Below are 72,089 nucleotides of genomic sequence, written 5' to 3'. Positions count from 1 at the left end.
GGCTAGGCCCCACCTGTAGTTGACCCAAGGGGGTCAACCCATGGTCAAAAGGGGCCGGCCTCAACGGCATTGAGCCGCCGACGCTACCAGGCACGACGGAGCTCGTCGGAATTCTTCCTCCGGCGACCAAACGTCGCGTGGAGAGATTCTATGGATCAAGCGCAGTGCGGCGCGTCCGATGGTGGTGGCTGCAGGTGCTGGGAAGGGCTGTGGCGACGTCGCGCTACAGTGAGCAAGGGGGCGACGACTACAACGAGGGACAAGCCATGGGGTTAGCGGGATTCGAATCCGGAGATCACCGTGGAGCTTTTGTAGCTGACGACAAGGTTGGGGAGGCCCTGTGCACCGCGAATCGTCGACAGCATCCGACGACCGGAGGTGAGGGAGACAATGGTGATGGCGCTGCTCGAGGCCTCCGGGATCGATTCCCTCGACGAAGAGATGGAGAGGAGCATGGCGGATCTTCTGGACACGACGGCGGGGCTCCTCGAAGAAGGTGGCCGCGGCAACAGCGAGCGGCGGCTACGGCAGCACGCGGTCATGCCGTGGAGAGGGCGAGAGAGCGAGGGAGAGAGTGAATGAGAGGGTGAGAAGAATCCGGACGGCCCTAGGGAGCTCATCCCCGACGTCGCGGTGGCAAAGAGCAAGAAGGAGGTGGCGATGGAGCTTGGTGAGCTTGCCACGCCTCTCCTATGCCTACTGGCGGGAGGAGGAAGACGATAGGAGCCTCGGTGGTGGGCTGGGCTGGTTTTGTTTCTTTTATTTTGTTTCTTTTCTTTCAGTTTTTTATTTTTGTTATTATTTGTTTGGCAAAAACCCTCAAATAAATTTGTGGGGTTTATAAATATTATATCTAGGCCCCACAACAATTTCCAGAATTTTTCAAATAACTAGAATATTTATAATATGTTATTGCTCATTTTCCAGCAACTTTGTTGGTTTAGATAGAATGCCAAATCTGTTGATAAAAAGTGGATCACCCTTGGTATGTTGTTGCCAACATTTATTAGAGAGGGTGAAGATTTTTGAAGGCCATTTTGGGTTCATTAAAATTCACACCATTTGAATTTGTTTAGTTAGGGTGTGATGCTAGGGTTTACTCAGTCCCCATTTCATTTAAAAAAATGCATGCATGAAATGCAATGACAAGAAAGTATAATCTAGTGGTGTGACAAAGGGTGTGCATAGGAAACGATTCGTGAACAGGAATTGTGTGTTATTAAAGTTGTTATGATATATATAAATCGATCGAAGTGTACCAGAATCCAGAATTACTTCATCGATAATTTAGTGCATCTACGAACTAAAATGCCAACCATAGTATTGTTGGGGAACGTTGCATGGGAAACAAAAAATTTCCTACGCACACAAAGACCTATCATGGTGATGTCCATCTACGAGAGGAGATTAGATCCACATACCCTTGTAAATCGCCAAGCGGGAAGCGTTAAGATACACGGTTGATGTAGTGGTACAGCTTCGTGATTCAAATCACCGTCGTCCCACGATCCGTCCCACGATCCGTTCTGATCTAGCGCCGAACGGACGACACCTCCGCGTTCAGCACACGTACAGCTCGATGACGATCTCGGCCTTCTTGATCCAGCAAGAGAGACAGAGAAGTAGATGAGTTCTCCGGCAGCGTGATGGCGCGCCGGTGATGGTGATGATCTACTCGTGCAGGGCTCCGCCAGAGGTCCGCAGAAATCCGATCTAGAGGAAGAACTACGTGGTATAGGTTTGAGTTGCACGTGACAAAGTTGTGTCTCAAAAGCCCTAAAACCACCAATATATATAGGAGGAGGGAAGGGGCTAGCCTTGGGGCTCAAGGGAGCCCGAAGGGCGCCGGCCTAAGGGAGAGGTGGACTCCCACCCCAATTCGGTTTGGGGGAAGGAGTCCACTCCTTCCTTCTGACCTCCCTCTTTCCTTTTTTCCCTTTCCTTTGGTATTTTTTCCCTTGTGGCGCCATAGCCCTCTTGGGCTGGCCTCACCAACCCACTAAGGGCTGGTGCGCCACCCTAGGGTCAATGGGGTCACTCCCGGGAAACGGGTGAGATTGTCGGCCTGGGGTGGATGATGGTTGTTGTTATTGTTCTGGTTCTGGATGATCAGATGCATCAGGGTATTCTGTTGCTGAATCAACTGAGTGAGTTCCGGCGGGAAGTTGGAAGCACGGGCACGTCTCGGAGGCATCTGGTGTTTGTAGAGGGGTGAGTTTAGCATAGAACAATGGTCTAAAGAGTAATTACACTACCCATATGAAATGCAACAAACAAGTATCACACCACACATTTTATTCAATACCATCACAAAAGGTTCACACACGGGGATGCAAAATTCGATAACCTAAACATCGGCCTAAGCGTTTAACGATAAGATAGATTTGGTGGAGTAGTCTAAGTGTCCTCCTCAGAAAAGCATGGTGGCGGGTCCTTCGGTGGAGCTTTCTTCATAGTCCTCCCCATTGCTGATCAAGGGGGCTACGTCTCCTTCGGGATGAAGGTTCTCGCCCATGTCCAGTTCCTCCTCCAGGTATATGACACGAGTCTTCAGCTTCTCGATCCTTTCCAGGAAGTCCTTCACCTCCAGTTCGTGCTCATAGTGGGCTTCCCGGGCTGCTTCTTCGAGTTCGAGTTCGCAGAGCAACAGTTGCTTGATCTTCCTGGCGTCCTTGATCACACGATGCTCCAGAGTCCGCTGTGCTTCTCCAAGGTCTGGGCATAGGACAGGAGAGCGTCCTTGGTCTTGCTTGAGATGATTTCTCCATCTTCTCCTCTCTGGGATACCGTGAATAGGTCCGGTGAAATAGGGCAGCCTCTGTACACTTCCTTGATACGTCCGAGTGCACAATGGACCGCCATGCCCCTTCCGAGAATCCAGTTGGGTGCGATGAACTTGAAGTCCACAGGCTCAGTGCGCGGCTCGAATGTCCTTCCAGGAACGTGCACCTCAATCCTGTAGCATGAATCCTCCGGGTAAGACGAAGTAGGCTTCCCTGTGATAGTCGGCAGAGCAATCCTCAAGTCCTTGGTGATCTGTATCAGCTCCTTTACAAAAGGCATAGTGGCGTCGGGCTGGCAAAACTCCGTGGACTTAATGGGGATGAAGGTGGCCATCTAAAACATTGGAAAATTGGAGAGAAGTCATAAATGATCAGAAGAGGAAATAGAGGATTTATAGACATAAGAAAATAGTTTTCTTCCTAAGGCTTTTCCATTCTTAGAGGTTACGTCCTACGGTCAGCGTGTGCTCTGATACCATTTCTGTAGCGACCCGACTCAATACGAGTCAAGCCTCTGGTGTTCCGTACCATCCCAAGATCATGCTGGTACACACTCAGTACATCAATGTATATATCAAGAGTTCGATCACACAACTTTATTAATCGAAAATCTCATATCGAGTACTTCATTACAATAATGAATTACAATAAAGTGGCTGAAGTCCATCTCAAGAGATATCTAACGAAGACTAGCGGAAGCATCAGGTAGACGAGTCCATCCGACTCCAGAGCATGTCATCGAGCGTAGATCGTAGCCTCACTCCTGGTCGGAAAAGTACTCTGCAAAATGATACGTTGCATCCGTGTAGGTCAGCATATGGAATATGCCGGCAAGTCATCAAAGAGAGGGGAAGAAAATAATAACCAACTATCTCTACATGCATATTTGGCAGGTGGGGGTATAAGTTTTAGCATAAAGCCAATTTTCTCCTACAACAAGAGAGGGCTGAAAGCAAAAATATTACTACATTGTTTGTTTTTAACGAGATGGTTCCGCCAACCAATTCTCGTACCCGAGTTGTTGATAATTCCCACATCATTATTAAGTTGTATCGAGAGTTCAGGGAAATTTCAATGCCTTCGGCTCAAGTTGTCCATGACCGTGGACACGGCTAATCGATTAGGTTTCGGCACTCTGCAGAGCTTTGCACACGTTCCCCACAAGATTTGATCGCCTCCGAGTATGTCCTCGCACTTCAGGGTGTTTGAAGACCGGATGATCAAAACATGGTCTTTCAACGGGTCCCTCTGAATCCCTGTTGGTGCCCATCCAATCCTACCGTTCTTCTACATCTGCTAGCACCGCCTGTCCAGAGTCGCCGCGTTGTCCAACCAAGCCAGAGCCCATAATGACTTGTGGCTGTGCAGGTAAGCCTTGGATCTTGAAGCCTCCGTCCGTCTCTTCGAGCCTAGGTGAAGCTTTCCGCAAGATGACATGGCACGTCTCCAAGCATCCCGGGGTCGTCCACTGGTTTCTCCAGGGAGCCCGTCAAACTATCCTTCACCCAGAGTTGCATTTGCTTCACGAGGTCTTGAAAATCTTGACTTAACCGGTCTTGGTTATTTAATTAGCCTCGCATCACTTGTGTTATGCACTCAACCAGAATCTCGTCTACTCAAGCATAGCAATATGAAAATTGTCGTCCCGGGCCAAGTATCGGGGTTGTTGTGTGCCTACCACATGATACTACAACCTATAACTTTAATTTCCATGTACCTACTCAGCATGCAATTGGGCAAAGAAAGTTGAAACTACCATGCATAGAAAACATAGGCAAATAGTATGATCAAAATGACTTGCCTTGATGATAGTTGTCTTGATCGAGCGCTTCTAAGTAACAAGCTTCGCACTCCGGGTGATCTACCGATACAAACAAATACAGACCATAAGCACTACAATCATCAATAAGTAAAATAACATCACAAGCATAAAGTAGCTATGGCATAAAGTGAAAGAATTCACTTCGCCTAACTAAGGCAGAAATTGTTTCTGTTAAAACCCCAAGTAAAAATATTAAAACAAAATTGAAACTTATACTACAGAAATATATAATCACTAGGAAGCATTAGCAAAAAGAATCAAATAAAAATCTATTTTTAAACTCCTGGAATAAGCAAAACAAGGTTTAAACGAAATCTAATCTAATTCAAATTTGAAAATTTCAAACATATACAAATTATATGTTTTTGAAAACTACAGAAAAATTGTGATCTACTGTAACAAGTTTCAACTCCATTGGAATTCTGGATCAAAAGCTATGATCAAAACAAGATTGGAACTTTCTCTGTTTTCTAATCTAAAACAGAAAAAGAAGAAAAACTGCTAGTGAACAAGGGGTTAGGTGGCAGCTTCTGGTTGGCCTAGATGGTGTGTGCTGCGGGGCTAACTAACAAATGGCCGATAACTAAACAAACCGTGTCGGCTAGTGTTAAGTGGGGAAGAAAACTAGTTGGTTTTTAACTAAAAACCGAAGGGGTACGCGGGTTATAATCTCGGGCGTTGATCTTTGATCTAACGGCTACAGGAGGTGGGGGGGGGGGGGGGCTCACCGTGAGTTGCAGGGGATTGGGCTCGGCTCCGGCGAGGCAGGAAGTGGTGCTCGTCGTCGGCGTCGCTACGGTGGTCGGTGACGGCGTCCGAGGTGTTGGGGAGGTGGCGGCGGGTCTCCTCCGTCGAACGGCGTCGTCGGCGAAGCGAAGGGGAGTCGGGGCGGTCGGGGAAGCGCTCGGGGAGTTCCTATCCGGCCTAACTCCGGCGAGGCGAGGGGAGTGGCGAGGAGCGGCGAAAGCTCGGGCTAGGGGCAAAAATGGGTTGCGGGGGACGAGGGGGTGCTTGTGGCGGCGTCGGTTGGGGCGGGGAGGCGAGTGGTGGTGCGGGGTGGCGAGGGCGATTTTCTTCTGGAGCCTGGCTCCAGCGAGGTGGCGTGGGGTGGGGCGATCTGGGTGGGGGGGAGGGGGCCGAGGGGGGCTGGAGGCGGCGGCTTAAATAGGGGGCAGGGGGTCGAGGGAAGGAAAGGGGGGAGGGAGATCGGGTGGATCCCGGCGATGCAGGAGGTTACACCATGGAGAGGGGCTCGTGCACTGGGAAGGAACGGGGGGCACGACAGAAGAAAGGAAGGAGGAAGAAGAAAGGAAGGAAAGAAAGAAAAGAAAAAAAAAGGGTGCGAGGGGGGTGCTCGTGGCGGTTGGCCAGGGATTTGGATCCCGGTGATGGGGGGATCTGGCCCAAGTAACTCGCGCCCATGGTGCCTTCCTAAAAAAAATATCTACCGATTTTTTTGTATTTCTTTTAAAACGGCAAGAGAAAAAGAATAAAAGGAAACAAAATAAAAAATATTAATATATGGTATTATATACCAAAATGATCAGAAAAATATTTCCTAATTGTTTATCATTTTTTCAAAATCAAAATAAAAACTTCTTTAAAAAATGTTTTTTTTCCAGAAAAACTCCTTATGCTATATTTTCTTTTTCAAATTATTTTCTCCATAAATTTCTGGTTTTTCTTGGCTCAATTATTTTCAAAAGTGCCTCACATTTTGGAGGGTCATTTTCCTCCGCTCTTTCTTGCTTGCAAGAATTTTGTCGGGGCATTTCTCGTGGGGAGAAAATAGAAAAGCAAAAGCTAGTATTTGACGGAAATCAAATGCAAATCTTTATTGCAAACAAAATGCATAGATGCTTAGCTACATTTGTAGAGCATTCCCAATTAGGAAAATTGGGATGTTACAAAAAGGAATTACATCATATGGATCAAAGCGAAGATGCAATGATCATTGTATTGAAGGTCAAAGAGAGAGAGAGATTGCCATCGAGGAACTCACTATGGACCCATAGATCCGCGGTGAACTACTCACACATCATCATGATGGTAGCAAGGCTGAAGAGGAGGCCCTCCGTGATTGATCCCCCCTGTGGTAGGGTGCCAGAATGGAGCTCGGGATGGCCTCCCATCAGAATAGAGACTTGTGGCGGCATAAAAAGTGTTTTCGGACTTCCTCTGGTGTTTTTAGGGTAGATGAGAATTAATATGCCAAAGAATGGATTCGAGAATGCCACGAGTGAGGCAAAATCCATCAGGCCTGCGAAGGCCACCCGTGTTGGCTTGTGGAGATCTCGTGAGGCCTCCAGCCTTCTTCTGATACTCGTTGGTCTTCTTTTGGTCCAGAAAAAATCACCAAAAATTTTCACGACAATTGGACTTCGTTTGGTATGGAAAACCTGAAAAGTTAAAAACATGCAGAAAACAACAACTAGCACTGGACACAGGGTCAATAGGTTAGTGCTCAAAAATAATATAAATTGGTCAATAAATAACCGAGAAGTACTCTAGAATGATAATATATCAGTATGGAACAATCAAAAATTATAGATACGTTGGAGATGTATCAAGCATCCCCAAGCTTAATTCATGCTCGTCACCGAGTACGTAAACGATAAAAACATAATTTTTGATGTGAATGATATCCATGATGTAACCTTATGCATGTATGCTCATTGAAAAAGATGAATTAACACATATTAACACAACAATACTTAGAGGTACAAGCAGCAAATCATTAATTTTTCAAAGTATATGATCCTTAAAGATTGTCTTATCCCCCATCCATCTTTATTATATTAGCAAGCCATGGCTCCATCTTCACCACACTAATACAAATGTCAAGCACCACGGTATCCAATTGAGGCAATCGGATCATACTTTTTCCAATATGCATCAACTTTTTATTCTTCACGCAATACATGAGTGTGAACCATTGGGCATAGCATAAAGGTGGAATAGAATATGATGGTAGGTTTCAAAGGGGTAAAAGTGGAGAGGATAGTCTCACATCCACTAGGCATACCAACGAGCTATGGAGATGCCCCTCGATAGATATCGTTGGGAGGAGTGGGGATTGACATGCAAATGACGCACAAGAGCTATAAGTGTATGAAAGATCCACTAAAGCTAAGTGGGGTCTGCATCCAACTTGCTTGCTCATGAAGACCTCGGGCATTTGAGGAAGCCCGTCATCGGAATATACAAGCCAAGTTCACGAAAAAGTGATTCCCACTAGCATATGAATGATATAACATGAGACTCTCTATATGAAGAACAAGGTGCCACTTTGAGGCACAAGTGTGGTAAAGGATAGTAGAAACGTCCCTTTTCTCTTTTTCTCTCATTCATTTTTATTATGGTGTGCTCATTTGGCCTCCCCCATTTTTATTTCCTCACTTGGACAATGCTCTAGTAATGATGATCATCACACTTTTATTTACTTACAACTCAATATGAGAATTGATAGGACGATATGACTCTGAATGAATGCATTTGGAAGTGTACGAGGATGTGCAAAGATCTAGCATGACATGTATCAAAAATATGATGAAAGGTGGCTTTGCCACAAATACTATGTCAACTCTATAGGATCAAATAAAGCATTATGATGATGAACGGACTAGTCATGTGAAGTGAGGATGACATTTGAATGGCAATATATCTTGGAAAGGCTATGAAAATTCCATGATAGGGAGGTATGGTGGATGTTTTGAGGAGGATATAAAAAGGTTTATGTGCAATTTAGCATGTCATGTCACGAGGTTTCGATGCACCGGCAAAAGTTGCACCAATCCTGAAGGTGAGAACGGTTGATGCACGGTACCGAACATGCTAGCAAATATGAGGAGGTGAGATTGCGTATGTCCATGGTGTAACATTAGTCATGAAGAACTCCTATACATATTGCAAAGTTTTATTAGTTTTATCACAAATCAAAGTACTATTCGCATGCCTGGAGGGGGATGGTTGGTAGGAATTAAGCATCACGCGACTTCGACTCGAAACAACACTAGGATTTCAACGAGGAATAGAAATGCTCACACATCATCACCATTATTCTTTACCTAGTCTTATGACCCATGCCAAATACCGTAACTGTTTCTCTAGATCTCAAAAAAATATAATTGAAGAACGATAGCATAATATTTCTATCAACTCTACATGCAGCTGTGCTCAAAAAGATATAATTGAAGTACTTGAGCAACTGCTAATCTCAAAAGATATAAGTGAAGCACATAGAGTATTCTAACAAATTGTGATGATGTCGTATCTCTCCCAAAAAAGTGTGTACAACAAACAATGATTGTGTTAAACTAAAATTAAAATCAAACAAAATCAAATGATGCTCCAAGCAAAACTCATATCGTGTGAAGAATAAAAATATAGCTCCAAGTAACATACCGATGGATTGAGACGAAAAGAGGGGATACCTTCCGGGGCATCCCCAAGCTTAGACGCTTCAGTCTTCCTAGAATATTACCCTGGTGTGCCTTGGGAATCCCCAATCTTAGGCTTTTGTTGCTCCTAAATCCTTTGTCCATCGAGACAATAGCCAAAACTTGAAAACTTAATTCACATAGAACTCAACAAAACTTCATGAGATCCGTTAGTATAAGCAACATATAAATACTTTTAGGTGATGTTACAGGTTGACTCTTATTTTATTTCAGCATAGGGTATTGTATATTAACTCCTCCATGGCTTATCCCCCTCCCCTGATACAATACATAGCATCATTAAAACAAGCAAACTACGCATGCAAAAACAGAATCTCACTCAAAGAGAACTATTTGTAGTAATATGTAAGGAACCTATACTTATCTAACTCCAAAAAATCTAAAAACTTATGAAGTATTGAAGAATTTCTATAGCAATATTGTGGAAAAAATATAGCTTCAAAAGTTGTTCCAATAAAATCAGAGAAATTCTGCAACGAACGTCAAAGTTTCTCTTTTTGCACCGTATCAATTCTACTCATCAAGTCATCCCAAATGCTTTACTTGGCACAAGCACTAATTGAGACATAAAAACACAATAATTAGAGTGGCAATAATCATGTGATCATAAAATAATATAAAGTAAAAATAAAAAATAAAGATAGCTATTGGGTTGCCTCCCAACATGCATTATTGTTTTACGCCCCTAGCTAGGCATATTGCATAGTTTCAAGTGTTGTCTTCTTTGACACTAAACACATAAGTGGCTCTCATGATTAATTCTTAATATGGCCTAATTCTCTTTCTAGGGAAGTGTCCCATTCCTTTGTTTAATGGAAGTTGGAACCTTATAGTTCCCTCTTTCATGGCCATGATTGCACTTATAGTTCGAAGGAAGGGTCTTCCGAGTATAATTGGACAAGTAGGGTTGGAATCAATGTCAACCATAATGAAATATATAGGCACACAATTTTTATTTTAAATTATCATCACATCATTTATTCTACTCAAGGGTTCCTTGATGGTAGAATCCGCAATATGCAAATTTAGGGAACATTCTTCAATATTAGTGAGACCAAGCACATCACATAAAGTTTTAGGTATAGTTCAAACACTAGCACCAAGGTCACACAAATAATTGCATTCATATTTATTTATATTAATTTTGATAATAGGTTCCCACTCATCATGCAACTTTCTAGGAATAGAAACTTCAAGCTCCAGTTTCTCATCATAAGCTTTCACCATAGCTTCCAATATATGTTGAGTAAAAGCTTTGTTTTGTTCGTAAGAATTGGGTGAGATAATAATGGATTTTAGCAAGAAAATACATTCTACTAAAGAGAAATTATCATAATTAAAGTCCTTGTAATCCAAAATGGTGGGCATATCACTAGTTAAAGTTTTGACCTCTCCAAACCACTTTTTCTGTTTTAGCATTAAAATCATCACCCTCCAAGCAAACGGGACTCTCCTTTACTAGAGTTGACTGATCTCTAGTCCCTTTATCATTAACATTCAGATAAGTAAACAAAGGTTAAATAGGATAAGTACTAATCATTTTAAGATCTTCATCATGATTCCGGTAAAAACCAGGTCGAAGGGCTTTTTCTAAGAATTCCCGCTTATCTTTCAACTTAGCGGTCCTCTCCTTACTTTCATTAATAGAAAATTTTATAGATATAATAGTCTCATTAAAATCATGCTTAGGAGGCAAGGCTTTTTAAGAGTTTATACATCAAGAGCAATCCTATCCATGTTTTTAGCCAAAGTATCAATGACATGAAAATTTTCTTCTACCATAGTATTGAAAACATTTTGAGAATTAATGAATTCCTTTATTTTGTTCTAAAGATTAGAGGGCATCCTATTAAAATTTGTAGAGGAATTTCCATAAGAATTACCATAAGAATTTCCATAACCATTAGGATTACTATAGGATATGGCCTAGCATTGAAATTACCTCTATAAGCATTGTTGTTCGAATTATTTCGCGAGACAAAGTTCACATCAATAAAATCATTATTTTTTTCAATAAAGGTGGACAAGGGCATGTCATTAGTATCAACATGTGTATTTTTGTTAGCAACCAAATTCATAAGAGCATCCACCTTTTCACTCAAAGTAGCGACTTCCTCAACATAATTTTCCTTCTTACCAGTTGGAGCTATTTCGGTATGCCATTAAGAATAGTTGGCCCTGATGTTTTCCAGAAGTCTGGTGTCCTCTCCTAAGGTCACCTCAATGAAGGTACCACCTGCGGAAGAATCTAGAATATCTCTAGATACAAAGTTTAGTCCCGCATAGTAATTTTGGATAATCATCCACAAGTTTAAGCCATGTGTTGGACAATTTCTTATAATCGATTCCATCCTCTCCCAAGATCGTGCAACATATTCATGATCTTGTTGTTTAAATATCATTATTTTATTTCTAAGGGAGATGAATTTAGCAGGAGGAAAATACTTGGCAGTAAAGGCATATTTACACTTATCACATGTTCCAATACTATTACCTGGTAAAGATGAAAACCAATCTTTATCTTTTTCTGTTAGTGAAAAAGTAAACAACTTTAATTTCACAATATCATTATCCATGTCTTTTTTCCTTTACATACCATAAAGTTCAACAAAGGTATTGAGATGTGAAGTGGGATCCTCATTGGGACTTCCTGAAAAATTCTCTTTCATGACAAGATTCAGTAATGCAATACTAATTGAAAAAGCATCCACACTAGTGGCTGGTGGTATAGGAGTACTAATAAAATTATTGTTATTAGTATTTGATAAGTCAGACAACTTAGTAGTATCTTGAGACATGGTGGCTGAGCAAGCAAAGTAACAAGCAAGACAAGCAAACTAGAGAGCGAAGATGCAATCTAGTGACAAGCAAAACAAGCAAAGATAAATATTTTTGTATTTTTATTTTTTATGAAACAAACTAAATATACCAGCAAATAAAAATAGGAACAAGTGAATGAAATTTTGTGTGGAGTTATTTGGTAGTTGGTGATGATATTCCCCGGCAACGACGCCAGAAATCCTTCGTGATACTTGTGATCCGCGTTGGGTTTTCCATGAATAGGACCGGGTTATCGCAACACAATATGGGTAAGTACTTCCCTCAATTAGGAAACCAAGGTGTATAAAACCAATGGTAATATCAACCACAACCGTCTTCAGCGGCTGCACACAAAAGAACAAACAAATTGCACCCAATACGGGCAAGAGGGTTTTCAATCCTCTTGTCTTGTTATTTGCAAGCAAGTGAGGTGTGTAGATAATTGTAGTTAGCAAGATCAAATAAAAACAAGTAAATGACAGCAAGGTAATGAAGGTGTTATCAATATGTTTTGAATAGACCCCGGGGGGCATAGCTTTCCCTAGTGGCATCTCTCATGAAAGATAGCATACGGTGGGTAAACAAATTAGTGTTGGGCAATTGACAAAAAAGCGGATAGTTATGCGATATTCACGGCAGTGATCATGTGTATATATGCACCACGTCCATAAACAAATAGGCCAACTCCTGCATGCACCTATTACTATTACTCCACTCATCGACCGCTATCCAGCATGCATCTAGAGTATTAAGTAAAACAGAGTAATGCATGAAGAATAATGACATGATGTAGACAAAGTAAACTCAAGCAATATGAATAAACCCCATCGTTTTATCTTTAGTAGAAGCAACACAAAGACACATCTTGTCCCGTTCTGTCACTGGGATATAAAAATTCGCCGGGTTGAACCTACCACAGTGCACCCCTCTCACCGAAGAAATGTAGATCTAGTTGGCCAAACTATTTCAATAGATTAGAGAGAAATGTGAAGCTATCATAATCATGCACATAAGAATCATATAACTATTGGGAGGAGACTAAAATAATTATCATTAATTATCTGAATATAAACCCACAATTCATGGGATCCCAACTAATGCACAACACAAAAGGAATTACATCATATGGATCAAAGCAAATATGCGATGACCATTGTATTGAAGATCAAACCGAGAGAGAGAGATTGCCATCTAGGTACTCACCATCAACCCGTATGTCTGCAGTGAACTACTCATACATCATCTGAGGGAGCAAGGTTGATGATGAGGCTCTCCGTGTTTGACCCCCCCTCTCGCAGAGTGCTAGAATGGAGCTCCAAATGGCCTCCCATCGGAATAGAGACTTGTGGTGGCGTAAAAAGTGTTTCGGGACTCCCTCTGGTGTTTTTGGGGTAGATGAAAATTTATAAGCAAAAGAATGGGGTCGGAGGGCCGCGAGGGAGGTACGGGCCATCCGCCCCCCAGGCCATGCCCTGTTGGCCTGTGGGCCCCTCATGAGGCCTCCAGCCTTCTTCCGATGCTCGTTGGTCTTCTTTTAGTCTAAAAAATCACCAAACATTTTCAGGGCAATTGGACTTCGTTTAGTATGGATAACCTGAAAAGTGAAAAACACACAGAAAACCGCAACTGGCACTGGGCACTTGGTCAATAGTTTAGTGCTCAAAATTAATATAAATTGGTTAATAAATACCCCTAAAGTATTCTAGAATAATAATATATCACCATGGAACAATAAAAAATTATAGATACGTTGGAGACGTATCAACCTACCATCAGGATCGCGACGGTAGCTACCAAAGCCATTGTCAAGAGTTGACCGAAGATCCAAGCACGGTGTGGGATGCCGCTGATATGGACGATAGCGAGGGTGTATGTCCAGCATCGGAGAAGTAGTTTGTGTGTGTGTCATCCGAACATTTTTTTAATTAATTAAGAGCATCCAAGTACTAGTGTTTACCCGTATTAGTATTTTTTAGAGCAAATTATGATCTATGAATTTAAGTACGTTCATCGAGTGTACAATTTTTCCTTCTCGGGATCACCAATTTTCTCTTTCTTCGCACACAAATATTTCATGCACTTTGTTTGTGTTGCGTATTTGCCCCATGTAATGTTTTGAGTTTCGTAGTGAAATTTTCAGTAGGCGCATGTTTTCAGAAGTTATTCCTCCCATCCCATACCCACCCATCACATTTCTCCCTATTCCCCACACGCCCCTCTTCCTGCATCCCAAACCGCCATCGCCGCAACCAATCCAGTGAGGTAACCATCGGTCTCCATCACCGCCTCGACCCAATTGCTCAGATGGAGCCTACAAACCACCCTCATGCCCCTACATCCCACCCTCTGTCATCGAGCATCCCCGCATAATCCCAACCACATATCACGCGGAGGCCGAGGACCTCATGGTGGTTAACGGCGGAGTAGCCGTTGTGCGTGTCGACCCGGAGGAACAACTTTCCACCGACGCCACCAGCTTTATGCAGGCTCTGGCCAATATGAAGTGTCCCATGAAATTAACATTTACTTGTTGCGTGTACACATACATATGTTAGCGGTACTGATCGACACTTCGACTCGCATGAACACCTCGCCGCCGACTTTGTACAAGCTCTAGTCGAGATGAAATGCCCAAGCAACTACCCCTCGGAATTTAACAATTATGAATTGTCTAGTTCAATTTTACCAATACCAGTTGCAATGTTTAATCGTGTCAATTTCAGTTTCACCGGTACAAGTGTTAATCGCTATGTTAGGTTGTTTGTACTCTATAGTTAACACGTCCGCTGTTTATTTAGTTATAAGCACTATGTTGTTCAAGTATGAACTGTCTAGTTCAATTTCACCAATACCAGTTACAAACTTATAATGCCTATCCTAGGTTGTTGTTAAGCCTACTGTAGTGAACACTTATATCCATTTTTTACGTTATCCATTCGGTGTCGTGCTACTCTTTGCAATAAAGATATCACTGTCCGCCCAACGACCGCCACCTCCCGCAGGCTAAGGTCCACCTCGCCCCCGGCGCCCCGTGGGTCAGGTGTGGTGGATTGGACTACGTTCCCCGAGGGACCTACCGTTGCCCCTCAGGAGGTTGTGGGCCCCTTGGCCTCGCGAGGCCAAGCGTGGCGGAGGACGCCTGCATAGAAGGCGACACACGAGAGGACACCCCTAGTGGGCCAACCCGACGCCTTTGCGGTGTTGGTGCCCTGGAAAGGTTTGTGCTTAAGATTCATCAAGCCGAACAAGGCACACAAGAAGAAGCAACGACGATGGTGTACTAACTCATCACTGGCGGCCCAGCGCCATCGCGATAGGGGCAGGTGTGGCTCAAAAGGCACCACACACGCCTCATCACCTAAAGCGCCCCTTCTAGCCGCCATGGAAAGAGAGGAAGAAGGAATCACATAGGGGTAGCAGAGCGGCATGAGAGGAAGGAGTAAGGGAGAAATAGTGTGGTGGCAGCTGCCCTAGGGGTTGCAGTTTTATAGCCCTGACCGCGGCCCCCGAGGCATCGAGGGAAGTGGAGGCGGTGCGCACCCCATTTGGCACCATGTGCCATGACTGTCCCGCTGGCGGTTTCGTCTTGCGTCGCTTCTTTCCCCCAACGAGCCGCTCCGCGCGTGCCTCGACACAGGGGCATCTTAGCGTCGGAAGGATGGTGCAAGAAGGTGACGAGCAATGAAGGCAAGCGTTGCGCACAGGCTTGACATCAACCCACTCGTGACAGTTCCCGAAGTGTTGCGAGGGGATACCCACGTCACATCGGATGTTATGCATCGGGCCTGGCCCGCGGGTGCTAGGGGCCCACGTCGCTTCGCTCCTCCCCCTAGGAGGAGTTGTGCACAACACGGGCCCGAGGGCTACTGTCGGGCCCGAGACTGGGGGTACCCAGGCTCGTTGGCCTACGAGCCAGGCGCGACAGGGATGGAAAAGCCCGGCTTGAACCATCAGCAAGCCCAACAAGGAAGGCCCTCGCGAGGGCCCTCGCCTTGCGAGGCAAGCGTCTAGGGATTATCACCAAGGGCCACAACGGAGGCTCCCGCATGATGAACTTGTCAGGAGCAACCTGACAGGATCCCTCACCCTGTGCCTTCACATGGATGATGCAGGATGCGCAGGCGGCACATAATCAATGCTAGCAGGCATGGGCAGGGAGGATTTCCACTTCCGTTCCAAGGAAGCAAGGCCAGTTGGTGAACCCTAAAGCATCTCCCAAAGGTTTCTTGATGAGTGCAAGAGGACTAAGGTTGGTGGGCTCGGCAGGACGGAAGTCACCCCGGAGCCCACCAGCGCATCACGAAGAAAGGCTTTTGAAGGCGAAGACCACCGTTGTCAGGGCGGATGCTAGTCGTGTCCCCTTTCGAAATGGTCGTTGTGGTAGCCCTTCCCGCCGAGGGTGTTTTCAGGGGAAGAGGACCAGGGCCAATATAAAAGAGAGGGACTGCCTCTGTAGTAGGGCAATCATCGGATCCCCATCGTCTCCACTAGGGAAAGAACCCACCTTTGTACTCGCCTTCCACCTTCAAGCAATCCAGACAAGCAGGAGCAGGTTTTTACACCGCAAGGTGGCCCGAACCTGGGTAAACTACTCGTGTGTTCCTTCTTGCTTTCCTTTGCCTAATCCATCAGAGAGCCACCGTGAAGTTGAGAGGTAGAACAAGGTAGGAGAGCTAGTGCACCCTAGAGTTTGAACATTCATGGCTCTGCGGAGCCTTGATTACAACATTGGTGAACTTTAGGATGGTAAGTAATCCATTACTTTGTTTCCTGCCGAGAACAAGTTACTCTATTAGACATGAATACCTAAAAGTTATTTCTTTTCAGTGGTTTCTGAAGGAATGCAATCAATATTACCTTGCAAACTACCTGACCGGAGTGGAGGCAATGAAGGTTATAGTATATAATTTATGCTACCATGATAATGGCCTAGAAGTCTTCCTGAAGGGGGTGAAGGATGGACGGGCGATCATCACAAGGTGTTGGACAAAAGTTGTGCACACTTTTGGCATGGAGGAGGGAACATTATGGGTATTCCACTTCTTCAACGCCATCGACAACCAAAAGGATTTACTATTATCTCTCCACCTTTACCACCTCTTGTAATATATATTGTGGTTCATCATATTTAATGTTGTGTCGAACTATGTAAGCATCGAACATGTATTGAGATTTTGATTTATGCATTGGCTATTGAACCATTGTAATTACAGTGTGTATTGATGGATGTGAAATCCATATTTCAGAATTAATTTTTGAAAATTCCAATTTGAATAATAAATTAACAAAAATATGCTATTGGATAATAGATTACATTGCACACAGTTAGAACAAATAAACCGTGTGCGATGGTGTCATATATTACACACAATTATTTGAACTATAACATGTGTGATTATGAGCTCTACAACACACGGTCGCATATTTTGCGCGTGTGGGATGTGCGCAATATCACACACTTGTTTGCATGCCATAAGCGTGTGCGATTGGCATCAATAGCACAAACAGTTCCAAACATGTGTGCATGTGTAATATATGAGGATAAGAAGACGGTTGACATACGAAGCGCGTGTGTGATCGAAATAACTATAGCACATGATTATTGAATTGGCATGCTGGCGATAGTAGAGACACTGCACATAGTTAAAAGTTTTACGCTATGTGTCATAATGTACCTATTGCAAACACGTCATGGGATTAAATGTTTGTGATATCTGTATTTCGCACATGAATATATCTACGACATCGTCTTGGATGTGTGGTTCATCAAAAACATAACATGAAAGTGTGACGTGTAGGATAGGCTATGACTTCGCATATGCTTACTGTAGGTGAATCATCAGCACGTGCTCGCCCCATCGCACACGATGTTTCGGTGTCCTGTGGGAGCCCCTATCGCCCGCACAGGAAAGGCGATGGTTTGGAACTACGTCGCAGAAAGGGGTTAAGAACCGTTTGTAGTGAGATGCCCTCCCACCGACTCGAAGTGTGTGTGCATGTGTTAGGCGGTATATAATGCGTACATCATGAACCTCCTTGGGTCGGGGATGTTTGGGTTGCGAGGAACATGTGACACATCAAAGTTGTGAACTGGGTATATTTAAATATCAGACCACACTTTCATACATATAGTTGGGCCACCCATGTGCTCTTGGATGTGGTCCCACCCATCATGCACCATACAAACCCATGCATCTATGGGCCCGTAGAGTCCACATTTGACTAGAAGCGAGATGGGGTGGTTTGATCATGATGTATTCATATCGTATGTAGGGTTCCATGTTACGCCAGGGTGAGACGCGAGACCTATTTGGGGGCACGTGTTTAAAGTTAGGATTCCCTCCCGCCGGCACGAAGTGAGGGCGTACGGGACATGTTCCACATCAATATTTGAATATATAGAAACATCCTTTGCATACATATTTTTGTTCCACATGGAGGTGTGTTTGTGTTCTGACCCTTTCTAGCATATTTGTTTGTGAAATGCTCATATACATTATTATTTTAGGAGCACATAGTGGACGATTCTAATGAAAAACCGTCTATGATTGTGCACTCAACAAACATGATTCCCTCAAAGTACCCACGTGTCACGGTCGTGCCGTGTCATATCAGCACGGTCCACTGTTGGGCATTGGACATGATAGGGCTATGTGATACTTCCCTCGGAATCTCAAAAATATCTAGTACATTAGCGATTTGAAAAATGGCGGTTCCGCGATTTTTTCCTATTTGATAGCACACACTTATTATGTTTGGGTTGTGTGTGATGTTTGTTGCTCCCACACCACTTCAATCCCGTAATCTAAAATTTCAATAAACCTAACATCCCCACATTTCACTCCCGCTTAGTAAAATTTCCAGTAGACAAGGTATTTCCCCAAACACCACTTTGCCCCATTCCCACCATACACCCCTCACCACAAAACATGTGTTCAGATTACGTCCAAAAAGGGAAAACCTCCGCTCACACACACACCAGTCATCCCTCGCTCAAACCCTAGCTAGGTCGTCGCCATTGCCATCCCCGACTCCACCGGTAACCTCAGCCGGCCTCCCCGTGCATGTTACCCACCGATTTTCATACCCTCCCCGCCTAGAATTTTTAGATGACGCATTGATACGTCTCCGTCGTATCTACTTTTCCAAACTCTATTGCCCTTGTTTTGGACTCTAATTTGCACGATTTGAATGGAACTAACCCGGACTGACGTTGTTTTCAGCAGAATTGCCATGGTGTTGTTTTTGTGCAGAAATGAAAGTTCTCGGAACGTCCTGAAAATTTACGGAGAATTTTTCGGGAAAATATGAAAAATACCTACGCAAAGATCCACCAAAGGGGGTGGGCCAGTGGGCCACAAGCCCTGTTGACATGGCCACCCGCCTGGCCGCGGCAACCACGCTTGTGGGGCCCACGTGGCTCTGCCGCCCCCAATCTCAGCTCTATAAATTCACTTTCGCCCCAGAAAAAAATCAGAAGAGAAGATTTCGTCGCGTTTGCGATACGGAGGCGCCGCCACATCCTGTTCTTCATCTGGAGGACAGATCTGGAGTCCGTTTTGGGATCCGGATCGTCGCCATCATCATCATCAACCTTCTTCCCTCTCCAATTCCATGAAGCTCTTCATCTTCGTGAGTAATCTATTCATAGGCTCGCTGGGCGGTGATGAGTAGGATGAGATCTATCATGTAATCGAGTTAGTTTTGATGGGGATTGATCCCTAGTATCCACTATGTTCTGAGATTGATGTTGCTACTACTTTGCCATGCTTAATGCTTGTCACTAGGGTCCGAGTGACATGATTTAAGATCTGAAATTATTATGTTGTCACCAATATACTTTTTTAGATCCGATCTTGCAAGTTTTAGTTACCTACTATGTGTTATGACCCGGCAACCCCGGAGTGACAATAACCGAAACCACTCCCGGTGATGATCATAGTTTGAGGAGTTCATGTGGTCACCAAGTGCTAATGCATTGTTCTGGTTCTTTATTAAAAGGAGAACCTTAATATCCCGTAGTATCCTTTTGGACCCCGCTGCCACGGGAGGGATGGACAATAGATGTCACGCAAGTTCTTTTCCCTGAGCACGTATGACTACACACGGAATACATGCCTACATCACATTGACGAACGGGAGCTAGCTACATATCTCTCCGTGTTATAACTGCTGCATGATGAATATCATCCAAACAAATCACCGACCCATTTCCTACGAGGTTGTCCCAGTGCTGCTGTTACTTGTCTTGCTCTGCTGCTACTGCTGTTACTACTGTCGCTTGCTACTGTTGCTACTTGCTACTGCTGTCACTACTGCTGTTCCTTGCCACTGCCGCTACTCGTTACACTGCTGCTACCCGCTACAATTTTGGTACGTTGGTCATTGACGGGAACAAATAATTTCCGTCAACGGGCAACTTCTGGCGCCTTTGATACGACAATTAGGAATAGTCTGTCGTCAACAGATCGTTTCTGACACCATTGTTATCATATTACTTTGCTGTTGACACTTTGCTTGCAGATACTAATCTTTCAAGTTCGGTTGAATTAGACAAATTCAGCTGCTAATACTCGAGAGTATCCTCTCACCTCCTGCCTGGCGTATCAACAAATTTGGGTCGAATACTCTACCCTTGAAAACTGCCTCGATCCCATGCGCTGGTGGGTTGTCTACAACATTCTTCTAGTTTCATTGCCGAGGAGTGCTAGCAGCATTCTTCTGGTGCCGTTGCAGGGGAAGGTCTGTTGTCACAGGATCAACATTTTTCTCGCGCTGTTGCTGGGGAGGTATTGCTATATTCTCTGAGTCACTTGGGATTTATATCTGCTGATCACTATGAAGAATCTAAAGGATCCGAAAACCAAAGTCTTGCCCTCAACTACGAGGGGAGGTAAGGAACTGCCATCTAGCTCTGCACTTGATTCACCTTCAGTTATGAGTAAGTTTGCGACATCACCTCCTGCTAGAAATCTTGATATGTCGCCTGTGCTTGATGATGCTTATGATGCCACTGCTAGAGATACTATGCTTGATACTATGCCTGATGCTATGCCTGATACTGCTAGAGATGCTATGCTTGATACTGTCCTTGATGATGCTTATGATGCTACTGCTAGAGATGCTATGCTTGATACTATGCCTGATACTGCTAGAGATGCTATGCCTGATATTGCTAGAGATGCTATGCCTGATATTGCCAGAGATGCTATGCCTGATACTGCTTTGCCTGATGATGCTAGAGATGCTATTTTTCCTGATGATGCTATGCTTGATACTGCTAGAGATGCTACTTTGCCTGATGTTCCACTAGGGGTATGCCTTGATGCTCATATTGCTAGAGTTACTGCCAATGCTCGTGATGCTTCTGAAACTGCCGATACTATTGAGATAGAACCTGCTTTTGCTCCTGCTAGATCTAGCTCTCCTAGATATGAATTGCCTGATATACCTGAGGGTTACGTTATGGAGGGAGAGATAGCTGAGGATTTTCCTGCGTGTAAGGATGCCTATAACGCTGAGAAATTACTTCTCAAGTGGAAGGAAAAATCTCCGAAAGCTAGGATGAAATACGACCCGAAGTTTGCCACTTCACCTATCTTTATCACCGATAAGGATTATGAATTCTGTGTCGATCCTGAGATAATCTCTCTAGTCAAATCTGATCCTTTTCACGGTTATGAATCTGAGACAGTCGTAGCCCATCTTACCAAACTGCATGATATAGACACCCTTTTCACTAGTGAGGAGAAGATCCGCCACTACTATATCCTTAAGCTGTTTCCTTTCTCGCTAAAGGATGACGCTAAAGCCTGGTTCGCTTATCTTGCTCCTGGATGTGTGAGTAGTCCCCAGGATATGATCTATTACTTCTGTGAGAAATATTTCCCTGCCCATAAGAAGCAAGCTGCCTTGCAGGAAATATACAACTTTGCTCAACTCAAAGAAGAGAGTCTCCCACAAGCTTGGGGGAGGCTCGTCCAGCTACAGAATGCTTTGCCTGATCACCCTCTTAAGAAGAACGAGATACTTGATATCTTCTATAACGGACTTACCGATGCTTCTAGAGACCACCTAGATAGTTGTGCCGGTTGTGTTTTTAGGGAATGAACTGTAGAACAAGCTGAGACTCTACTGAATAACATCTTGATCAACGATAATGCTTGGACTATTCCCGAACCACCTCCTAAGCCAACGCCGAAGAAAAGTCTATTCCTCAGTCCTGAAGATATGCAAGAAGCCAAGAAATATATGCAAGAGAAAGGCATTATATCTGAAGATGTCAAAAATCTACCACCTATCGAGATCCATGGTCTCGATAACCCGATACAGGTAGTGGAAGTAAATTCTCTGCGTAGGTTTGATAAGAGTGATATTCCTTTTTATGAACCTGCTAGCCTATGCTTTGATGAATTTGACAATTTGTTGCCAAGCAACAGAGTTTCAATGATTATGTTAGCAGACATTTGGAACAAAGCACTCGTATGCTTAGCCATTTAAGTGCTTGTGTAGACAGAAATGTCAATGATCTGAAGCTTCTGAGTAAACATGCCTCTATGATTACTACTCAGGTGGAACAAGTACTTAAAGCTCAGAATGACCTGCTCAATGAATTAAATGACAACTATGTCAGAGTCATTACTAGAGGAGGCAAAATGACTCAGGAACCTTTGTATCCTGAAGGTCATCCTAAGAGAATCGATCAAGATTCTCAAGGAATTAATGTAGATGCACCCAGTCATCCTAAGGAGAAGAAGAAGGATGATAGAAACCTGCATGTCAGTTCACCTAATACTGTCACACGTGAAGAACCAAATGATATTTCTGCGTGTGATGCAGAAACACAATCTGGTGATGAACATGAACCTGGTGACAATATGGACAGTGATGTTCATAATAATGCTCAACCTAGCAATGATAAGGATGTGGAGATTGAACCTACTGTTAATCCTGATAACCCAAAACCTAAGAGATACGATAAGAATGACTTCACCGCTAGGAAGCATGGTAAAGAGGGTTCAGAGACCTATGCCCTTTCCTCCTTCGCCATCCAAGAAAAAGGATGATGAGGATTTTGAGCGCTTTATTGAAATGATAAGACCCATCTTTTTGCAGATGCGGTTAGTTGATATGCTCAAAATGTCTCCATATGCCAAGTACATGAAAGATATCGTGACCAATAAACGGAAGATACCAGATCTTGAGATCTCCACCCTGCTTGCCAATTACACTTTCAAAGGTGGAACTCCTAAGAAACTTAGTGATCCCGGAGTGCCCACTATACCTTGCTCGATTGAAGGAAACTACGTAAGAACTGCCTTATGTGACCTTGGAGCCGGAGTTAGTGTTATGCCTCTCTCTCTATATCGTATACTTGAACTGGATAAGTTGACACCCACTGAAATTTCTCTACAAATGGCCGACAAATCAACTGCTTTCCCTGTTGGCATTTGCGAGGATGTGCCTGTTGTGGTTGCTAACACCACTATCTTAACAGACTTTCTTATCTTGGATATTCCCGAGGACGATGCCATGGCAGTCATCCTCGGAAGACCCTTTTTAAACACTTTAGGGGCTGTTATAGATTGCAACAAAGGCAATGTCACTTTCCATGTCAATGGTAATGAGCATACCGTGCACTTTCCGAAGAAACGATATCCAGTACATTGCATCAATGCTATCGAAAAAACTTCATCGATTCTTATTGCGAGCTTTGAATGCCCTATTCCTCGTGTCAAGATGAAGTATGATTTGCTCGTTGGGGAGATACACATCCCTATTGGGGTTACCTAGTGACTATTCAAAAATTCTCCGTTCTCTCTTGCGATTCGAGAAAGTTTTGTCATAAGGATTTGATCAACCCCATTGACGGATTTCTTTTGATGACCATGAAGTGGATGAACCAAAGAGTCACATACCTCTGTTTTAAGCTTTCATTTTCTTTTGCTTAGAAGAAAAATGATAGATTTAGTTTAGTTTTCCCTGTTTTCTGTTTTAGCGTCCCGGAGAAAAATACCCCGAAAATAAAAGTTCTCCGATGGTCCTGAAAATATAGTATGATTTTTTCTGGAATATTTGAAAAATACTCGGACAGAGAGCTCGCCTGGGGGCCACCCTAGTGGGCCACAAGCCCTGTCACTGCAGGCCACCCCCTGGCCGCGGGGAGCAAGCTTGTGGGGCCCACAGGGGCCCCCTCCACTCACTTGAGCTTCCATCCTCGTCTTCTTCCTCCAGAAAAAAATTGTTTCGCAGCTCAAACCTGTGTTCTTGCTCATTTGGCTGTGATTTTCGATCTCCTTGCTCAAAGCACCATTCTACGAACCGTTTTGGGGAAATTACTCCTTGGTAAGTGACTCCTCCATTGGTCCAATTAGTTTTTGCTCTAGTGCTTTATCCTTCGCGTATTCTTGCTACCTTGGTGACCCTGTTCTTGAGCTTGAAATGTTGCTTTTAGCTGGTCCCAAGTAGTTTTAGCTCGTGATACGGTCTCTAGGCACTAGTTGGAGTAGTTTCTACTAGGTGTGGTTGGTCCTTATTCACTTTTCTCTTGAACTTCAAAAGTTTCAGCAAAAGGAATTATGTTCAGGATGAAGTTTCATGGTGGTTCCTCAAGTAAGAAGGGTCCCCGTCTGTCTTTTTGAGAGCCCGATCCTTATCAACTAAGGGACGCACCGGTACAACCATGTGAATGGCCTTCCGATGAGTTCATGATCGAAGCAGGCTTCAAGGATGAGTTTGATACACTTGTTCGCAATGCCGGGTTAGAAGAGTTCCTCTCAGATAAATGTGAACAGTATGCTATGCTCACTGCCTCTTTCGTGCGTAGATTTAAATTTTCAGTTGGTCGTGACTCATCCATACTGTTTGACTTGTATGATAAATCCTATGCCATGGATTTGGAGGATTTCAATAGGATTTGCAAAATACCCAATGGGGGTAATCTTAAAGATCCTGCTAAATCTTCGGTTAGAGATTTTTTCTCTAGTATATCTATTGGAGAAACTAGAGACATCACGCAAGCTACCATAGGAAGCATTCATTTCCCTGTCGTGCACTACTTTGCCCTCTTCATAGGTAGATGCATTAACGGTAAGGTTGAACATTGTCACTTATGCGCTTCCGACCTTAGTATCCTTAAGAGCGCAGTTACGGGTGAAAAAATCTTCAACATGGGAGCTATTATAGCAAGGAGGCCGATTAAAAACGCTATTGAGGGAGATTTCTTTGGCGGCATCTATGCCACCCGCATAGCAAATTTTCTTGGAGTACCCATCCGCGCAGGAGATCCCCCGCTCCATACAGCTTTCCTTGACCGCGTCGTTTTGACACGCTACCAGTTTCTTGAGAGGGATGATGAATCCCTCCTATACCGATTGATATTTAACCGGCATCGTGTTTTCCATATTACCCTTCCTGCTCCTGCTTTCTTTGACTTTCAGGTTAAACGGAGATACTACATAACTATAGGACAGGCAGAGGAGTACGAGAGGGAGGCGACGGCTGCTCGTCTTCGTGAGGCAGCTATTCAGGCAGTGGCTGCAGTGCTCCCATATAGCCTCGATTATGATTTTGGATTTCGCTAGGATCGTCCTTGGGAGTAGATCAAGCTAGGCCAAAAGCCTAAGCTTGGGGGAGTACGTGTTCTCACCGACTTTACATTCATGCTTATGCTTTCACTTTGTTAGCCGGTGTTTACACTTTGCCACTGTATGATCCATGCTAGTTTATTTTCGTTTTCTTGTTATCTTGTTTTGTGTCCTTTTGAGAAAACTCAAAAATATTTTCCTTTCTTCTTTTTGCTTGTTGGGAGCTTTCCCGTGTAAATAGTTCTCTTTTTCTTTGGGTCAAGGTAGAAGATATTGGTTACAATGTTTAGTGGCTCTTGCATGCATACCTGTTTAGCTTTCAAAGAGCCATATTACTTTGTCTTCTCCTTTGTGTTTGCCTGCAGATTTCATCTTAGTCCATTGCACGAGCACTCTTATTATTGTTCACATCGTTCAATCGTGCAAGTGAAAGGCAATAATGATGATATATGATGAAGTGACTGAGACTGGAAAAGCTGGTATGAACTCTATCTATTTTGTTTTGTAAATATGACTAGCTTGTCGTCCCAGATTCAGCTTTGTTGTGAGAGAACCATGTTTGCAATGACAACTTAGAGATCATAGTTTCTGATGCCATGCTTATTTATCTAGGAGCTTATAATGGTTTTTCTTGAATGCCAACATAGATTTTGAGATGACTATGATGTAGTATGATACGATGGTATTCTCCTTTGAATGTTTCAGGTGGCTTGACTTGGCGCATGTTCATGCATGTAGTTGAAACAAAATCAACATAGCCTCTATGATGTTCGTGTTCATGGTGATTTATATCCTGTTCATGCTTGCACTCTATGTTAGTCAAACTCATTGCATCTTGATGACCGTTGTCGCTCTCTAGTTGGTCGCTTCCCAGTCTTTTGCTAGCCTTCACTTGTACTAAGCGGAACACTGCTTGTGCATCCACTTCCATAAACCCAAAAGTTTTTCCATGAGAGTCCACCATACCTACCTATTTGCGGTATTTACCCGCCGTTCCAAGTAAATTTGCATGTGCCATTCTCGAAACCTTCAAGAAATAATCTGTTTTGCATGCCCGAACCGCTCATGTGGTGACAAGGGGCTATTGGTATCTTCCATGCTAGGCGTGTTATCCTCGACATGTGTTTATTCACTGTCATTCACGAGAAAGGGGCCGGTAATTGGAATGCCTAGTTCCACGCTTAAATCGAAAACATAACTGTAAAACAAGACTCCCCCCGGATTGATGTTAGTATGGACGGTACCTGAGGATTCGGCTAGCCATGGAGTGTGATTGATTGGTGGTGGGGGAGTTAAAACTTTACTTTTCTGTTTGGGAACCGCCTATAGCTTGAGTAGCGTGGAAGATATTGAGAACTCTTGGTCATTGCATTGACAATGAAAGCATGCCACCCAAAATTATTATCTCTGTTTTCAAAGCTTGAGCCGTGGCACCTCTGCAAATCAATGCTTCCCTCTGCGAAGGGTCTGTCTATTTATTTTCCTATTGAGTCATCCTCCTCTTCTTATAAGCACCAATTAGAGAGCACCTCTGTGATTTTTATGCTTTGCTTTTGATTGATATTGAGTATGAATATGACTGGATCTTCGTTGCTATGAATTACAATATTTAGTCAGCCCTTGATCTTTGAAAGTGCTCTGCTTTTATGTTTTGCGGTCTCAGAAAGAGCTAGCGAGATACCACTATTCATATTGCTTCATGCTTGTTTTGATTGAATTGTTGGTATCTGAAACTCATTATTATTTGCTCGCTAGCTGATTATGCCATTGATATTAGTTTACCGTGAGACCTTTGTGTCACTTGCTTATGTGGTTAACTTGTGATCTTGCTGAAATTCTGGTTATGAGTTAGACATAGTTGCAACAACAAGATCAAACAGAGTTTTTCAAAGTTTTTCTTTCGCTTTCAGTTTGTCAACTGAGTTGCTTGAGGACAAGCAAGGTTTTAAGCTTGGGGGAGTTTGATACGACTCCGTCGTATCTACATTACAAAACTCTTTTGCCCTTGTTTTGGACTCTAATTTGCATAATTTGAATGGAACTTACCCGGACTGACGCTGTTTTCAGCAGAATTGCCATGGTGTTGTTTTTGTGCAGAAATGAAAGTTCTTGGAACGTCCTGAAAATTTACGGATAATTTTTCTAGAAAATATGAAAAATACCAGCGCAAAGATCCACCAGAGGGGGTGGGCCAGTGGGCCACAAGCCTTGTTGCCGCGGCCACCCCCCTGGCCGCGGCAACCAAGCTTGTGGGCCCCACGTGGCTCTGCCGCCCCCAATCTCAGCTCTATAAATTCACTTTCACCTAGAAAAAAATCAGAAGAGAAGATTTCATCGCATTTGCGATACGGAGGCGCCGCCACATCCAGTTCTTCATGTGGAGGACAAATCTGGAGTCCGATTTGGGCTCCAGAGAGGGGAAATCGTCGCCATCGTCATCATCAACCTTCTTCCCTCTCCAATTCCATGAATCTCCTCATCGTTCGTGAGTAATCGATTTGTAGGCTCACTGGGCGGTGATCAGTAGGATGAGATCTATCATGTAATCGAGTTAGTTTTGATAGGGATTGATCCCTAGTATCCACTATGTTATGAGATTGATGTTGCTACTACTTTGCCATGCTTAATGCTTGTCATTAGGGCCCGAGTGCCATGATTTCAGATCTGAAATTATTATGTTGTCACCAATATATGTGTGTCTTAGATCCGATCTTGCAAGTTGTAGTTACCTACTATGTGTTATGACCCGGCAACCCCGGAGTGACAATAACCGGAACCACTCCCGGTGATGATCATAGTTTGAGGAGTTCATGTGTTCACCAAGTGCTAATGCGTTGTTCCGGTTCTTTATTAAAAGGAGAACCTTAATATCCCGTAGTATCCTTTTGGACCCCGCTGCCACGGGAGGGATGGACAATAGATGTCATGCAAGTTCTTTTCCCTAAGCACGTATGACTACACACGGAATGCATGCCTACATCACATTGACGAACGAGAGCTAGCCACATATCTCTCCGTGTTATAACTGTTGCATGATGAATATCATCCAAACAAATCATCGACCCATTACCTTCGAGTTTGTCCCACTGCTGCTGTTACTTGTCTTGCTCTGCTGCTACTATTGTTACTACTGTCGCTTGCTACTGTTGCTACTTGCTACTGCTGTCACTACTGCTGTTCCTTGCCACTGCCGCTACTCGTTACACTGCTGCTACCCGCTACAATTTTGGTACGCTGGTCGTTGACGGGAATAGACAATTTCCGTCAACGGGCAACTTCTGGCGCCATTGATACGACAATTAGGAATGGTCTGCCGTCAACAGATCGTTTCTGACACCGTTGTTATCATATTACTTTGTTGCTAACACTTTGCTTGCAGATACTAATCTTTCAGGTGTGGTTGAATCAGACAAATTCAGCTGCTAATACTCGAGAGTATCCTCTCACCTCTTGCCTGGCGTATCAACAAATTTGGGTCGAATACTCTACCCTCGAAAACTGCCTCGATCCCACGCGCTGGTGGGCCGTCAACAACATTCTTCTAGTTTCATTGTCGGGGAGTGCTAGCAGCATTCTTCTGGTGCCATTGTAGGGGAAGGACTGTTGTCACAGGATCACGCATGCAAAACACCCCATTTCCTATAGATCCCCATCCCCACCCCCACCCCCACTCTAGAGCGGTCATCCTACGCTCGTCTACGCTTCCCACGGAGCTCGAGGAGAGAATGGGCGAAAATATGTATATCAGGGTCTATCTGATGGACGATGGCTTGGTGAGAGCCGACGCCCTCGGGGAAGATCACTATGATGACTGGTCGGCGAATTTAAATCAGTGGGGTCCCACATGTTTGTATGACGTGGAAGCCAGCTAAAACATTGAGCTCATCGTCAGCGATGGCTTGACACGAGCTATGTCACATGTTAAGTGGCACACCCCCACCCCCTCGGGTTCAACCTCCGCCGATCTCCTCCATCGCCCCATTGCTAATATACATTGCTTCATTGTAAGGAATTTTCCATCAAGACCCTTTATCATTTATGAAGCACACGTTCTATGGTGGTGGCTTGGCATCATCAGCTACCAAGTTAGTCCTCATTTACAACCACAACGATGACAAGGGCGCCCTATATGTCTTTTCTAAGGGGAAATAACCCATCCATGTGATAGGACGTGGATGTCTCCTAGAGGGGGGGGGGTGAATAGGCACTTTAAAATAATTACGGTTTAGGTTTGGAAAAATGGGGAATAAAACTAACGTTTAATTTGTCAATCACAAAACCTAAAACACCTAGGCTCATCTATGTACACCAACAACTTATGCTTAGCAAGATAAACAACAAAGTGCTAGCAAGATATATGACAAGAAGCAATATGGCTAACATAAAGTAAAGTGCATAAGTAAAGGGTTTGGGTAAGAGATAATTGAGGCACACAGAGACGATGATGTATCCCGAATTTCACACCCTTGTGGATGCTAATCTCCATTAGGAGCGGTGTGGAGGCACAATGCTCCCCAAGATGACACTAAGGCCACCGTAATCTCCTCACGCCCTCGCACAATGCAAGATGTCATGATTCCACTAAGGGACCCTTGAGGGAGGTCACCGAACCAGTACAAACAAGGTTGGGGAAATCCCCACAACTTAATTGGAGGCTCCCAACAACACCATGAAGCTTCACCATAATGGCATATGGCTTCGAGGTGACCAGAAATGCTCGGGGCAATCTCGACAACTTAATTGAAGACCCAGATGCTTGCCCGGAGCTTTACACCACAATGATTGAGCTTCGAGGCACCACCAAGCTTCTAGGACACCAAAGCATCCACGAAGAAAAATCTCTAGGGGTACCAAGTACCCGAGGGTAATAAGCTTCTCAACTTTTCACTTCCACGTATCACCATGGAGAGCTCAAACCAATGCAACTAATGGAATGGCAAGAACACATGAAGTGGTCAAGTCCCTCACACTCAAATCCGTCCACAACAACAAAAGCTATGGAGAAATATGAGAGGAAGAACAAGGAGCTCACAAAGAACTCCAAGATCAAGATCCAAGGGGTTCCCCTCACATAGAGGAGAAAGTGATTGGTGAAGATGTGGATCTAGATCTCCTCTCTCTTTTCCCTCAAGAACTAGCAAGAATCATTGGAGGGATTGGGAGTTAGCAAGGTCTAAGAAGCTCAACAATGGGGGCAGAACACGAGCTCAACGGATGGATAAGGTCCAATGGGGAAGAAGACCTCCTTTATATAGTGGGGGAAAGAATCCAACCATTACCCCCACTCATAGCCCGACCGGAGTGGTACTACCGCTACTAGGAGCGGTACTACCGCTCCCAGAATGTCCGAGGGAGCGGTAGTAAAAAATTACTACCGCTCCAGGGGCGGTACTACCGCTCCAGGAGCGGGACTACTGCTGGCACTAGGAGCGATACTACTGCTGGATACTGAAACTGCCAGAACTTTCACATACGAACTCCGAATCGAGCAAACTCAAGCTTGTTGAATTCCAACATCAAATCTTAAGAACATGCAGTTATGAGAATGCCAATGATGTAGAGATGAAGAACCAGCAAAAACTTCCAACATCGAAAACATCATAGAAGATGGATATGGACTATGTTTTCAATGAACTCGAGCTTGTCATGAAGATGACCATAAGATTTAAAACTCACAAGGAGAAACACCAAACAAGAACCAATATATTATGCAAGGATGCAAATGGTTTGAGCTCTCAACGAACGATACGATCAAGCTACTCACTTGAGAGCCCCCTTGACAGTATGACAAACTATACAATAGAAAAACCTATCAAGGGAAAACCTATACCTTGCACCTAGTCCTCTTGAGCTAGATGATGATGATCTTGGCTTCCTCAAGATGGACCACCTTTCTTGATTGCTCCCCCATACTCACTATGGGTGAGCCGCTCTTCAGCACATTCTTCACAAGTCCATTGCCACCACAATGGACGACAAGCTTCAAGCATGATATCTTCGTGATGCTCCACTTGAACTTGCACACCGCAATCTTGATGATGATCACCACTTGATGTCATCCTTCATAGGTTGAATGAGATCTTCCTCTTGACGCAAACCCATGGAAACACACCTAAGCCCACATAGAACTCTCACGAAGACATGGGTTAGTACACAAAAGCGTTATGGACAATGCTTACCATACCATGGGATCACTTGATCCTTCTCGGTACATCTTGTACGCTTTGTGTGTTGATCATCTTGACTTACTCTCTGCTTAGTCTTCATAACCCTTGTGTCTTTATGACCAATCTTTGGATAATACTTTGAATACCATCTTGGTCATCATATAAACTCCTTGAAACCAACAGATGGACTTCAAGAAGTGCCTATGGACAAATCCTTCGAATATAACTTAAGGCAGCCATTAGTCCATAGGGATTGTCATCAATTACCAAAACCACATATGGAGAAATATGCTCTAACACCATGACATCAGGGAGGGCACCCTGTAGCTTTGATCTTACAAAGGGAAGGAGACAATCTGCAACACATATTCCGGGCTCTTCGAAGGGGAAGGTGTTAGGGCATATTTATGCCTAAGTAATTTTGGTGATTGATGACAGTACCTTAAAGGACTAATCGTGTGCATTAAGCTTTCAGATAATACATGACAAAGGCACAAGACGATTTGGCACCCTCCATGGAACAGAAGCACGGTGTCCTCTACGATTCTCTTTGGTGGTTTTTGAGTCGTAGGAACGCCGTACTATTAAGAGGGGATCCGTAGTGGAAAGATTTGGGTGGAATCAATATTACACGCACACACTTTATCTACGTCCCCTTTCCCTGCAACTTTGGAGTTGTTCCCATCTCTGGTTACTCTCATCTTGCAAAAAGGTCTCCTAGCGATAGTACCGCTGGGCCTAGCGGTAGTACCGCTCATGCTGGCGGTAGTACCGCTAGCCCTAGCGGTAGTACCACTAGAGCTAGCGGTAGTATCGCCCCTGGTCAGTGGTAGTACCGCTCCAGGACTTTAGTACCGCCATCCTTGCGGTTGTACTTCGTCGAACTTTTTGCGAAGACTTTCTTGGCGGTGGTTGGCCCGGTAGTGTCTTTGCTCTACCATGGGCTCATCGGTAGTACCGCTGCAGCGGGCGGTAGTACCGTTGGAGTGGTAGCAGTAGTACCGCTGCAGCCAGCGGTAGTACCGCTGGGCTCGTGCTGTGAGTGGGAAAACGGTTGGATTCCCCCCCCACTATATAAAGGGTTCTTCTTGCTCATGAACCCTTCCTTTGACCCTCCCAAGCTCCATTGTTGCTCCCTAAGCTCAAAAGTGCCCGATGTATCTCCCTAGCCAATCAAACTTGTTGATTTCCTAGGGATTGGTTGAGACGGCCTAGATCTACACTTCCACCAAGAGAAAATTTATTCCCCCCACTAATCCCTTGCGGATCTTGTTACTCTTAGGTGTTTGAGCACCCTAGGCGGTTGAGGTCACCTCGGAGCCACATTCCATTATGGTGAAGCTCCGTGGTCTTGTTGGGAGCCTCCAAGCTTTGTGTGGAGTTCGCCCCAACCTTGTTTGTAAAGGTCCGGTCGCCGCCTTCAAGGGCACCTATAGTGGAATCACGGCACCTTGCATTGCGTGAGGGCGTGAGGAGAATACGGTGGCCCTAGTGGCTTATTGGGGAGCATTGTGCCTCCACACCGCTCCAACGGAGACGTACTTCCTGTCAAAGGGAAGGAAGTTCGGTAACACATCCTCGTCTTCATTGGTTCTACCTGCGGTTATGTCTAATATTTACATTGTGTATGCTTTTGTTGTAGACTATCTCTTACTTGCCTTAGTGTTTATAGTTGGTAGCATCATATAGGTTCACCACCTTGTTGTCATTTTAGAGAACCTTTATGTTGCTACCTAACTTGTTAAGTTTAATTAAAAAGTGGTCGTTGCCTATTCACCCCCCCTCTAGTCAACCATATCGATCCTTTCAGAAGGACCAATATGTGACAAGTGAGAAAACCCATGATTTGTTCTGCGTGCCTCCTCAAAGGGGAAAAATTACATATGATCGTGCTTGTAGCTTTCAACTGTGGAGTGTTTAATTATTCTAGTCATGTAGAATTTAATGTTCAAAAGTGCAATTTGATATGCTAGAGTATGAATTGTTCAGTTCACAATTGCTATATTTGGTTGTTCAATCATACAATTAGTTCATGTTAAAGCTGGTGTAAGTGACACCACATTGGTTATTTCAGATTTCTTACAATGTGATGATCAATCATGCAATTTGATGTTCAAGCAGATAGTACGTTCTATCTTCTATGCAATTTCAACAATACCGATATGAATGACTATTTGTATGTTCTTAAGTATGTTGTGGTGAGCATATGCATCCTTCAAAGGTTTTCAGTTGTTTGTGGTTTGTATTTGTCGAGTTTCAATTGCTATATTATTTGGGGAACGTCGAACGGGAAACAAAAAATTCCTACGCTCACCAAGAACAATCTATGGAGATCAATAGCTACGAGAGGGAGAGTGCGTCTACATACCCTTGTAGATTGCTAAGCAGAAGTGTTAAGAAATGTGGTTGATGTAGTCTAACGTCTTTGCTATCCAATCATGATCCGTCCCGTGATCCAGTCATGAACATCTCGATCAAGTGCGAAATGGATGACACCTCTGCATTCAGCACACGTGCATCTCGATGACGCCTTGATCACCTTGCATTGTGTGAGGGCGCGAGGCGAATACAGTGGCCCTAGTGGCTTACTGATGAGCATTGTGCCTCCACACCGCTCCAACGGAGACGTACTTCCTGTCAAAGGGAAGGAACTTGGGTAACACATCCTCGTCTTCATTGGTTCCACTTGCGGTTATCTCTACTCTTTACATTGTGTATGCTTTTGTTGTAGACTATCTTTTACTTGCCTTAGTGTTTATAGTTGGTAGCATCGTATAGGTTCACCACCTTGTTGTCATTTTAGAGAGCCTTTATATTGCTAACCCTAACTTGTTAAGTTTAATTAAAAAGTGGTCGTTGCCTATTCACCCCCCCACCCTCTAGTCAACCATGTCGATCCTTTCAATTGGTATCAGAGCCATGTCTCTTTATTAATGGTTTCACCACCCAAAGAGTATGGAAGATGATGAGGGAGTTCCCCATGGGCAACCCGAGGCTATGGCCTTGACTTCGGTCACAAGGGATGACTTGAATACGGCTATGGACGCCCTGAAGACGTCCTTGACGAACGAAGTCAAAACCATGCTTAGAGAGTTAATTGAGGGAATTAAAGGTTCACCCGAACCGGCGTTGGTGGTTGATGAACCACAAGTATAGGGGATCAATCGTAGTCCTTTTGATAAGTAAGAGTGTCGAACCCAACGAGGAGCAGAAGGATCTAACAAGTGGTTTTCAGCAAGGTAAAATCTGCAAGCACTGAAATTGTCGGTAACAAGTGATTGTGTGGTGAGATGATTCGTAGCAAGCAACAAGTAACAAAAGTAGCAACCATGCAGAAAAGTGGCCCAATCCCTTTTGTAGCAAGGGACAAGCCTCGACAAAGTCTTATAGGAGAAAAAACGCTCCCGAGGACACACGGGAATTTCTGTCATGCTAGTTTTCATCATGTTCATATGATTCGCGTTCATTACTCTGATAGTTTGATATGTGGGTGGACCGGCGCTTGGGTACTTCCCTTACTTAGACAAGCATCCCACTTATGATTAACCCCTCTCGCAAGCATCCTCAACTACGAAAGAAGAATTAAGACAAAGTCTAACCATAGTATTAAACTAGTGGATCCAAATCAGCCCCTTACGAAGTAACACACAAGCAAGGGTTTAAGCTTCTATCACTCTAGCAACCCATCATCTACTTACTAATTCCCAATGCCTTCCTCTAGGCCCAAATAATGGTGAAGTGTTATGTAGTCGACGTTCACATAACACCAGTAGAGGAAAAACAACATACAACACATCAAATTACCGAACGAATACCAAATTCACATGACTACTATTAGCATGACTTATCCCATGTCCTCACGAACAAAAGTAAGTACTCACAAAGCATAATCATATTCATGACCAGAGAGGTAATGAGTAGCATCAAGGATCTGAACGTAAACTCCTCCACCAAGTAATGCAACTAGCATCAACTACAAAGAGTAATTAACACTACTAGCAACCTTACAAGTACCAATCGGAGTCGCGAGACAGAGATTGGTTACAAGAGATGAACTAGGGTTTGGAGATGAGATGGTGCTGATGAAGATGTTGATGGTGATGAGTCCCCTCCGATGAGAGGAGTGTTGGTGATGACAATGGCGACGATTTCCCCCTCCAGGAGGGAAGTTTCCCCGGCAGGATCGTCCTGCCGGAGCTCTAGATTGGTTCTGCTCAAGTTTCGCCTCGTGGCGGCGGCGAATCCACGAAAAAGCCTCCTCCTGATTTTTTTCCGGATGTAACCCTTCAAATAGCAGAAGAGGGGGCCAGAGGGCCCGCTGGGTGCCCACAAGCCCCCTAGGCGCGGCCAGGGGGTGGCCGTGCCTAGCAGGCTTGTGGCCACCTGCTGGCGCCCCTCTGGTGCTTCTTCGGCCCAGTGTTTTTTATAAATCCAGAAAAATCATCGTTGATTTTTACGGTGTTTGGAGTTGCGCATAATAGGTATCTCAAACTTGCTCCACTTTCAGGCCAGAATTCCAGCTACCGGCATTATCCCTCTTCAAGTAAACCTTGCAAAATAAGAGAGAAAAGACATAAGTATTGTACTGTGAAGTGAAATAACAGCCCAAGAAGCGACAAATATCAACATAAAAATATGATGCAAAATGGATGTATCAACTCCCCAAGCTTAGACCTCGCTTGTCCTCAAGCGAAAGCCTAGCTCAATAAATATGTCCACATGTTTAGGGAGAGAGGTGTCGACAAAAAAAGATACGAACATGCATGCATCATGATCATGATCAGAACAATATACCAACATATAATCTCTCATGCTAAAGTGACAATTCCTTCACAAAGTAAAGCATGGATCAAGAACCTTACCGAGAAGTAACAACCGATAGCCTTTAGTCATTGAAGAAATTGCAATTTATCCCAACATTAGAAGGAGTCAAATAAGAGCTTGTAAAGCAAATCCACATACTCAATCATCCTTTCATTCTCTACAATTGCTACAACTCACGTGGTATTCATGAGATCAAAGTTTAAGCTGGACACAGAGAAAGATAGGGGCTTATAGTTTTGCCTCCCAACTGCATACCTCAAGGGTAATGTCAACAATAATAATTCATGACTACTTACTTCCAAGTTGACATATGAGTATAGATCTTTCCCAAGCATATGACGTTAGCCAAGATAAAGGCGAAATAAGGAATTGGTGAAGATCACCATGACTCTTTCAAGGGCAAAAAGTAAAGGTACAAGATAGGCCCTTTGCAGAGGGAAGCAGAGGTTGTCATGCGCTTTTGAGGTTTGGATGCATGTCCTCTTAGTGCGGAGGAACGTCACTTTATATTGCCTCCTGTGATAAAGAACTTTATTATCCAGTCTGTCGCTTTTATGTCTTCCTCATCACAGGTTCGTACAAAGCTTATTTTCCACACACTAATAGATCATACATATTAGAGAGCAATTTTTATTGCTTGCACCGATGACAACTTACTTGAGGGATCTTATTCAATCCATAGGTAGGTATGGTGGACTCTCATGGCAAAACTGGGTTGAAGGTTTATGGATGCACAAGTAGTAACTCTACTTGGTGCGGGAGTTTTGGCTAATATGAGGTGGAAGCAATCGTCACATGCTAATGGATCTCTAATCATATAACATTCTTCGGAACCAAGCAAACACAATTCATTATGATGTCTTCCTTGTCCAACATCTACTTCTAGGCATGCAATATTTTAGTGAGTGATCACAATCATAGATGGTGTTAAAGATGATATATTTATATGTGAACCTCTACTTCTTTATCACTTCCTATTAATTGCAACAATGACCAAGGTCTACGTTTGTCTACCCTCAACAAGTTTCAATCATCATTCTTTTTATATGTGAAGCCATCACTTCCCATAAGATCATTACATGATCTTTCATGCTTTTGTTCTTTTCTTATTCTTTTGATCATGGCATGAGGCAAGGCCCTTCAACTAAGACACTCTTTATTATATGTATCACGAGCTCGAATACATCGGGGGTGACACAAAGCAAAACTCAAGACTAAACACTAAGACCTTTATTCTACTAGAGAAAAAGAAAATTGAAAAGGAACAAACTAAAACAAAGGTAAAGGCAAAAGATGTGATGGTGATACGATACCGGGGCAACTCCCCCAAGCTTGGCACAAGCCAAGGGGATTGCCCATACCCATGCTTAGTTGTCTTCCTTTGGTGGTGATGGTGGTCGAGTTGTTGCAATCTTTGATTCCAAGAGGGCCATTACTCTTTGATTTATACCTTGGAGATCTACGATATGTTTCTCCAGCAAAAAAACTTCACGAGTGAAATAAGTATTGCGAGCACGAGTTGTTTCACAAAACCTCAAGAGTTGAATCAAGGATGGAGACAGTAGGTGGAGGTAGGGTTGGAGGAAATCCACTTCTTCAGCTTCTTCCTTGTTGAGCACAGATTGCATTTCGTCCCATGCCTGATTCTCCTCCTTGATTTTGCCCTTTGTTTCTTTAGGTAGCCTTTTCTTAGCCTCCATGACGTCCATCCTTTTCAGATCGGCACTTAGTTCTCCATAAACTTGAGGGAGATTTTTCTCCCTCATAGATTCCTGAGACGACATCTTGCTCTAAATCTGCGATAGAAAACAGGCTCGAAATGAAAAACAGAGGAAATCTGCGTGGTACATGCGTCAGACCTCACGGGAGAATATATAATGATTTTTTCCAGGTCAGAAGGAGTACCCCACACGAAAACGGAGTCCGGGAGGCACACGAGGTGGCCACAAGCCCCCCAAGTGCGGCCAGGGGTGAGCCCGCGCCTGGCAGGCTTGTCGCCTCCTCACGCGCTTTCTGGACTACTTCCATTTTTGTATTTTTTCAAATAATCCAAAATGGAGAAAAATTCCTACTGGAAAAGTTTTGGAGTCTGTTTTCTTACCGAAACACATACCTCTTCGTTTTCGGAGTCTGAAACAGGCTGATAAATATCCCTTAGGTATTCTTCCGGAGTTATGGTATTGATAATATTGCTTTCAACATTTATGGGAGTACGTGAGATATAATGCTTGGTTCTTTGCCCATTTACCACTCTCGGACGATTACCTTCCGTGTTGTTGATCTTGATAGCGCCGGAACGATATACTTGCTCAACAACATAGGGACCTTCCCATTTAGAGAGAAGCTTGAATGCAAAGAATCTTAAACGAGAATTATATAGCAAGACATAATCACATACATTGAACTCACGCTTTTGTATCCTCTTATCATGCCACCTCTTAACCTTCTCTTTGAACAACTTCGCATATTCATATGCCTGAGTTCTCCATTCATCAAGCGAGCTAATGTCAAATAACCTCTTCTCACCAGCAAGTTTGAAGTCAAAGTTGAGCTCTTTGATTGCCCAATAAGCTTTATGCTCTAGCTCAAGAGGTAAATGACATGCTTTACCGTACACCATTTTGTACGGAGACATGCCCATGGGATTCTTATAGGCAGTTCTATAAGCCCACAGTGCATCATCGAGCTTCTTAGACTAATTCTTTCTAGACCTGTTGACAGTCTTTGCAGAATTAGTTTAATCTCTCCATTGCTTAGCTCTATTTGACCACTTGACTGAGGGTGATAGGGAGACGCAATTCTATGGTTGACATCGTACTTAGCAAGCGTTTTACGGAAAGCACCATGAATGAAATGTGAACCACCGTCGGTCATTAGATATCTAGGGACTCCAAATCTAGGGAAAATAACTTCTTTAAGCATCCTGATAGAGGTGTTGTGATCAGCACTACTAGTGGGGATAGCTTCTACCCACTTAGTGACGTAATCAACAGCAACTAGGATATGAGTATACCCGTTGGATTTTGGAAAAGGTCCCATATAATCAAAGCCCAAGACATTAAATGGTTCAATGAAAAGTGAATAGTTCATAGGCATTTCATGACGTTTGCTAATATTACCTATTCTTTGACATTCGTCACAAGACAAGATAAACTTACGGGCATCCTTGAAGAGAGTGGGCCAATAGAATCCTGATTGCAATACCTTGTGTGCAGTTCTATCTCCCGCATGGTGTCCTCCATAGGCCTGGGAATGACACTTCTATAGGATCTGTCCCTGTTCATGTTCAGGTACACAACGTCTAATAACACCATCTACTCCTTCCTTATAAAGGTGAGGATCATCCCAAAAGTAGTGTCTCAAGTCAAAGAAGAATTTCTTCTTTTGCTGGTATGTGAAACTAGGTGGTATATATTTGGCAACGATATAGTTTGCATAATCAGCATACCATGGTGCACTACGTGAAGCATTGATGACATTCAATTTCTCATCAGGAAAGCTATCATCAATAGGTTGTGGGTCATCAAGAACGTTCTCCAACCTAGACAAGTTATCTGCTACTGGGTTATCAGCACCCTTCCTGTCGACAACGTGCAAATCAAATTCTTGTAGCAAGAGAACCCATCTGATAAGTCTAGGTTTAGCATCTTTCTTCTCCATGAGGTACTTAATAGCAGCGTGATCAGTGTGAATAGTGACTTTGGAATCAAGTAAGTAAGACCTGAACTTCTCACATGAAAACACGACTGCTAAAAATTCCTTTTCCGTAGTAGCATAGTTTCTTTGGGCACTGCCTAGAGTTTTACTAGCATAGTGAATAACATTCAACTTCTTATCAACTCTTTGCCCTAGGACAGCACCAACAGCATAATCACCAACATCACACATGATTTCAAAAGGTAAGTTCCAACCAGGTGGTTGAACAATAGGTGCAGTTATCAAAGCCTTCTTAAGTATTTCGAAGGCTTCCTCACAATCATCGTAAAAAAAAAGGAATATCCTTTGCAAGAGATTGGTAAGATGCCTAGAAATCTTAGAGAAGTCTTTAATAAACCTTCTATAGAAACCATCATGACCAAGGAAACTTCTTATACCTTTGATATCTGTGGGGAATGGCATTTTCTCGATTGCATCAACCTTAGCCTTATCGACTTCATTACCTCTTTCGGAAATTTTATGTCCTAAGACGATGCCTTCATTAACCATAAAGTGGCACTTCTCCCAATTCAAGACAAGATTGGTGTCTTTACATCTCTGCAAGACCCGATCAAGGTTGCTGAGGCAATCATCAAAAGAAGACCCGTAAACGGAGAAGTCATCCATGAAAACCCCAACAATCTTTTCACAAAAGTCAGAGAATATAGCCATCATACATCTTTGAAAGGTGGCAGGTGCATTACATAAGCCAAAAGGCATACGTCTATAAGAAAAAGTACCGAAAGGGCAGGTGAAAGTGGTTTTCTCCGGGTCAGATTGTGCAACTGGTATTTGGGAGAAACCAAAATAACCGTCTAGAAAGCAGAAGTGTGTGTGTTTAGACAGTCTTTCTAGCATTTGGTCGATAAAAGGCAAAGGGTAATGATCTTTCCTAGTGGCTTTATTCAATTTCCTAAAATCGATCACCATCCTATAGCCAGTAATAATCCTTTGTGGGATCAATTCGTCCTTATCATTAGGGACAACGGTAATGCCTCCCTTCTTAGGGACGCAATGCACCGGACTCACCCAATCGCTATGAGCAACAGGATGGATAATACCTGCTTCCAGGAGCTTTAGTATTTATTTTCTTACTACCTCTTTCATCTTAGGATTCAATCTCCTTTGATGACCAGCAACTGGTTTGGAATCAGGATCAGTTTTGATCTTGTGCTGGCATAGAGTGGGACTAATGCCCTTAAGATCATGAAGAGTATATCCAATAGCAGCACTGTGCTTCCTCAGAGTTTTTAGTAACTTCTTTTCTTCATGCTCTGAGAGGCTAGCACTAATTATGACAGGATATATCTCTTTTTCATCAAGATAAGCATACTTAAGAGTATCAGGCAACTATTTAAGCTCGAACACAGAATCACCCTTTGGTGGGGGTGGATCCCCCAGCAGTTCAACAGGCAGATTATTCTTAAGGATAGGATATTGTTCTAAGACAACTCTATCTATTTCATCCCTTTCATCCATATGCATATCATTTTCATGCTCAAGAAACTATTGCTCTAAGGGATTAGCAGGAGGCACGACAATAGAGGCTAAGGCAATAGTTTCATCCTTATGGGGCAACTCTTTTTCATGAGGTTGTCTACCAAACTTGGAGAAATTGAACTCATGTGACACACCTTCAAAGCCAACAGTGACAGTTTGCTTCTCACAATCAATATGAGCATTGACATCATTGAGAAAAGATCTGCCAAATATGACGGGAAAAAAGCTATCTTGTGCGGTAGCAAGAATGAGGAAATCAGCAGGATACTTCCTTTTAGCACACAAGACTTCAACATCCCTAAAAATTCCCACAGGGCAGATAGTATCTCTATTGGCAAGCTGAAAAGTGACATCAATAGGCTCTATCTCAACAGGTGCAATCTCGTCTTTAATTTCATCGTATAGGGATTGAGGTATTGCACTAACACTAGCACCCACGTCACATAAACCATGATAACAATGATCTCCTATCTTAACAGAAACAACAGGCATGCCAACAACAGCCCTATGTTTGTCTCTAGCGTGAGGTTTAGCAATTCTAGCAGCATCTTCACATAAGTGAATATTATGTCCCTCAACATCATCGGACAAGAGATCTTTGATAATAGCAATGCTAGGTTCAACTGTAATTTGCTCAGGGGGTGTAGGTGTTCTAATGTAGCCTCTAAGTATCACAGTTGAAGCTTTAGAATGATCCTTTATCCTAACATGGAAAGGTGGTTTCTCAATGTAAGCACTGGGAACAATAGGATCATTATAGGCAATGAATTTCTCTTCAACTAGATTGGGTTTAACTACATTGACTTGTAAATGAGGATGATATTTAAACCACTTCTCTTTGGGGAGATCAATATGAGCAGAAAATGATTCACACAATGAAGCTACTATCTCAGAGTCAAGTGCATACTTAGCGCTAAAGTCACAAAAAGTATTTTTTTCAACAAAGGATTTAACGCAATCAAACTTGAAATTCGTACCTGACTCCTTACCTTCTTCAAGCTCCCAATCTTCAGAGTTGCGTCTAATTATCTCCAATAAATTCCATTTGAAGTCAATATCTCTCTTCATAAAAGAACCGGTACAAGAAGTGTCAAGCATGGTGCTATCATCATGAGAAAGTCGAGCATAGAAGTTCTGAATGATAATTTCTCTTGAGAGCTCATGGTTGGGGCATGAATATAACATTGATTTAAGCTTCCCCCAAGCTTGAGCGATGCTTTCTCTGTCACGAGGCCAAAAATTATAAATATAATTCCGATCACGATGTACTAAATGCATAGGATAAAACTTTTGATGAAATTCCAATTTTCTGATTGTAGTCCCATGATCCAGTATCATCACATAGCCTATACCATGTCAACGCCTTATCCTTCAAAGATAAAGGAAAGAACTTCTTCTTGACCTCATCCTCGGGAAAACCTACAAGCTTAAATAAACCACAAACTTCATCTACATAGATTAGATGCAAGTCTGGATGTGATGTTCCATCTCCTATAAAAGGATTAGCCAGCAGTTTCTCAAGCATACCCGAAGGAAATTCAAAGGAAATATTTCCAGTAGGTGCAGAAGGTTGAGGAGAAACTCTTTGTGCTTCCGTTCGAGGTGAAGATACCCCGAACAAGCCCCTCAAAGGATTAGTATCCATAGTGACAAGTGACAACAAATTTCAGCACACTATATGAATGTTTCCTTACCAAGTTCCACTTACCAAAGGCGCTTCACTCCCCGGCAACGGCGCCAGAAAAGATTCTCGATGACCCACAAGTATAGGGGATCAATCATAGTCCTTTCGATAAGTAAGAGTGTCGAACCCAACGAGGAGCAGAAGGATCTGACAAGTGGTTTTCAGCAAGGTAAAATCTGCAAGCACTGAAATTGTCGGTAACAAGTGATTGTGTGGTGAGATGATTCGTAGCAAGCAACAAGTAACAATAGTAGCAACGGTGCAGCAAAGTGGCCCAATCCCTTTTGTAGCAAGGAACAAGCCTAGACAAAGTCTTATAGGAGGAAAATTGCTCCCGAGGACACACGAGAATTTCTGTCATGCTAGTTTTCATCATGTTCATATGATTCGCGTTCGTTACTTTGATAGTTTGATATGTGGGTCGACCGGCGCTTGGGTACTGCCCTTACTTGGACAAGCATCCCACTTATGATTAACCCCTCTGGCAAGCATCCACAACTATGAAAGAAGAATTAAGACAAAGTCTAACCATAGCATTAAACTAGTGGATCCAAATCAGACCCTTACGAAGCAACGCATAAACTAGCAACACATCATGTACTTACTACTTCCCAATGCCTTCCTCTAGGCTCAAATAATGGTGAAATGTTATGTAGTCGACGTTCATATAACACCACTAGAGGAAAAACAACATACAACACATCAAATTACCGAACGAATTCCAAATTCACATGACTACTATTAGCATCACTTATCCCATGTCCTCATGAACAAAAGTAACTACTCACAAAGCATAATCATATTCATGACCAGAGAGGTACTGAGTAGCATCAAGGATCTGAACATAAACCCCTCCACCAAGTAATCCAGTGTAATGCCCCAAGTGTAGGTCTTTCCCTTTTTGTAACCTTCCATGTGGGGCCACCTTGTCAGAGATAGTGATGATATCATTTGGTGCCATGATTTCATGTGTGTTCCTTAGTGCTTACTTCCCTTGCTTGCATGCATAACATATCATTCCTTGCCATACCTTATGATTGCATGCCATGATCATGTTGCATTTGATTTTACTAGGAGTAGTGTTGTGGTGTTGAGAGTGCATGTGATCTTGCTAGGGTTAAGTGGTGGTTTTGCACTACCTTGTGATGCATGTGATAATGCTGTGTGTGATGTAGGAGTGAGTGCTAGTCATTTTAAGCTCTTGCCTTTTAAACTCCTTTTCCATCCTATTTTTATTCATGTCAAATTTCCTTCTTCCCAAAAATGATTCTAAAATGTCTGGTGGTTAGATAAAAATGTGCTTATGAGGGGGCGCAATTTTTCTGGTTTGTTCTTTGATTTTTAGAGGTGCAAATAAACTCAAAACAGTAGGGTAATTACTGCTTTGCATTTATTTCAAACATCTCCAAATATTGCTTTCCTATTTTTCCCTATTGGGCCATAATTTCTTATGTCTAGCAGGATTTTCCTTTTAATTTTGTAACCCAGTAGTTTTTGGGTAATATTTTCTTCCCTGGGTGCATTTTTCCCCCTGTTGATCTATTTGGTTAAACCTCCTGTGTGTTATTTCTTTCCCTGGCCCATTAAGCCTTCCTCCCGTGCTGGCCCAGTAGGTCTCCACCCGTGGCGACAGAGCCCGCTAGCGAGCGTTTTCTTCTTCCTCCCGACGTCACACTTGTACGACCTACGCTCCACCTCTCGATCGCTCTCTCCTTGATCCAGCGGCTCGAGCTCGCCTCCCGAGACGTTAAAAAGGAGCCCGGGGCCTCCTCCTCCTCCCTAGGGTTCCCTCTCCGTTCCCCCCCACCGCCGCAAGTGTCCTCCTTCCCTCGTTCTTCCCTGGTAGCTTCTGAGAGGTAGCAAAGAGAGAGAGAGTGCAGCGCCTCCTCCGTCAACCCGCCGTTCCGTCGTCTCCGGCACCGGCCGCCATGTCCGGGGGCTCGGGCGGCTCCCCGCGTCCCATTCCCGGCGTTAGGACCCCGAGGAGCGCCCCCCCCCGTCGAGCTCGTCCTCGTCAACGGGGCGAACCGGGAGTCTCCTTCCCTGCTTCGGTCTACGTCGGAGGAGCTTCTTCGGCGTCCTCCTCCCCGTTCGGCGCCCCATCTTCTCCCAAGGTGAGGCCGCGTCCTCCCCCGTCCTTCCTCTGCCGCGGATCGACTCGGTCCCGTCGGGCGCGTGCTTCCTCTGTTTGTTAGCAGCAGCATGTTAGAGGAGCAGTAGTAGCGGCTGTTCTGTGCCGAGCTCGTGCGTGCGTTGTCGAGAGGAGAGGCGAGGCGTAGTGGTGTAGCAGGGTGTTGGTAGCAGTTCGACGGTAGCCTAGCAGCGTAGCAGGGTCAGCAGGGTGGCGCGCCAGAGTTCTCTGTCGCCGGCGCAGTCTTAGCAGCGGTGGCGGCAGGGAACGCCGGTGCCGTTCCGGGCTGCCAAAGGAGGGGCCTTTTCCCGTGCTCAGGGCGGGAATGGAGCCCCTGAGGTTCCCGCAGCCCCCGCCGATAGCTTCCCCTGCTGGTGGTGGCCGGGAGTGGCGCCGCCAGCTCCCTCGGGTACGGCCGCCGGCGGAGCTCTCCTCTGCAGTGGAGAGTGTCTTTGTGGTTTTTCTTCCTGTTATAACCAGTCTTCGATCCGTAGCCCGATGGTAGTGTTGTGCTGGCTTATACTAGCGCCTGTAGGAGGGCGTGGGTTCGAGTCCCCCCTCGGCTCCTTTTGGTTCTTTTGTTTTGATTTATTCCTGCAGGTAGCTTACCTTGCCAATTGCTCTTCTCCTGTCAACAACTAGTGCCGCAGCGCAGTGGAGTGTTGCTGTTGCTGGACGCCAGGGGTCTGGGTTCGAATCCCAGCAGCCCCTGTTTCTATTTTTTTTTTGCTTTCTTTTCTTTTGTCTGCCTACTTATTTTCTGTTTTCCCAACTCCTATACAAAGTGGCTTGTTAGTTTTGTTAATTCTACTGTTTAGCTATCTCTTTTACACAGTGGAGTGGTATTTTGTTCCTGCTAATATAATTAGGGTAGACTTAGTTATGTGTGTGTGTTGCACACAAGTGTTGTTATGTGATGCTAACCTTGAGATGCCTATGATGATTACATCTAGTGGTGTGAAGAACACTTGGTAGGGGTGTGTGCTTGTGATGTGCTTTTCTTGTGAGAGGTGTTTTTAAGGGGTGATAGAGGCACTAGCTACACATGGTTGGTCACATCTTTTGAGCTTGAGAGGGTCAAAGTTGATCTTGTAGTTTTATTTGTTTGCATAGATTTAGTGGGGTGTGGGTGCCTCCCCCTCACCACATGTCTTGGTGTGATGTGAAGTTCTAGGTGACTTTCTATGTTAGCATTGTAGGTGTGGATTCCTAGTTTAGCTAGGGTAGATTGTTGTGAGGGTTGCACCTTGAGTAAGACATGATTCCTAGGAAGATCCTAGTAATGCATGTGAGAGTGTGTACCATCACATGCCCATATGTGGGGGTGCATACTCTCTTGATGGCCTAGGGTTCCATTGTGATGTGTTTGATCTAATAATATTGTGATATGGGTGTGGGTGTTGTTGATGTGCATGAAACAAACATGGGGTTCAAACCCCCATGTCACTTTTTCATTGTGCACATAAGATTCACCTATGTATTTGTGATCTTAGAAGCATACCTTGTGGAATTGCATTTGCACTTTGTTGAAAGTTTGGCCTTTGTTTCCATGGTATAGATGGAGCCCAAGGGCATGAATTTTGTGTGTTAGTAGTAGGGGTTTGTGCTCAACACCATAGTGGTGTCAATCACCTCTTGGTGACAAGTGTGTGCAAACTATGCCTAGACAAAGTGGGCATGTGGCTGGAAAATTCCAGATTTTTGAACTCTGAAAATTTCACTAAGTCTGGGATGCTGAAAACATTTTCTTCCCCTGTAGATAAGGTTGTGCTGGTCATTCTGTTGAAAACTGAACTTAGTTCAGTGCTAGTGTTTTGAACCTGGGATGTTTGTGAACCTTCCTGTCAATTTTCAAGTCATTTGGAGTCCAGTAGATTGTGTTTAGATTGCTGTCAAAAGGCTTCAGAACAGAAACAGAAACTCAGGTGCAGGAATTTTCACTAAGTCCCTGAGAACTGATGGTTTTGGGAAAGTTTGTGGCCTTGTATCTTCTAGAGTTTAATTCCTTTTGCTGTGATTATTGCTGTATCTTGTAGTGTTATTGGTTGGCAACAGCCACATATATTATTTGTCATATTTGAGGACCTGTAGCTATGTTGCATGTGGCTCACAAACAGCTAAGATGCAGAAACTGGCAGATTGCGTAGTTTTGCCATTTTGTTCAAAGTTTGTGTTTAATTGTTGTTGGGGTGTTCTACCTTGCTCCATTTCATTCATGTTGGGTTAATATATGTCTTGGCAACCTGGGAACACCAGATTTGTGCCAATTGTGTGTGTGGTGATGAATCTTTCACGTAGGGCTTCATATCGTGTTTCGTTGATTCCCGTTGATCCGTAGCTCCGTTTACAAAGTTCTTTACATGGTTTTGCACCGTTTTTACGATATGCATTTGTTCATATCATTCCCATGCATGTCCAAATAGTTTAGTGCAAAGTTCTGTCCAGGAACTTGTTGTAGTTTATCTTGCTTGTGCTAGTGTTAGAAATAGTGGTGCATGCTCAACTTTCATCTCATGCATCATGTGATTGTTGCATTTTGTGGTGCTGCTGTTCATTGGCTGTTATTCTTGTGTTTGGTAGCACTGGGAGCGGAGACCGATTACGTGGAGTCAGGAGAGTACGTGCAGGACGATCCAGAACCATTCCAAGCTGAGGATATCACAGGCAAGATGACATGACCTTGATCCCATATCTAGACTTGTTATGTTAGTTTCGATTCCACGTCATATTGCTCGCTGCCTACCACTGGAAATATATTGCCTCTTCATATGCCATGAGCCTAAACACCTTACTCTTTCCTAGCAAACTTGCATGGCTAGGTAGGCTTGCTCAGCTACTAATGTTAGCATTGTTAGTTGCAGGTGTTTATAACTCAGGAGTTGACATGAGCTTGATATCATTATATTAATTACTGTTATTTAATTAATGTATCTATATACTTGGTAAATGACGGGAGGCCTAGCCTTTTGCCGGGTGTCTTGTTCAGTTATTGCCGCCTTAGTTACCGGTTACCGGTGTTTGATTTCATAATGATCGCTCCTAACACGTTCGGGGTTGTTATGGGGACCCCCTTGATAAATCGCGTAGTGTTAAGGCTTGTCCGGCAGGACCCAACTTTGGTGTTAATTTGCTAATCACTTAATAATAAACTGCATAGGGAATAGCTACCCTGAGGAATTTAATCAACAACCCGGGCCAGTGCTCCTCATGAGCGTTGGTCCAAACTTGAGTCGTGTGCGGGGCCAACCCGGGGCAACTCGGGAGATGTCTATCAGGCCACCGTACGCTGTGCTCATCCGGCGTGTCTCGAGACTGAGATACGCGGCTCTTATCAGGGTCGTCGACACGTCGGGAGGTCCTGCTAGCCTTGTCTTACCTTAGCGGTATATCTTGCGTATAGGAATCCCGGTGAAGCTTTGGTTTCACCCGGAGTTGAGCTTTTCCTCTAAGGAATCCGACGAGATCACGAGATTCGTGATAGAGGATGCCTTGCGGCCTGTGTCCGTTTGTGATGGACTAGTTGGAGCACCCCTGCAGGGTTTAATCTTTCAGAAAGCCGTGCCCGCGGTTATGTGGCTACTTGGAATATTTTGCTAACATCCGGTATTAGAAAACTTAAACATAAACTAATAAAATATGCCAACTGTGTGCGTAACCGTGACTGACCCTTCGAAGATCTCTCTTCGACCGGGAACACGGTGGGGTTATGATTGCCGTAGGTAGGTGTTTAGGATCACTTTCTGATCAAGTATTCCCGATCGTTAGCGTAGACCACTTTTACTTCCTTCTCGCGTAAGTTAGCCACTTATTCAATCATAGGATGCAGCCGCCTGAAACACTTCATCCCTTCCTTACCTAATAACGTGATTAGTTCTGGCACCAAGGTCTTAGATTGCTGAGTCCCCGTGGCTCACGGATTCCTCCCAAACTCCCAGCAGGTACAGGTACCCCAGAGGCAGATGATCCCGACGGCACCCAGTTGGCGTGGCAGTACGACGAGGAGACAGATCGCCTTTACGTGAACTATCCAGAGGACTGAGTCGTGGTCGTGATCGTGGGCCTGCAGCGGGTAGCATAGCATTTTCCTTGTTCTGTAGTCCGTTCCGGAACTACCTTGTTTGTATCTGCGTTGTACTCTGCTTTATTAACAAGAGGACAGTTGAATCCCAGATTGTCCACTGTAATTATTATTTTGTGCTATGTTTACTTGCTTGCGAAACACTTAGATGCGCTTCTTTTCTATTCGGGGGCCTCGACCCTCAGATCGGAAAGGACCGCATCTTGGTCGTTACATCCAGCTAGCATCAACTACAAAGAGTAATTAACACCACTAGCAACCTTACAAGTACCAATCGGAGTCGCGAGACAGAGATTGGTTACAAGAAATGAACTAGGGTTTGGAGATGAGATGGTGTTGATGAAGATGTTGATGGTGATGAGTCCCCTCCGGTGAGAAGAGTGTTGGTGATGACGATGGTGACGATTTCCCCCTCCGGGAGGGAAGTTTCCCCGGCTGGATCGTCCTGCCGGAGCTCTAGATTGGTTCTGCTTAAGTTCTGCCTCGTGGCGGCGGCGAATCCACGAAAAAGCCTCCTCCTGATTTTTTCCGGAAGAAACCCTTCATATAGTAGAAGAGGGGGGCCAGAGGGCCAGCTGGGTGCCCACAAGCCCCCTAGGCGCGGCCAGGGGGGTGGTCGCGCCTAGCAGGCTTGTGGCCACGTGCTGGCGCCCCTCTGGCGCTTCTTCGACCCAGTATTTTTTATAAATCCATAAAAAAATCATCGTTGATTTTTACGGCGTTTGGAGTTGTGCAGAATAGGTATCTCAAACTTGCTCCACTTTTAGGCCAGAATTCCAGCTGCTGGCATTCTCCCTCTTCAAGTAAACCTTGCAAAATAAGAGAGAAAAGGCATAAGTATTGTACCATGAAGTGAAATGACAACCCAAGAAGCGATAAATATCAACATAAAAGCATGATGCAAAATGGACGTATGAGTGGTTAAACCCGCCAACACAGATTCGGAGGCCAATTCTCTAAGGAAGCAGCTAAAGGTATGCGACCTTCTTCCCCTCTTGACAATGATGGGAGTGGAACCTATGCCTCAGTTCCACCTCCCATGGTCTATGGAGGACCTGTTCCCACACCGCGTCTTAACCCTGTTGGTCCTCCTCCTAAGCTTTTTAAGGGTGATTTTGCTAACTGGGTGTTTTCTATTAAGTCTCATTTGAATCACAGCTCAACAAATTTATGGAGAATTTTCGAGCAAGGCTACTATCCTCATGACCCAAGCAACCTCACTCCAAGAGAAGAAGCATACAATCAATATAATCACTCTGCATTGTTTATTCTACAGTCCGTAGTACCTCCTGAAGATCTTCCTCACTTGCGTCCCTTCACTCTGGCTAAGGACTGTTGGGAGCACATTATGGTGATGTACAAGGGAAGGTCAAGCATTCAATGGTCCAACTATGAAGTGGTACTTGATAAGGCCGATGAGTTTGTGATGAAGGAAGATGAGGACCCTCGTGATCTCTATCGAAGGGTGACTGCTATTGTTGTTGCTCTCAAGGATCATGGTAGCAAGGATGTGGATGACACATGGATCAAGCGCAAGTTTCTCAAGGCCATCATGCCTTTCAACAAAGCCATGTCATCAGTCATTCGCCAACGACCATATTTCCACTCCTTGTCTTCCAGTGAGGTGTTGGATGAATTCATTGCAAAGTCAATCATGAACGAGACCGCTGACAATGCACTTGCTCGCGTTCGGTCAAAGACAGCTTCACCCAACCTTGCTTTTTAAAGGCAAAGTCCGCTTCTGAAGAAGAATAAGAAGAGGATGAGGAAGAGGAGAGCTGCCCTGAAGACACTATGTATGCTTATCACGAGCACATTGCTCTTGCGTAAAGGCAATTCTGGGGCAACAAGAGGAACTCAAGACCCAACTTCACCAAGAACAACTCAAGTGGGTTCAAATCCAAGCAACGAGTGAGGACATGCTATAACTGCGGAAATGTGAGTCACTTCGTGGCAGAATGTCCCTATGAGAAGAGGGAAGACAACAGGGTCAAGCTCATTCGCAAAGACAAAACCAAGTCATTCCCAAACAAGAACAACTTTGTCAAGAAACCCCACCCAAAGGGTATGGTGGCACTTGAAGAGTACCCCTCCGATGATGATGACGATGATTATATGGTGGCAACTGCGACTGTCGCCATTGCCACCCCTTCTCCCAATAATGTGTCTCTCTTCAACGCCCCAATGATAACCACATCGCCAAGTGCCTCATGGCCAAAGGTATCGATCAGGTAACACCCAACATTAAGACCAACATAACTACTGCTCCTTCATTGTTGAATTGTGTTGATGATAGTGATGTTGTGGAACTTAATGAGCATGATCTTGACAAATTTCTATGTAAAATCAAAGGAGAACCCAAGAAGCACTTTTTTGCTCTTTCGGAACAACTGGGTGAGGCTAATGACCTCATCGAGTCTCATGAGGAGACCATCTCGAGCTGCAAGGACATAGTCGTGACTATGTCAATGAGATTGCTGAACTATCTATTGCACTAGAAAAGGAGCGCACTCTTCGTTTGGCTCTTGAGGAGTCATACAACGATGACTGCACTAAATTGCAGAAGGAACTAGATCATGCTACTATTCTTACTCGTATGCTTAAGTCTGAAAAGGATGCTCTTGGGGTTGGCCATGACAGACTCAAAGTGGAGTTTGACACACTTGACAAGGCTCACAAGGTCTTGAAAGGTGCTCATTTCTCCCTGAAAGAGTCTCATGATCAACTCCAATAAAATCTTACCAAGGAGATCTCTACTTGTCCTCCTTTCATTTTAATTGATAATGCTTGTACAACTAACCCTTGTTGTGAGCATGTACATCTTGTGGAGGAAAATGCCAAGTTGAAGGATAAACTTGAGAAGGGCCTTGTGTCATGCATCCAAGGCGAGAAGAACCTGAATGACCTCTTGAGCAATCAAAATGGTGTGGTAGGAAAGGAGGGACTTGGACTTACATCCAAGTCAAAAAGAAAAAGGAAGAACATGAATAAACGACCCCCTACCCTCATGGACATCTTTGTCAAAGAGGGCGAAGGGACTCGGGAGGTGAACAGGAACAAGGTGGAGAATGGTAGCGTCAAGAAGGGAAAACATGCCTACCAACACAGCTGGCAAACTCAATCCTTCCTATGTTTTATGTCGTGCTAGGGATGGGCATGTTTATGCCAGATTTGTTGGTTCTCACTATGAGTTCATTGAATGGGCTATTTGGGTTCCTAAGACCCTTGTCTCTAACGTTAAAGGACCCATTCAAAAATGGGTACCTAAAACCAAGCCTTGATCTATGGCAGGAGTTTGTTTCCGATGGGGTGTCATGGTTGCTCGATAGTGGAGCAACAAATCATATGACCGGAAGCAAGGACTTAGTGGTGGATGTGCATCCTTCCCCATCTATGCCCACCCATGTCCAATTCGTCGATGCATCATCATTAAAGTTATTGGGATTTGGTAAGGTGGTCATCTCTCAAGAGTTATCTATTGAGAAGGTCATGCTTGTTGAGTCCCTTGCTTACAATTTACTTTCGGTTCGTCAACTTGCAATTATGGGCTTTTCCACATTATTTAATCTTGATACTTTGGTCCTTTTGTGGAGCAAGACTCTTAAAGTAGCATATGTTGGATATGTCGAAAATGGTCTCTATGTGGTGAACTTTTCAAAGCGACCCACTAAGACTGCGACTTGTCTAATGGCTAAAGTTGATGTGGGCTGGCTTTGGCATCGCCGACTAGCTCATGTCAATATGAGATCTTTGCAAAGTCTCCTCAAAGGGGACCATATTCGTGGACTAACAAATGTGAGTTTTGCCAAAGATCGTGCTTGCAGTGCCTGCATTGAAGGAAAGATTCATGAAACTGCTCATCGTCCAACGACTCTCATTTACACTAAGAGGCCGTTGGAGCTCCTTCATATGGATCTCTTCGGTCCTCCATCATTTGATAGTCTTGGGGGCAGAAAGTACTGCTTGGTGATTGTTGACGACTACTCAAGATACACCTGGGTATATTTCTTCAAGAGGAAGAGTGAGACTCAACAAACTGTTATCAACTTTGCTAATGAAGCTCAACGTCAACATGAAGCAAATATTTTGATGATTAGAAGTGACAACGGCACCGAGTTCAAGAACTACACCTTGGATGAGTTTCTAGGTGATGAGGGAATAAAACATCAATATTCAGGACCATAGACCGCTCAACAAAATGGTGTGGCAGAAAGGAAGAACCGGACGTTGATGGACGCTGCAAGAACAATGATGACGGAATTCAAATCTCTATATAACTTTTGGGCTGAAGCCATCAACACAGCATGTCATGCGTCCAATCGGCTCTATATCCGCAAAGGCTTGAACAAGACCCCATATGAGATTCTCACCGGAAACAAACCCAATCCCAAGTACTTCCGGGTATTCGGGTGTAAGTGTTTCATTCTCAAGAAAGGTGCACGTTGAGCTAAATTTGATTCTGGAGCACAAGAGGGCATCTTTGTTGGTTATGCTACAAACTCTCATGCTTACCGTGTCCTCAACAAGTCCACCGGGCTCATTGAGGAAACATGTAACGTGGAGTTTGATGAAAATAATGGCTCCCAAGTTGAGCAAAGTGGTCTATGTGATGTAGGTGATGAAATTCCTCCCAAAGCCATAAGAAGAATGGGGATTGGTCAAATACTCCCCATTGTGGAACCCCTTGTGGCCGAAGGAGAAGGACAATGCTCTACTCAAGTGGAGCCATCATCCTCACAAGCCCCACACGCTTCCGATGAACAAAGATAAGACCCTCAACCAGTTGAACAAGCTCAAGGACAAGATCAATTGCTCAAAGATGGTGATGTGTCCCATGATGTACAAGTGCTTACACAAGGTTCCGAATCTGCTCAAGATCAAGATCAAGTGAAACTACAAGATCCAGACCAAATAGAAGCACAAGATCAAGATCAAGAGCAACCACAAGAACAAGGACAAACCAGTGAACCTGCTCAAGTCGAAAATCAAGTTGATCAGGATGCTGTCTCTCAATTCCCTTCTGCAGTGCCTAAGAGGGCTACTGGTGCCAAGGGAGGATCAAAACGCAAGGGCAAGCAAAGTAATCAAGTCGATGTTCCCCAGTTATCCAATGCAGAACTCTTGGAGCGTCGCGCATCCAAGATTGCAAACAAGCTGAGAGTCAAGTCACATCTTATGAAGAATGTGCTTGGCAGTTTGAAAAGGGGAGTATCCACTCGTCAACAAATTTGGAATTATTGTGAGCATCACGCGTTTGTTTCGTATTGTGAACCTCAACAGGTACAGGAAGCGCTCAATGATGAGGATTGGCTTATGGCCATGCATGAAGAACTCAACAACTTTGAGCGTAATCAAGTCTACAATTTAGTGCCAAGACCAAAGGAGGAACATAATGTCATTGGGACCAAATGGATCTTCAAAAACAAGTAAGATGCCAATGGGATTGTGATTCGAAACAAGGCAAGATTGGTGGCTCAAGGCTACTCCCAAGTCGAGGGTATCGACTACGGTGAAACCTTTGCCCCTGTTGCTTGTCTAGAATCTATTCGCATGCTGCTTGCATTTGCTTCTCATCATAATTTCATATTACAACAAATGGATGTGAAAAGTGCTTTTCTTAATGGTCCTTTAAATGAGTTGGTCTATGTCAAACAACCCCCGGGGTTCGAACATCCCAAGCTCCCCAATCATGTGTACAAACTTAATAAGGCACTCTATGGCCTTAAACAAGCCCCGCGTGCGTGGTATGAGTACCTTACTGAGTTGTTACAAGATCATGGCTTTGAAATTGGGAAGATAGATCCCACTCTTTTTACTAAGAGGGTCAAAGGGGATTTGTTCATATGCCAACTATATGTTGATGGTATCATTTTTGGTTCCCCTAACGAATCTTTCAATGAAGAATTTGCTGCAATAATGATCGAGAAATTTGAGATGTCTATGATGGGTGAGTTGAAGTTCTTCCTCGGGTTCGAGATTAAACAAGGCTTAGAAGGGACCTTCATCAAACAAGCCAAGTACACTCAAGACATGCTCAAGAGGTTCGAGCTAGAGGATGTCAAGCCGGTCAAGTTTCCCATGCCAACAAGATGCAAGCTTGACAGTGGTCCCAATGGTAAAGCAATGGATCAAAAGGTATATCGCTCCATGATTGGATCCCTTCTTTACCTTTGTGCATCTAGACCGGATATCATGTTGAGTGTTGGGATTTGTGCACGGTTTCAATCTGCACCAAAAGAAAGCCATTTATGGCTGTTAAGCGAATCTTTTGATATTTGGATCATACCCCAAACTTTGGTCTATGGTATCCCAAAGGAGCAAACTTCAACCTAGTGGGCTATTCTGACTTAGATTGGGCAAGAGACTGTGTGGAGAGGAAGTCAACTTCTGGAGGATGCCAATTCCTTGGTTGTTCACTGGTAAGTTGGTCTTCAAAGAAGCAGAATTGTGTCTCACTATCTTCCACCGAAGCTGAGTATGTGGCAGCTGCAAGTTCTTGTGCACAGTTTCTATGGATGAGGCAAACTTTAAAGGATTACGGTGTCACTTGTGACAAAGTGCCTCTTCTATGTGACAATCAAAGTGCTATCAAGATTTCCCTCAATCGGGTGCAACATAGCAAGACCAAGCATATTGATATTCGCCATCACTTCATTCGTGAACATATCAAGCAAGGTGATATTGAGTTTCACTTTATCAACACTGAAGAGCAACTTGCAGATATTTTCACTAACCCCTAGATGAAGCAAGGTTCCGGGAGTTAAGGCATGAGCTAAATATCATTGATTCAAGTAATGTGGATTGAAACTAGGCACTTTGCACCTCACTCTGCATTACATCTTGTTCTAGGTGTAGGCATGGACATAGGGGGAGCGTTATTCTCTCAATGAACTTTCCCTCCCCCATTATGCATAAATCGATCAAGTCTTTCACTTTGGCCATTATTAAATTTCACTTGTGCTTCAAAGACGAGCGTTGGTCATGAACCCAAGGATAATTTTTCGCGGTGTCATACCTTTGTCTCAAACATAGGTGGCTTCGGCCATCGCCCCCAACTTTCTCTCGTGTTGAGGAAAGGATACAAAATGACTAGTCAGTATATCTTGCTAGTGTTATCTTTTTGTTACACTAACTAGTCGTTGCCCACATCATTTCCACAAAGTCCTATGTCTCATTGTGCCTTTTTGAGCGGTACTACCGCCAGGGGTAGCGGTACTACCGCCAGGACCCCAGTGGTACTACCGCCAGGGGTAGCGGTACTACCGCTAGGACCCTAGCCTATCGAGGCTTGACTAGGGCTTTTTAGGGCTGTCTCAAGGGGGAGAGGTACTACCGCTAGGACGGCAGTACTGCCGCTAGGACCCCAGCGATACTACCGCCAGGGGGAGCGGTACTACCGCCAGGGTAGCGGTACTACCGCTGGGCCCGTACCCCTTGGACTATATAAAGGAGGGGGGCCCGTTTTTCTTGCCCTGCTTCTTCTTCCTCGTGGCTCTCTCTCTCCCTCTACACCGAACTCCCCCCGTTTAGATCTTTCTCTACGGAGCCCCTCCTCTCCTTTCATTTGGAGGGTTTTCTCCCCTCCTCCTTCCTCCGTCAAGTGCCATGGACGCCAGTAAAGCTCCTCCCCTTCTTCTCTTGGTTGGTGTGTTTGGTTCTAGGGTTAGGAGCTTGGTGATTTGGATCCATGGATATGATTTGTGCTTAGTTTTTGGATGGAATGAGGGAGATATCTTAGGGGATTTTAGGTCTTATGTTCTTCATTGCAATTATTTTGACATGCCCTAGTTCTCCATGTTTTAGATCTAGTAGCTCTTCTCATACTTCTCATGGATTTGATCTAAAACTTGGATCCCATTGACTAGTCTTGTCTCCATCTAGACGATCTCGAGTTCCACATGTGTTAGGGCTATGATGATTCTTGTAATGAGTTTATTTATTAGCCGTGGATCTCTTGAAATGAATCTAGTAGTTTTTGTGGGTTCAAATATATCCAGATCTGAAAGTCAACCCCCTAGTGGTACTACCGCCAACCTCGCAGTACTACCGCCAGGGCCCCAGCGGTACTACCGCCACGGCCATCAGTACTACCGCCATGAGGATATTTTCTTATTTTATTTTTTCTTTGATTTCTCTTGGCAATATGTGTCTCTTCTTATGATTTTTTGACCATTGCCATGACTCCTTTTGTCTCTCTTTTCGGTGTGTGTGTCTTGTGTGTCACAGGTGGTGCTCGTCGCTCGAATCATGCACGTAACACCCAACCTAAGCAGTATCGCAATCCAGAGGCTCCAGAAGGTTCCTCCACTTCGAGTCTGAATCCTAAGAAGAGGTCCTTCAAGAAGATTGCTACCAAGAACAAAGGGTTCAACGTTCGCACTATGGCCCCTAAGGATTTTCTGGCACTCCGCACCCGAAATCCCTATGTTGATGACAAGGCTCAGCTTAAGAACGTCGATCATGTTTGGTCACGGGAACATGCCATGATCTATCGTGACATCATCAAGCCCTTCAAGAAGATCTTTGTCCCAGTGCAGTGGATCGACCTTGCTCACCTTCGGCGGAATCCAGACTACTTTGGCGAGGCTCTCTCCTTGATTGAAAAGCTTGGCCTTACAGATATCTTCACCTTCAGACAGGAATTTGATCCAGATATTGTGATCCATTTTATTGTCACTGTTCACTTTCAACCTGATGACGAGCGCAACATGACCTGGATGACCGGTAATCAGAATCTGGCTGGTTCCTGGACGGAGTTCATGCAGCTCATCAAAGTCGACTTTCAGGGGGAAGAAAATGCTCTTGGGATGCGTCCTCGTGCTCCTTCTTCGTCTACTGCCACCCCAAGGACAGGCTGCAACAACATTACATCAAGAAAAGTGTGCTCCCCACGCATCTGGATATCATGCATCGGGTCTTCCTCAACTCTCTATTCCCTCGAATTGGCAACAAGGACAAGGTGCATGGTCATCTCATTGAGATGCTTCTGTTGTGTGAGGAGGCAAGAACTAAGGAAACTGCGCCTCTCGACATTGCTCATGTGATGTTCCATGAGCTCTGGAATTGCATCATGAACTGTAAGGTGCCCATCTACGGGCCTTACCTGTTTGCCTATATTCAGAAGAGGTGGCACGATATCTATCTGATAGATCCCTACCCTATTGAGGCTGACTATTTTGTGCATGATCCTATCAAGCTCCGTATAAAGGACAAATGGGCCAACCCATCAACTTCTTCTCAGCCCATGGATACGGACACAGAGACTGCTATTGGAGGAGGACTGCTTCGCATACCCGCTCTTCTGCTATGCCATCTTGGGCCATGAAGCTAAAGGATCAGATGAAGACTCTCTTCTGTATGTAGGCCAAGGGACAGTATCAGTCTCATGTGTCCCAGAAGGAGAACCGTCAGAGGCACAAGCATGTCTTAAGGACCCTTGATGTGGCTATCTCAAGCGGCTTAGAGGACGTCATCACTCCAGAGACTGAATGGATGAGGGCTCAAGGTTACCAGTGGACTGGGCCTAATGCTGAGGAGGAGGTTTCTGAGGAGGACATTGAGGAGGAGCAGGACGAGCAGGATCCGGATGCCACGGGTGCGTCTGCGGATGAGGAGGATGAGAAGTGACCACCTGTGTATTAGGTGTGCCCCCTTTTTGGTGTCTTGTGCCAAAGGGGGAGAGAGTCTAGGAGGTGGATTTGCTTTGCTTTATCTTTATCGTGTTTGGTTTGAAATTGGTTTGATCGTATTTGCTATCTTTGCTACGTGTGATGTGAGACTCGGTTTTATTGTGAGACCTATTTTTATCATATGATGTGACTCATATGCTCTTTAATTATCTCTATTAATTTATCTTTATGTTCACATGCTTTCTACTGTGCAAATCCGGTATTGTCATCAATCCACCAAAAAGGGGGAGATTGTTAGGGCATATTTATGCCTAAGTAATTTTGGTAATTGATGACAATACCTTAAAGGACTAATCGTGTGCATTAAGCTTTCAGATAATACATGACAAAGGCACAAGATGATTCGGCACCCTCCATGGAACAGAAGCACGGTGTCCTCTACGATTCTCTTTGGTGGTTTTTGAGTTGTAGGAACGCCGTACTATTAAGAGGGGATCTGTAGTGGAAAGGTTTGGGTGGAATCAATCTTGCACCCACACACTTTATCTCCATCCCCTTTCCGTGCAGCTTTGGAGCTGTTCCCATCTCTAGTTACTCTCATCTTGCAAAAAGGTCTCCCAGCGGTAGTACCGCTGGCCCTAGCGATAGTACCGCTAGTGCTGGCGATAGTACTGCTAGCCCTAGTGGTAGTACCGCTAGAGCTGGTGGTAGTACCGCTGGCCTAGCCGTAGTACCGCCCCTGGTCAGCGGTAGTACCGCTCCAGGACTTTAGTACCGCCATCCTTGCGGTTGTACTTGATCGTACTTTTCGCGAAGACTTTCTTGGAGGTGGTTGGCCCGGTAGTGTCTTTGCGCTACCATGGGCTCAGCGGTAGTACTGCTGCAGCCAGCGGTAGTACCGCTGGAGTGCCGGCGATAGTACCGCTGCAGCCAGCGGTAGTACCACTGGAGTGGCAGCAGTAGTACCGCTGGGCTCGTGGTGTGAGTGGGAAAACGGTTGGATTGCCCCCCACTATATAAAGGGTTCTTTTTGCTCAAGAACCCTACCTTTGACCCTCCCAAGCTCCATTGTTGCTCCCTAAGCTCAAAAGTGCCCGATCTCTCTCCTTAGCCAATCAAACTTGTTGATTTCCTAGGGATTGGTTGAGAAGGCCTAGATCTACACTTCCACCAAGAGAAAATTGATTCCCCCACTAATCCCTTGCGGATCTTGTTACTCTTAGGTGTTTGAGCACCCTAGACGGTTGAGGTCACCTCGGAGCCACATTCCATTGTGGTGAAGCTCCGTGGTCTTGTTGGGAGCCTCCAAGCTTTGTGTGGAGTTTGCCCCAACCAAGTTTGTAAAGGTTCGGTCGCCGCCTTCAAGGGCACTTATAGTGGAATCACAACACCTTGCATTGTGTGAGGGTATGAGGAGAATAGGGTGGCCCTAGTGGCTTATTGGGGAGCATTGTGCCTCCACACCGCTCCAACGGAGACGTACTTCCTGTCAAAGGGAAGGAACTTCGGTAACACATCCTCGTCTTCATTGGTTCCACTTGCGGTTATGTCTGATCTTTACATTGTGTATGCTTTTGTTGTAGACTATCTCTTACTTGCCTTAGTGTTTATAGTTGGTAGCATCATATAGGTTCACCACCTTGTTGTCATTTTAGAGAACCTTTATGTTGCTAACCCTAACTTATTAAGTTTAATTAAAAAGTGGTCGTTGCCTATTCACCCCCCTCTAGTCAACCATATCGATCCTTTTAGAAGGACCAATATGTGACAAGTGAGAAAACCCATGATTCGTTTTGCGTGCTTCCTGAAAGGGACATATGATCGTGCTTGTAGCTTTCAACTGTGGAGTGTTTAATTATTCTAGTCATGTAGAATGTAATGTTCAAAAGTGCAATTTGATATGCTAGAGTATGAATTGTTCAGTTCACAATTGCTACATTTGGTTGTTGAATCATACAATTAGTTCATGTTAAAGCTGGTGTAAGTAACACCACATTGGTTATTTCAGTTTTCTTACAATGTGATTATCAATCATACAATTTGATGTTCAAGCACATAGTATGTTCTATCTTCTATGCAATTTCAACAATACCAATATGAATGACTATTTGTATGTTCTTAAGTATTTTGTGGTGAGCATACGCATCCTTCAAAGGTTTTTGGTTGTTTGTGGTTTGCATTTGTCGAGTTTCAATTGCTATATTATTTGGGGAACGTCGAATGGGAAACAAAAAAATTCCTACGCTCACCAAGAACAATCTATGGAGATCAATAGCTACGAGACGGAGAGTGCGTCTCCATACCCTTGTAGATCGCTAAGCAGAAGTGTTAAGAAATGTGGTTGATGTAGTCTAGCGTCTTCGCTATCCAATCATGATCCGTCCTGCGATCCAATCATGAACATCCCAATCAAGTGCCAAATGGATGACACCTCTGCATTCAGCACACGTACATCTCGATAATGCCTTCATCACCTCAATCTAGCGAGCGAAGGTGAAGTAGTAGATGAGTTCTCCAGTAGCATCATGACATGGCGGCGGCGGCGATGGAGCGATCTCGGCTGGGCTTCGCCAAGCACTACCGCAAACGTGATGGTGGAGAAATACTAATAGAGATAGAGAGGGCTGCGCTGCGGATTTCAGGTGCGGCTACCCTCTCTCTCCTCTAGTATATATAGGGGAGGGGAGGAGGAGGCCGACGCCCTAGGGTTTCCCTAAGGTGGGGCGGAGGCCACCAATATGTGGCTTGGACCTAAGGAAGGAGGGGTGGGGGCTAGCTCTGGGCCAACCTTCCTCCTTGGCTCGCATGGGCCTAAGGTGGGTGGGGCGGCCAGCCCACGAGGGGCTGGTGGGCCACCACTCACAACCCATGGTGACCCCGGGGCAGGTGGACCCCCGGAACTCCTCCAGAACCTCCATAATAAAACTGGTAACGTTCCAGAACTCGAATACCAACTTCACATATATTAATGTTTATCTCTACACCATTCCTAAGGTCCTCGTCATGTCTAGGATCTCATCCGGGACTCCGAACAACCTTCGGTCACCAACACAATAACTCAACTATATCTATGTCATCACCAAACGTTAAGTGTGCACACCCTACGTGTTCGAGAACTATGTAGACATGGCAAAGACACCTCTACGGTCAATAACCAATAGCGGGACCTAGATGTCCATATTGGTTCCTACATATTCTATGAATATCTTTACCGGTCGAACCACAATGTCAAGGATTTAGATAATCACGTATGCAGTTCCCTTTGTCCATCGGTATGTTACTTGCTCGAGATTCGATCATCGGTACCTACATGCCTAGTTCAATTACGTTACCGGCCAGTCTCCTTACTCGTTCTGTAATACAATATCGCATGACTATCTCCTTTAGTCACATTGAATGCAAGCTCATTGTGAGGTTGTATTACAGAGTGGGCCCCGAGATACCTCTCTATCACACAGAGTGACAACTCGCAATCTTGATCCATGCCAACTCAACTGACACCCTCAAAGACACCTGTAGAGCATCTTTATAATTACCCAGTTTTGTTGTGACGTTTGATACACACAAGGCATTCCTCCGATGTCAGGGAGTTGCACGATCTCATGGTCATAGGAACAAATACATTGACATGGACAAAGCAATAGCAGTAAACATGATACGATCAAACGCTATGCTAATGGTTTGGGTCTTGTCCATCACATCATTATCCTAATGATGTGATCTCATTATTGAATGACAACTCATGTCTAGGGCTAGGAAACCTTAGCCATCTTTGATCAACGAGCTATTGCAATAGAGTCTCATTAGGGACACTCTGTTGTCTATGTATCCACACATCTATTTGAGTTTCCGATCAATACAATTATAACATGGATAACAAAGTGTTATCATGAATGAGGAAATATAATAATAACCACTTTATTATTGCCTCTAGGGCATATTTCCAATAGTCTCCCACTTGCAATAGAGTCAATAATTTAGCATTTACAAGGTAATGAATCTAACACCCATAGAGTTCTTCTGGTGATCATGTTTTGCTCGTGGAAGAGGTTTAGTCCATCGAGATCTACAACATTCAGATTCGTATGTACTTTGCAAATGTTTATGTCCTCCTCCTTGATATAATCGTGGATGGAATTGAAACAACGCTTTATGTAGCTGGTCCTTTTGTGAAACCTTGGTTCCTTGGCTAGACCAATTGCACCAATGTTGTCACAAAACATGATTAGTGGATACAGTGCACTAGGCACAACCCCAAGATCCGTCATGAACTGATCCATCCACACACCTTCCTTTGTTTCTTCCGAAGGACCTATGTACTTCGCTTCACATGTAGAATCAGCTACCACACTTTGTTTAGAACTGCACTAGCTTAGCGCTCCACCATTTAGAATAAATACGTATCTGGATTGAGACTTAGAGTCATCCAGACAAGTGTCAAATCTTGCATTGATGTAACCCTTTACGACGAGCTGTTGATCACTTCCATAAATGAGAAATATCTCATTAGTACTTTTCACGTACTTAAGGATATTCAGGACCGATGTCTAGTGGTCCACTCGTGGATCACTTTGAAACCTTTCGGCCATACTTATAGCAATGCTGACATATGGTCGTGTGCACATTATCGCATACATTATAGAGCCTATGGCTGAAGCATAGGGGATGGCACTCATCTTATCTATATCCTCTATAGTCGCTGGGCATTGAGTCTTACTCAACTTCACACCTTGTAGGACAGGAAAGAACCCTTTCTTGGACTAATCCATTTTGAACTTCTTCAAACCTTATCAAGGTATGTGCTTTGTGAAAGTCCTATTAAGCGTCTAGATCTATCTCTATATGTAAGCAAATATATCTTCACACTTTTCAAAAGTTCTATATTGTTTCCAATCAGCAATATGTCATCCAAATAAAATATTAGAAATTCTATAGAGCTCCCACTCACTTTCTTGTCAATACAAGCTTCTCCACAAACTTGTATAAACCCAAACGCTTGGATCACCTCGTCAAGGCGAAGATTCCAACTCCGAGATGCCTCCACCAGTCCATAAATGGATCGCTGGAGCTTGCATACTCTGTCAGCATTCTATACATTGACAAAACCTTCTGGTTGTATCATATACAATTCTCCTTAAGGAAACCGTTAAGGAACACTCTTTTTACATCCATCTGCCAGATTTCATAATAAAAAAATGCAGCTATTGCCAACATGATTCTGACGGACTTAAGCATCGCTACGGGTGAGAAAGTCTCATCATAGTCAACTCCTTGAACTTGTGAAAACCATTTTGCTACAAGTCGAGATTTATAGATGGTCACATTACAGTGTGCGTCCATCTTCCGCTTAGAGGTCCATTTGTTCTGAATAGCCTTTCAACCTTGAGGTAATACTTCCAAATTCCACACTTTGTTTTCATACATGGATCCCATCTTGGATTTCACGACCTCTATCCATTTGTCGGAATCCGGGCCCACCATCGCTTTTTCATAGCTCGTAGGTTCATCATTGTTCAACGACGTGACCTCTAAGACAGGATTACCGTACCACTCAGGAGCAGTACGGGTCCTTGTTGACCTACGAGGTTCAATATTAATTTTATCCGAAGCTTGATGATCACCATCATTAGCTTCCTTTTCAACTGATGTAGACGCCACAAGAACATATTCATGCACCGTGCTACCCTCTGGTTGAAGTGACGGTACAATAACTTCATCAAGTTCTATCTTCCTCCCACTCAATTCTTTTGAGAGAAACTCTTTCTTGAGAAAGGACTCGATCTTAGCGACAAACACTGTGCCTTCTGATCTGAGATAGAAGGTGTACCCAACTTTTTCCTTTGGGTATCCTATGAAGACACAATTATCCGCTTTGGGTTCAAGCTGATCAGGCTGAATCCTTTTGACATAAGCATCACAGACCCAAACTTCAAGAAATAATAACTTAGGTTTCTTGCCAAACCATAATTCATACGGTGTCGTCTCAACGAATTTAGATAGAGCCCTATTTAAAGTGAATGGAGCTGTCTCTATTGCATAACACCAAAATGATAGTGGCAAATCGGTAAGAGACATCATAGAACGCACCATATCCAATAAAGTACGATTACGCCGTTCAGACACACTATTACGCTGTGGTGTTCCACGCGGCATGAGGTGTGAAACAATTCCACACCATCTTAAGTGCATGCCAAACTCATAACTTATATATTCTCCTCCTGGATCATATCACAAGAATTTAATCTTCTTATTACGATGATTCTCAACTTCACTCTGAAATTGCTTGACTTTTCAAACGTTTCACACTTGCGTTTCATCAAGTAAATATACCCGTATCTAGTCAAATAATCGATAAATGTGAGAAAGTAATGATATCCACCACGCGCCTCAACACTCATTGGACCGCACACATCAATATGTATGATCTCCCAGAAGTCACTTGCCAGTTCCATTGTTCCGAAAAATGGGGTTTCACTCATCTTGCCCATAGGGCATGGTTCGCATGTGTCAAGTGATTCAAATCGAGTGACTCCAAAAGTCCATGAACATGGAGCTTCTGCATGCATTTTACACCAATATGACCTAAGCGACAGCGCCACGAGAAAGTGGTACTATCATTATTAACTGTACATATTTTGGCATCAATGTGATAAATATGTGTATCATCACTATCGATATTCAACAAGAATAAACCATTCACATTGGGTGAATGACCATAAAACATATTACTCATATAAATAAAACAACCATTATTCTCTAATCTAAATGAGTAACCGTATTGCATTAAACAAGATCCAAATATAATGTTCATGCTCAACGCACGCACCAAATAACAATTATTTAGGTTCATCACTAATCCCGATGGTAATCGAAGAGCGAGCATACCAATGGTGATCGCATCAACCTTGGAACCATTTACCACGTGCATCATCACTTTGTCCTTTGCCAGCCTCATCTTATTTCGTAGTTCCTGTTTTGACTTACAAATATGAGCAACCTAACTGGTATCAAATACCCAGGCACTACTACGGGAGCTAGTAAGGTACACATCAACAACATGTATATCATATATGCCTTGGTTGACGTTGCCAACCTTCTTATCGGTCAGATACTTTAGGCAATTCCGCTTCTAGTGGCTAGTTCCCTTGCAATAAAAGCACTCAGTCTTAGGCTTGGGTCCAACCTTGGGTTTCTTTACGGGAGAGGTATCAACTTGGCCCTTCTTCTTGAAATTATCCTTCTCTCCCTTGACCTTCTTGAAACTAGTGGTTTTATTTACCATCAACACTTAATGCTTGATACGTCTCCATTGTATCTACTTTTCTAAACTCTTTTCCCCTTGTTTTGGACTCTAATTTGCATGATTTGAATGGAACTAACCTGGACTAACGCTGTTTTCAGCAGAATTGCCTTGGTGTTATTTTTGTGCAGAAATCAAAGTTCTCCAAACATCCTGAAAATTTACGGGGAGCAGTTTTGGAAAATAAGAAAAATATCTGCGCCAAGTTCCACCTTAGGGGGTGGGCCAGTGGGCCACAAGCCCTGGCTCCACCACCACCCCCCTGGTGGCGGTGGGCAGGCTTGTGGGGCCCACACGGCTCTGCCGCCCCCAATCTCAGGTCTATAAGTCCCCTTTCGTCCCAGTAAAAATAAAAAGAGAAGTTTTCGTTGCCTTTTCGATACGAAAGCACCGCCACCACTTGTTCTTCATCTGGAGGGCAGATCTGGAGTCCGTCTTGGGCTCCGGAGAGGGGAAATCATCGCCATCGTCATCATCAACCTTCTTCCCTCTCCAATTCCATGAAGCTCTTTGTCGTTCGTGAGTAATCTATTCGTAGGCTCGCTGGGCGGTGATGAGTACGATGAGATCTATCATGTAATCGAGTTAGTTTTGATGGGGATTGATCCCTAGTATCCACTATGTTCTGAGATTGATGTTGCTACTACTTTGCCATGCTTAATGCTTGTCACTAGGGCCCGAGTGCCATGATTTAAGATCTGAAATTATTATGTTGTCACCAATATATGTGTGTTTTAGATCCGATCTTGCAAGTTGTAGTTACCTACTATGTGTTATGATCCGGCAACCCCGGAGTGACAATAACCGGAACCACTCCCGGTGATGACCATAGTTTGAGGAGTTCATGTGTTCACCAAGTGCTAATGCGTTGGTCCGATTCTTTATTAAAAGGAGAACCTTAATATCCCGTAGTTTCCTTTTGGACCCCGCTGCCACGGGAGGGATGGACAATAGATGTCATGCAAGTTCATTTCCCTAAGCACGTATGACGACACACAGAATGCATGCCTAAATCACATTGACGAACGGGAGCTAGCCGCATATCTCTCCATGTTATAACTGTTGCACGATGAATATCATCCAAACAAATCACCGACCCATTGCCTACGAGTTTGTCCTACTGCTGCTGCTACTACTGTTGCTACTGTTGTTACTTGTTTTTCTCTGCTGCTGCTACTACTGTTGCTAGTTCTGTTACTTGTCTTGCTCTGCTGCAGCTACTACTGTTGCTACTGCTGTTACTTGTCTTGCTCTGCTGCTGCTACTACTACTATTGCTACTACCATTACTTGTCTTGCTCTGCAGCTGCTGCTACTACTGTTGCTATTACTGTCGCTTGCTACTGTTGCTACTTGCTACTGCTGTTCCTTGCCGCTGCTATCGCTCGTTACACTGCTGCTACCTGCTACAATACTCTTTCGCTGGACGTTGACGGGAACTAACAATTTCCATCGACGGGCAACTTGGCGCCATTGATACAATCGTTAGGAATAGTCTGCCGTCAACAGATCGTTTCTGACACCGTTGTTATCATACTACTCTGCTGTTACTACTTTGCTTGTAGATACTAATCTTTCAGGTGTGGTTGAATCTGACAATTCAACTGCTAATACTTGAGAGTATTCTCTCACCTCCCGTCATGCGAATCAACAAATTTGGGTCGAATACTGTACCCTTGAAAACTGCTGCGAACCCACACGCTGGTGGGCCATCAACAACATTCTCTAGTTCCGTTGCCGGGGAGTGCTAGAAGCATTCTTCTGGTGCCGTTGCAGGGGAAGGTTTGTTGTCATCAGCATTCGTCTAGCCATCGCCTGAGATTGCAATCAACATTTTTCTGGTGCCGTTGCCGGGGAGGTATTGCTATATTCTCTGAGTTACTTGGGATTTATATCTGGTGATCACTATGAAGAATCTGAAGGATCCGAAAACCAAAGTCTTGCCCTCAACTACGAGGGGAGGTAAGGAATTGCCATCTAGCTCCGCACTTGATTCACCTTCAATTATGAGTAAGTTTGTGACATCACCTCCTGCTAGAAATCTTGATATGTTGCCTGTGCTTGATGATGCTTGTGATACTACTGCTAGAGATGCTATGCTTGATACTATGCTTGATGATACTATGCTTGATACTATGCCTGATACTGCTTTGCCTGATACTGCTAGAGATGCTATGCTTGATACTGCTAGAGATGCTATGCCTGATATTGCTTTGCCTGATGATGCTAGAGATGCTATTTTGCGTGATGATGCTATGCTTGATACTGCTAGAGATTCTCCTTTGCCTGATGTTCCACTAGGAGTGTTCCTTGATGCTCATATTGCTAGACTTACTGCCAATGCTCGTGATGCTTCTGAAACTGCCGATACTATTGAGATAGAACCTGCTTTTGGTCCTGCTAGATCTAGCTCTCCTAGATATGAATTGCCTGATATACCGGAGGATTACGTTATGGAGGGAGAGATAGCTGAGGATTTTCTTGCGTGTAAGGATGCCAATGATGCTGAAAAATTACTTCTCAAGTGGAAGGAAAAATCTCGAGAAGCTAGGATGAAAAATGACCCGAAGTTTGCCACTTCACCTATCTTTGTCACCGATAAGGATTATGAATTCTCTATCGATCCTCAGATAATCTCTCTAGTCGAATCTGTTCCTTTTCACGGTTATGAGTCTGAGACGGTCATAGCCCATCTTTCCAAACTATTCGAAATAGCCAACCTTTTCACTAATGAGGAGAAGATCCGCCACTACTATATCCTTAAGCCGTTTCCTTTCTCTCTAAAGGATGACGCTAAAGCCTGGTTCACCTCTCTTGCTCCTGGATGTGTGCATAGTCCCCAGGAGATGGTCTATTATTTCTGTGAGAAAGATTTCCCTGCCCATAAGAAGCAAGCTGCCTTGCAGGAAATATACAACTTTGCTCAACTCCAAGAAGAGAGTCTTCCACAAGCTTGAGGGAGGCTCGTCCAACTATAGATCACCCTCTTAAGAAGAACGAGATACTTGATATCCTCTATAACGGACTTATCGATGCCTCTAGAGACCACCTCGATAGTTGTGACGGTTGTGTTTTTAGGGAACGAACTGTAGAACAAGCTGAGACTCTACTGAATAACATCTTGATCAACGATAATGCTTGGACTATTCCCGAACCACCTCCTAAGCCAACTCCTAAGAAAAGAGGTATTCTATTCCTCAGTCCCGAAGATATGCAATAAGCCAAGAAATATATGCAAGAGAAAGGCATTAGATCTGAAGATGTCAAAAATCTACCACCTATCGAAGAGATCCATGGTCTCGATAACCCGATACAGGTAGTAGAAGTGAATTCTCTGCATAGGTTTGATGAGAGTGATATTCCTTTTGATAAACCTGCTAGCCTATGCTTTGATGAATTTGACAACTTTGTTTCCAAACAACAGAGTTTCAATGATTATGTTAGCAGACATTTGGAACAAAGTACTCGTATGCTTAGCCATTTAAGTGCTTGTGTAGACAAAAATGTCAATGATCTGAAGCTTCTGAGTAAACATGCCTCTATGATTAATACTCAGGTAGAACAAGTACTTAAAGCTCAGAATGACTTGCTCAATGAATTAAATGACAACTCTGTCAGATTCTTTACTAGAGGAGGCAAAATGACTCAGGAACCTTCGTATCCTGAAGGTCATCGTAAGAGAATTGATAAAGATTCTCAAGGAATCAATGCTGATACACCTAGTCATCCTAAGGTCAAGAAGAAGGATGATAGAAACCTGCACGCCAGTTCACCAAATACTGTCACACCTGAAGAACCTAATGATATCTCTGCGTATGATGCAGAAACACAATCTGGTGATGAACATGAACCTGGTGACAATATGGACAGTGATGTTCAGAATAATGCTCAACCTAGCAATGATGAGGATGAGGAGATTGAACCTACGGTTAATCCTGATAATCCACCACCTAAGAAATATGATAAGAATAACTTCACTGCTAGGAAGCATGGTAAAGAAAGGGAGCCATGGGTTCAGAGACCTATGCCCTTCCCTCCTAAGCCATCCAAGAAAAAGGATGATGAGGATTTTGAGCGCTTCGTTGAGATGATAAGACCCATCTTTTGGCAGATGCGATTAACTGATATGCTCAAGATGTCTCCATATGCCAAGTACATGAAAGATATCGTGACTAATAAACGGAAGATACCAGATCTTGAGATCTCCACCATGCTTGCCAACTACACTTTCAAAGGTGTAACTCCTAAGAAACTTGGTGATCCCGGAGTGCCCACTATACCTTGCTCCATTATAGGAAACTACGTAAGAACTGCCTTATGTGACCCTGGAGCCGGTGTTAGTGTTATGCCGCTCTCTCTTTATCATAGACTTGAGTTGGATAAGTTGACACCCACTGAAATTTCTCTGCAAATGGCCGACAAATCAACTGCTTTCCCTATCGGCATTTGCGAGGATGTGCCTGTTGTGGTTGCTAACACCACTATCTTAACAGACTTTGTTATCTTGGATATTCCCGAGGACGATGCCATGGCTGTTATCCTCGGAAGACCCTTTTTAAACACTGCAGGGGTTGTTATAGATTGCAACAAAGTCAATGTCACTTTCCACGTCAACGGTAATGAGCACACCGTGCACTTTCCGAAGAAACGATATCAAGTACATTGCATCAATGCTATCGAAAAGACTTCATCGATTCTCATTGGGAGCTTTGAATGCCCTATTCCTCGTGTCAAGATGAAGTATGATTTGCTTGTTGGGGAGATACATATCCCCATTGAGTTGACTTAGTAGCTATTCGAAAATTCTCCGTTCTCTCTTGCGATTCGAGAAGGTTTTGTCATAAGGACTTGATCAATCCCATTGACGGATTTCTTTCGATGACCATGAAACGGATGAATCAAAGAGTCACATACCTCTGTTTCGAGTTTTCTTTTTCTGTTGCTTAGAAGAAAAATGATAGAATTAGTTTAGTTTTTCCTGGTTTCTGTTTTAGCGTCCGGGAGAAAAATACCTCGAAAATAAAAGTTCTCCGATGGTCCTGAAAATTTAGTATGATTTTTTCTGGATTTTTTGAAAATTTCTGGGGCCTGAGAGCTGGCCTGGGGGCCTGACCAGTGGGCCACAAGCCCTGCCACCGCCACCTACCCCCTGGTGGCGGGGTGCAAGCTTGTGGGGCCCACAGGCACCCCCTCCACTCATTCCAGCTTCCAGCCTCTTCTTCCTCCTCGAGAAAAAATTGTTTCGCAGCTCAAACCCGTGTTCTTGCTCATCTGGTTGTGATTTTCGACCTCCTTGCTCAAAGCACCATTCTCCGAACCGTTTTGGGGAAATTACTCCTTGGTAAGTGACTCCTCCATTGGTCCAATTAGTTTTTTCTCTAGTGCTTTATCCTTCGTGTATTCTTGCTACCTTGGTGTCCCTGTTCTTGAGCTAGAAATGTTGATTTTAGCCGGTCCCAAGTAGTTTTAGCGCGTGATACGGTCTCTAGGCACTAGTAGGAGTAGTTGCTACAAGGTGTGGTGGGTCTTTATTCACTTTTCTCTTGATCTTCAAAATTTTTAGCAAAAGGAAATTATGTTCAGGAGGAAGTTTCATGGTGGTTCCTCAAG

The sequence above is a fragment of the Hordeum vulgare genome, chromosome 6H (genome assembly GCF_904849725.1).
Source record: "Hordeum vulgare subsp. vulgare chromosome 6H, MorexV3_pseudomolecules_assembly, whole genome shotgun sequence".
Classification (NCBI taxonomy): domain Eukaryota; kingdom Viridiplantae; phylum Streptophyta; class Magnoliopsida; order Poales; family Poaceae; genus Hordeum; species Hordeum vulgare.
This window is presented reverse-complemented; position numbering follows the sequence as displayed.